The sequence below is a fragment of the Strongylocentrotus purpuratus genome, unplaced genomic scaffold, assembly GCF_000002235.5.
Source record: "Strongylocentrotus purpuratus isolate Spur 01 unplaced genomic scaffold, Spur_5.0 spur5_scaffold_3, whole genome shotgun sequence".
Lineage (NCBI taxonomy): Eukaryota > Metazoa > Echinodermata > Echinoidea > Camarodonta > Strongylocentrotidae > Strongylocentrotus > Strongylocentrotus purpuratus.
Genome location: NW_022145609.1, coordinates 15,016,723 through 15,081,106, shown reverse-complemented (window position 1 = coordinate 15,081,106; position 64,384 = coordinate 15,016,723). Strand labels below are relative to the sequence as shown.

Genomic DNA, 64,384 nt, shown 5'->3' with positions numbered 1-64,384 from the left:
TGTAGCTAAACAAGAATCTATAGCAAGTCGGACAATTATAGCGATCAAACAATAGCCTTGCTCGGCCGCGTGAAATCCTGCCACGGCATTTTATGTTTTTACCTTTAGAGCGAACTTTTCTTTTGTATTCGCTCCATAGAACTCTACTTTATCTTACAGCGAGGTGAAATGAAAAGAGCGTCATCATGAGTAGATCTTTTGTTTAATGTTATCCTTCTTCTTCCTAGTTAAGTCAAACCTTCAATTTAGGCCTATCCATAATGTAGCTTCCTGTACCGTTCGCTTTTTTTTCCTGACTGCTATATGAAGCATGTGTATGCTCTGAATTAGGCAAACAGGGGACCGGCGCGGTTTAAGACCTCTCCGAACGAAATGTAATGTTGAGTTATGCCTTACCATAGCATATCGACTTGGTTTCTAACAAGGGAGCTCCCGGTTACGAGCTGCTCTGCTCTACCACTGGGCTATAGCGCCTCCCTCCTTTTAAAAAGATCTTTTAAAATTTGCCTTTTATTTTTTAGAATAAGAATCAAAACATGTTTGGTATGTTTTTGTATCTGTGCATTATGATTTCAAAATTTCACTTTCGCCACTTAATTATACAAATCTACGAATAAATGATTCGAATGTTAGAGCAGAAATCAATGTTTGTATTTGTGTCCCTGCCCGTTTTGCGATCATTTAGTACATAATTATAGCGCAAAGTAGAAGTCGAATGATAAATTATCACCAAGAACTGATTAATGTTTTGTATTGCATTTCCAATTGCTGCTTAACTTTATCACCATCAGGCTACGTTTTTTGTTTACATCTTCATGATACACATGTTTTATAATCTCGATTTAGTTCCCGGACTCTTTTTTTCTATTTATTCCACTTTTAAAAAGAGCTATGGAATTATTATGATTAAAAACGCCTTTTGGACGGGCAATTTTCGAAGGCAAATCTCGGGCGTGAAATCCTGCCACGGCATTTTATGATTTTTCCCTGAGGGCACTTAACAAAATATACATTTTTAGCGTCCCCGCCCGCTTCCTTTTTGGGGGCCGCCTCCTATTTCTTATTTTTGTTTTTGTTTTAATTTTTGTTTTTTATTTAATTTTTTTTTAATAATTTAAAAAAAACCATGAAAAACACTGCTAAAATTGATCTATTACTGATTTTTTTTTTAAATTAAAAAATCGTCCTTGTTTTCACGAAGTGACGGTAGTGAGGAAAATCGTAACGCAAAGTGAATGCAATTTTTTCACTACCGTCACTTCGTGAAAACAGCGACGAAATGTGGGCGGCCATATTGAAAAATAGCCCGACTGTCAGGGAAAATGTACCGAGCGGCCATTTTGAGCGGCCATTTCGAAAGAAAAAAAAAGCAAAAAGAGGGCCTCCCCCTACCTATTTTTCGAAAAAAACAGGACGCTAATAAAATATTTTTTTATTTTTTATTTGGCCTTAGAGCGAACTTTTCTTTTGTATTCGCTCCGTAGAACTCTACTTTTATCAAACAGCGAAGTGAAATGAAAAGAGCGTCATCTTGAGTAAATCGTTTGTTTGATGTTATCCTTCTTATCCCTAATGAGCAAACCTTCAATGTATTAGAACCAAGTCATGGGAGGAGAAAAAAAGCAAGATTTTACTGACAAAATATAAATTCTTCCAAGCTCAGGCTGTGGCGATGTGCAACGCGTAGCGTGAATATGAATGACGGGAGAGAAAGATAATTCATTTGTCCATTGTTAACGACGCTAGAATCATATCGCGATGTGGGAATTATACAAATATGTTGATAATCATTCAAATTACAAACATACACAAGCGACCCAAACAGTAATCAATTTGCCGACTATAACGGCATACATGTAGTCATTCACACTATTCGTCTTTAATTTTGTTTTTGTTGGGGACAATTAAGCTCGCAATTAAACAGCCATTAATCGTACATAGTCATCTTTATTTCACATTTCATACAGTCGTCACAAAAATTAAAAGAAGGCGTATAAAACCCAACAAAAATAAATCATAATTTATTCTGATCAAGATGAACGTGTTGATGCCCCCCCCAAAAAAAAAAACAAAACAAAGACGATCCACCAGACAAGCTCATGCTGTGCTGTAGCAATGTACATCGCAAAGCTTCGCCACAATGATTGGAAAGATAATACCCGCCCGTTACGACGCAAAACGGCGCGAGAAGAATAGATCGCGACGCGAGAAGAATACATCTTTTTTTTTTTTTTTTTTACAAACAATGGAATGTTTATCAGAACGAAAACCGGAGGAGGGGAAGACAGGCTTTGACCGACAAATACTTCCTGTATATCAAGTTTAAGCTGTACCGCGCATCACGAGCGAGAACAATGACGGGAGAGATAATGTTCCATCGCCTGGTGGGGCGCAAAAGGGCGCAAGAAGAATAGAGCGGGTTTATACCAACAATAGACAGTTTCTTTTCATATGCAAGAAACAGGTGAGGGTGACTATTGCGCCCCTTCGCGCCCCTTTGCGCCTCAATGCGTCACTTGGGACAAGACTGTTCTATTCATCGCGCCCCGACGCGTCCGGGCACAGTCGCAACTTTGGAAGGCTCCCCTTATCCACATTACAAATGGAGCAGTGTGGTGTCTGTGATTTATTCTTTGACTCATGCATGACTTATGTAAATTTGATTTTTGATTTGTTTTGCATGAAGGTTTCATTTGCGCCATTTTTTGTTTTAATATATTCATATGTAGTTACATCATAGATAGAATTATGTAAAGGGATTGGTAACTCATATTTTACACATACTTGTATTTGCATTCATTTGCTGATCATGTAGGCAGAATTATGTGTATCACTCTTTACACTTAGTTTGCACAGTTTTTTAAAGATTTTTCAGAGGACTTGTGAGAGCCATGTCATGTTTGTTATCCTTCTAAGTTTGAAATTAGGTGACATATATCAGAGTTGGGCATGACATAAACAATTTGTTTGATAAATCTAATCAGTAATTTAGATTAAAAATTTATTTAGTTCAAAAGTGCAAAAATGCTTATATCTGAATGCTGCAAGCAGGTATATTTCCTCTTGATAACCATAGGTATAGAAATACTAAAAACTGGTGCTAACTTATTGAGATTTCTTTTTTATTTCAAGACTATTTGGAGTTACTGACAAAAGTATGTTTCTTGCAGTTTGTTAGTGTTGTTTTGCATGCATGACACAATGTATTTTGATTCCTCACAAGTATTTCTCTGCCTTTTCCCGGTTCAAAATGAAAATATTTGTGAAGTTTCAAAAGTAATAGCCAATGAAACGATATCAAGATCTTTTTTTTATCAAACAGATAAAATTGATAATAGAAGGGATTGTTACAAGAAAAAATTGTTAGAGGTGAGGGTCGGTGATATAGTTCAATGGTCAGTTTTCATCTACTTGAGCCCCCCCCCCCCCCAATTTGCTCAAATAAATGCTAATGTTAAGCAGATTTGCACACTATTGAAAGGTTATTTTTATTTTTATACTACCATATATTAGTTCTAGAAAAAATTTTAAACAATTATATATGTAGTCACATCTGACTAGTGCAAACATATCCGAGAATCTCAATCTATGGGGTAGATGTTAGAAGGAGCTAGGCCCAACTTCTAAAAAGTAAACAAATTGCACTTACTGGTAACAAAATACAAAGCTCGCAGATAATGCAAAACGTTGGGCATTTAACATTTTAGTTCGCATGATTTTTATTATTTTTTGTTGTATTTTCTTTTGTGGCTGTGAGTTTGTTTGTTTCGCCCTCAAGACATTGATGCATGTGTCCCTAAATCATGTGCCAATGAAGTGAACTGCACAAACCACTTAATGAATCCCGGTGATGCTACTTACACATGTTTCTGCATGCCTGGATGGACAGGGGAAACTTGCTCAGATGGTTTGTACCAATTCTACCCCACATAATAATTCCAAAATCATGATTTAGATGAACGATATGGTACACTGTTGCCCATAAAGTTGAAATATGTTGTCCATAACTCCTTTCATGAATTGACAGTGGCAATATGATTTTATCTTGATAGATAAAGTGTATATCTTATCTGAACTTTATTAATCAATCTCTATGACTCTTTAAATTAACCAGTAAAGTTCTGCGTAGATGTAAACTATCAAGAGTAGCCAGATTGTCTTAGTCATTTCATGAAAAGAGGTAAGACAAAAATTATTCCAACTCTACAGGCGACAGTGTTGTATTGGGAAACTGAATTTCTGTATTGTGCTGATCTGATGCATATTTGCACATAACTAGTCCTCTTCCCTATTTTGTATTGATACCATTACATATTCAGTAGAAACTTTTTGCACAATAATTTACTTAATCACATCTGGCCAGTGCAAAAATATCATTTTATTGAAGTATAAAGCATGTGTACCGAACACTAATCATGTATATATGGTAAATTTGAGCACAGTTTACTTTTAGATAAACACTATGTACATGTACTGTGTTTTTTACAAGCAAATGACAGCACATGATTTTAAAGACACCAAGGCTAAATCTATACTCAATTATTAGTACCTCTATTATTTCACACAGAATGAATTTAATCATGTGTCTTTTTTTGTACCACCCAATAATCTTTGGTAAATAATCCAATTATATTTGTTTTATGGGATTGTAAAACAGTTCAATTATGAGCTGTTTGTTTATATGTTAACAACAACATTATATATTTTTCTATTGATTCACAAAATTATCAATTTCAGATCCATGAGGGCTAATGTTAATTTAGAAGTTACCTCAACAATACTTCAGGGCTTTGAAGTTTCAATTTTCAAATGCAATTTTACAAAATATTATTTAGTATAGTCTTATCAAATTCCCCTCTAATGTAATCATCTTAACAAAGTTTGTTGAAAGTGAATAGGCACTAAGCTTTGCAAAATTCTAAAGCATTTGCATTATACAAAAACAAAAGTAGCAGAAAAATTACTGCCTAAACATGGTAATCAAGAGCTTTGAATTATTGCCAAATGCCTGGCATTGGAGAAAGAAAAAAATATTTTGCTGTTTTAGATTCATTTTTTAACATGCTGAAAAGGTTATTCAGATACAAATATGCATAATCCTTTTTGTCGAATGTGTAGATTTTCGTGAATGTGATTCGATGCCGTGCGAGAACAACGGAACCTGCATGGATGGCCAAAATTATTACAACTGCGCTTGTCCTCCAGGCTTCAATGGATCATATTGTGAACATAGTATGTGAACTTGCAAATATAGGGGATGATGAGTAGCATGAAAATGCTTGATCTTTATTTCTGAACATAAAAGGGTTGAATCATTACTAAGGCTGCTGAAAACACATTTTATTTACCATAATAAGTGCATTTACTCATTGATTGATGACTTGAAATTGCAGTGCAAATAAAATTTGTGACTATAAATTCTGTATTCAATCAAACAGAAGTTTAAGATTTGGAAGGGTTATTTCAAAGAGTATGCTAGGAGAGAGTATGTAGTTGTATTTTTTGCTATGGTTAATCCAAATCCCAATTGTTTCTTTTTAACCCTTTGTGTGCAATATTATAGGGGAGCATAACGATATTAGCATAGTTTAATGGTAAATCTGCATCCTTTCTCTAGGGAAATGAAATGCTAATATCTACAGAGTTTTTAAATAAAGTGTGAGTAGAATTTTCTTGAATTCCTGCTGGCCTTTTCAAAAGAAAAGCTTTATGAAACAAATGAAGCAAAGCTGGTAGTATGATATTGCTGCTGATTGCATACAGTTTTCTGATGGTATGAATAATTTGTTTATTAATAGAAATAGCAATTAATATGAAGGTTGTCTGGATCTTTCAGAAGTTGGCCATCGTAACTGAGATTGGTAATCTGATTGCAGAGTAAAATAATGATTGAAATGATCGCTTTTAGAGTGTGTCCGATGGAGGAAAAATATTTAGAAAGGGGCTGTTGTTTAAGTATTCATATCTACTGCAACTATTTCAGTCTGTCCTGATGGTACTTTTGGAGATTACTGTACGGTGAGCTGTACTTGTGTGGATGGGGCTAACTGCAGTAATGTCGATGGGAGCTGCACTTGTGAGCCAGCATTTGGGGGAGCAGTTTGTGACAGAAGTAGGTGAACTTGTTGGTATTGTGATGGCTAAAATCAAAGAGAATTTAGAGAAGAAGATAAGCATGATCATGATGAATGTCTCAGTAGATATCTACTTATTGTGAATTCTTTGAATTAAATTTACATCCAAACGTAATCTTTATATGCCACACAAATAATCTCCCTGTGCCACATTGTATTTATAATGGTTTGTATTTATAATGGCATAGATATTCCAAAGGCTTCAAGATTTTTTAACTGTTTTCAAGATTAAATGCCAGATTAATCTATACCGGTGTTAAGAAGGATGCAATGGAGGTAATCAAGACCAAAAAAGGGTAATTTTGCAAAGCCGTTATGTTTAAAGCAATCCTTCCATCAAGTGTTGCCTGTTGTTTATGCAAAATTGCACATGTGGCAAATGAGTATTAATGGTACATCACGCTTACCGGTATATCCATGTATTAAAGAGGAAGCCCACCCTGGTATTAAGTTGGTTTTGATAGAAGCCGAAACACAAGATAGTTCATTGAAAGTTTGAGCTAAAATCGATTAAGAAAAAGACAATTATCTATATTTGAAGGTGCGATCAATCAAATAGGCAACTCAGTGACATACAAGCTCCTCTCCCATCTGCCCTATACTAAAAAACTGCAATAATTTATATTTTCCCGTAAGATAATTGTCAATCATGCATTCACCCTAAATATGATTATTGCAAAAATGTTTTTATGCAATCCCTGTATGAAACAAATGTATTCCAACATCAATAAACTAAGAAAACGAAAGTTAATTTTAAAAATTCTGTAGGGAGCAAATTGGAGAGGAGCTCGCATGATACGTCACAGTGTTGCCAATTTGTGTTTCACTAATGACAACGTCTAATATTTGTTACTTTCCTATTATTTAATCAGAATTTGCTCAAACTTAATTGATTTGTTTCTCTCACATTTGTGCTTTTATTGAAACCCACTTTATACCAGGATGGACTTCCCCTTTAAGTTATACATGTGCATGTACTGTGCATGTACTTTGCATGTAACTACATATGACCACTGAGTGTTCTTAATTACACCCGTTTACGGTTGCAATAGTGCGCATGCGCAGACATGGGCGCCATTTTAATTTACGAGTAAACAAACCATTGACCTCTAGAGGTCAGTGGTTTACGCGTAATTAAGATAGCGCCCATGCAAATATGATGTGAGCGCACAGTGCAGGCAGTGACGCAACAATACATGCGCATCTGAAAACATTCATGACATCACTGCCTGCGCTGTGCGCTAACATCATATTTGCACGGGCGCTACCTTATTACGCTTAAACCACTGACCTTTTAGAGGTCAATGGTTTGTTTACTCGTAAATTAAAATGGTGCCCATAACCATAAACTCGTGTATTAAAATTGCTCACAGAATGCTCACTAGGAATCTGTTGAACATAAAGACCTTTTTTGCATACTTTTCTGGCCTTAACAGATTTTTTGGAGTACATAAAAAAGCTGCAACTTATGTTTCATCTTTCCCAATTTGATGGTATTCCAAATATAGAATGATAAAGTGAGATGAATTTATTCCTTGCAGTAATATGTTGTATGACAAACTTCATGCTGAACAAGAAGAACATAATTCGTAATAAGTACCCTAACCATGGCTTAATGGTACTTTCACTCTTTGCAGGCGAGGTTACAGTCACAGCAAGTCGCACATCTAACGATACAATATCAAAGGGCGACGACTTTACACTAGCTTGTGAGGTCAATCTCGCAGGGGAATACCTCAAAGAAGTTGCTTGGTACAGAAATGGTGACAAACTCCCGGTACAATGGATGAGGATTACAGGGTAGACAGCAACCCTGCCATGGGAATGTACAACATCACCATCCTGGGAGCCGATGTGGTAGATACAGGGTCCTACCGCTGTGCTGCTGTGACAATAGGAAATAGATTTAATGCATCAAGCGAAGCCATTTCAGTTGATGTTGTTGGTGAGAAGCTAGAAAGGTTGATGATAAACAAACTATACATGCATACAGAATTGTCATACGAATCGAAAATGTCAATATCCGGTCGATTTATACATGTACATTCAATAAGTAAGTTTTTTTTTTTTTTTTAATGAAGTACATGTAGATATCTGATATTCTCTCTTTAAAGTTCTATGTATATGTGTAAACACCATACATAAATTAAAGGGTAATTTGTTACAAGTCCAAAATACAGGCATTTTAACACCTATAGACAGTTTGCAAAGAAGAGTAGTGTGTGCTGATCCGTTTAGAAATTGTTGTAGGTATATTTTACAACATTCAGATTGTTCTGAGAATTCAGCATCGCATTGCAAATGATATTGACCAGATTGTACTTCTGCCTGTTACCTGTTGTTCGTTGGATACCCAGCTCAATTTCATGGAATTTTTTATTTGTACTGCTCCTTTTAGTTCCTGGTCAAATTAACCGTGACCTCAGCAAACTTGAGGATCGTATCCAACTAAACCAAACGGCAAGTCTCATCTGTACCGTGTTCTCGAGCAGTGAAGCAATCATAGCATGGGAGCGGAATGGAGTGAGACTACAGGATAATGTGACCAGGATTAGCATTGAACCAAGCCAAGAAATGGGAAATGGAGGGACGTATTTTTTCAGTGTGCTCAAGATATCTGACACTGTCCGAGAAGATAATGGAGTTTTTATGTGCTTGGCTCTTGACGGAGCTGGGAATGTGACCGACAGCGCTGATTTTACTATCTTTGTCCAAGGTAAAGAGTGAAAGTAATTTTTCTTCAATATCAACTTTTTAACTCCTTTTCTTTTCTTTGATTGATGTTCTTTGACTGTTGATACAGATACCCAATGAAATCATTGGATTCAATTTATCATACAATATATGCCCTAACAAATCTTTCTCTATCTCCACTCCCTTCATTTGGGAGCTTTCCAGTCGATTGCTATTTTCCATGTATGCTTGTTTGTGTCCAAACCACAAAGGTATCCTCATTCTATCATGTATCTAATAATACATCGGGAAAGGAAGAAGTGATAAGTGCAAGTGTTAATTCTAAGGCTTGAACCCTTGACCTTTTCATCTAAAGTCAAGTACCACTAGACAACAACACCTCTAAAAGCACCAACTATGACTAAAACAAACTTTGACCATTCTTTTTCCTGTATCTTTCACAGAGGTGGCAGAACTTGCTAATCCAGAATATGACAATGTCCTCACCATGCAACTTCAACTTGTGTGGGACTTCACAGTTCAAGGCAATGACGATGACATCAACTGCACAGCCAAATACGGGATTGAAGGCACCAATGAGAAAGGGCCAGATGTTGTGGGGGGTACATCACCTATTGTCGTGACGGGCTTGAAGCCCTACACCATCTACGAGTTTCAGCTGATCTGTGTGAATCTTGCTGGAAGCAGCAAGGCCCTGGACTTTGGACCCCAACGAACCCTAGCTGGAAGTATGATCACTATCTTGCATGAATATTCATTCTTATGTCACCCTAAATGAAAAAGTAATGTATGTATTTTAGTGTGTGAGTGGTTTTGCATATATTTTCTGAATATATTCCTCCATTTCTCCTTCTTGTTAAAGTTTGATGTAAACTTGCTTAATTTCTTCCACCATAAATATAAAGACCCTTGCATAAAAAATGATTACCGGTAGATGTTAATTTTTTGAACGATGAATTATACTTAATCATAGAAAGGTAGAGGTAGAGTTTTAAGATAATGATAAGAGATAATTTATTACTTTATAATTATTTATTTTTGCGAATAACTCATTGATTGCAAATTTAACAACACCTTAACAATATTTCCAGTAAGTAATGTCGCATTTCAAAATCACTAAAGAAAGCCATGTGGCATGCCGTACATACATGTTTAAAGCGTCTTTACACTATAGCACGAGCCATCATCGGGTCATGAAGCGCAGTTCGATACCACATTGATCCTAATGGGGCACTTCAGTAGATTATTTTCATTTAATTCTCGCGAAATAATTATAATATTATGATACTCAAGAATGAGTTCATGATCCATGTAAATAGAATATTAATGATTGAAAAGTATATAATGGGTAGTGGTTGTGGCTTTACGCAAATTTAACCACTCACAAATTCTTCCTGGACCCCTTGATGTGCAAAAATATCTTTACACAAAAAATATTGGCTGATACTGTATTGGAAATAAGAGAGGTGTCTTAGGAACGTTCATGTACGTCATATGTGTAAAAGTTATCAGTATAAACCATGACTTTTCTACAGATATATTGATTCCTCATTTCAAACATACATGAAGCAGATCAGTGAAAAAATCTGTTGGTGAAAAATCATGATACTAAATATATTGATTGTAGGCGGGGGCATTTGGAGATCAATTCGTCTTTTAGTCTGCCATGGTGATAGAAATGGGGCTTTAAAAAGAATCAAATTTCTCCTCTTCCTGGGAAGCATTCAAGCCCTTCGTAAATGTTACAATGTTTGTAGATTCAAGTCACAATGATGTAAAAACGAATCTTATAACACAGAGCTCAATTAATATGTGCATTTCCCATTCATTTAAACATGTTTTGAAGAAAAAAATGGCGGCTTTTCTGCATCATATCTGAACGAGCCTTATATCTCAAGCATTAAAACCACTTTACAACAAAACTTCTATAATATGTATTCATGCATGTACATAAATTTAGCAACTAATGATAGTACAAGCTGATGTATGTACATGTACCGGTATGTTAATAAGCACATTGGCTGTAAATTCTCAATTATTATATATTTTCTAATTTTTTTAGCACCTGGAGAACCTGGAGGACTTACTGTTGATGATACTCCAACTGAATGCATAATTTCTTGGGGGCAACCAAGAGAGCCAAATGGAGTGATCACAAAATATACAGTAAGGGTTATTTTTATTAACTTAACAACCTAGGATGTATTCAATGAACATTGATTGTGAAGCCTAGAATCATATGAATGCCCGATGAATGCAAGCCTCTTTCAATAGGCTACGATTAACAGGATCATTTTTAAGCAGGCAGATTTAAAAGGGCATGTTTAAAAGAAAGAATTTTTTTTTTAAAGTATCATTGAGTAGAGAAATATGTGACTTTAACCATTTCATTTTCATGGTTGTTTAAAGTAGAAAAGTATAATAGGAAAATTGAGTACTGTTTGCACTAAACATTTTGTGATATTTCACCCATATATCCCATATATATGTTGGTCTTGAACAGCTAACTTTGTTTCAAAGTTACAACAATATATTTGTTTGCAGCATTTTTGTTGTTGGGGGGGGGGTTCTTGTGAAACAAAAGAATTGATAAAGTTTACCTAAGGGAACCCTAAAAGATTAAGATATACTCTTGTCGCAAAAGAGTTAAGAAGTCCACCAGTTAATGCCATGGTCACAACTCACCGTGTCCTTTTACAAGTGTATGACTGCAGCTGTGGCCTGGTCGTAGGCCAACTCATGCGATTCGTACGTCCTTCTTACAACTCCTCGTGGGTACCCTCTTGCACCCTCATCACAGAAATTCTCCTCCCTTGCCAGTAGAAATCCCATAAAATGTTTGCAATGAAATGCAGCAGCTGTTTGTGCCAATGTGTTTTTCAAAAATGTAGCCTCATGCAGAGACTGTTGGACACACGTCCAACAGTCACCTTGGAAACCTGGAAAAAACCTGTAGACCTGTGCATCTGATGCAGGGATTTTCTGTGTAATCCATTGTAGATCACATGCAGAGAAGTGCTTGGACAGTTGTGACCGTGGTTTAAACAGATATATGAAAACGCCCACTTCATTCAACAATAAAACGATACTTATTTAGCATTGATACATCAACATCCTATACTAGGATATTAATTGTGTGTAATTATGAATATTGCTCCATTTTTCTTGCAGCTCTATACAGAGGTCTTGAAAATGGGCACAGATGTTGTGGATAAAACTGATTGGACGGAAGTACCTGGTTGTCAATTGCAGATAACATTTATGAAGGCAGAGTTAGCTTCCTTTTCCATATTTCGTTACTCTGTCACTGCTTCGACTGCACCTGGCGAAGGGGTTACTGCTACCACTACAGACACCTGCGAAACACCACAAGGAGGTTTGGTTCTTGATAATTTAAAGTGTACCAATCACCTGAAAGTATAATTTGTGACTGTACAGGTAGAATGTTTAAAATTAATCTATACATACTTTACCTGGCATTCTATATTAATTAAATGGTTAATGATCATGAAGAAATAAAGGATAACACAAAATCCTGTGTATAGAGCGTGCATAGAATCAAATTCCATGTTCTCTGTGCGCACCCTATTCTATGCAAGTGTTAAGTAAGCTACTTGAAGTGATAGTTGAATGTTGTTGCACAGGGCGCTACACAAAATAATTTTATGAGATAATTAAAAACTGAGTTGAAATTTGAAGGAACATTCAATTTAAATGACAAAATCATCTTTGTTTAAACAAAATCGGTTCAGAGACGGTTGAAATTTCAATAAATATAACCATTCTAATATTTGTGGTGCCCCACAAATATTCGATAATTTTGAACCAGCCGTTGAAAAAATGAGATGCCAATGTTGGCTTTTTGTTATATTTATGTGTTGGTTATGATATGCAAAACCAGCTGGCCCGTGTATTTTTATTATTAATAATTAACAGTCGCTATATGTTTGGGGAAAGTGGAGCTGATTTGTTATGATCACAATTTAACTTTAACACATTTTGGGGTCTAAAATTACCTTAATAGCAATTTCAGGTCTTAAAAGGGCACTAAACATATCATAAGAATAAGAGCAATAACCATGCACTTTGGAGTTCTAAAACAAGAACTCAACTATCCCTTTAACTAGACAATTGACTGTTCACTGGGAGTTTTTTTTTTTAAATCTCTTTGTATAGAAGAAATATTTGAAGCTCCTACTTTGACTACATTATAGCAAAATTGAACCCCTCACATCAAGAGCAAAATATATTTTGGTGATTGGTAAATTAAAAACTTTAAAAGTACCACCGCACTCTTTGATACATACTGGCTAAAATTTGCAAAACTTGAGGATACATGTATGTCCCACCTGAGTAATATTTTACCCAATTATATGGACATCCTTTTCCTACAAACTGAGCCAAACTCACCAGAGTCGGACATATAATTGACCACATTAACATTGGTCTGATATGAAATACATAATCTTAAAAGGGTTTGATTTGGCATAAAATTAATTGTCCTCTTTCATTTTGTTTTATTCTTATTTCTTACCTTGTTATTCTTTGGTGTATAATGCAGATGGTTTGGTGTGATTTCATCTTGTCCACAAGTTCACCTTGAGTATTTGTTTTCTAGTGGATTTGGCACCTAACAATTTGTATATGATATTATCAGTGGTATAAGCTGAGTAATAGGGAATGGAGGAGTGGCAAATTTTAGTTACATGGTGACAAAAAACAAGGTTTGGGTGCCTGAACCCCTCATTATTTTGCAAAATATGTATTTGTGCCATTTATGTCACTCAACAAATAAACTAACACAAAGTTTTGATTTGTCAGTCAACTTACTGTTTTATTGTAAACCAGAGAGGTTGATGACTAGATGGATTTTTATCATTGTTATTATTATCATTAATATTACATCGATTAAACACATATTATATATTTATTTATTTATTTATTCATTCATTTATTTGTTGATTCGTTTATTTATTTGACAAAGAAAATGCAAGTCATACATACAAAGTTATAGATAAAAGATGCAGACTACATAAAGAATGGTATGTGCATGGGCCAGGATTCACTCACATGCCATTTCGAAAAAAAATGTGATAGATTGCACGGTACACAGAAATAATTATGAAACTTTACATTCACTTGTGTTGTGTTTCGAAACTGAATGTAGGCCTAAGTATCCTCTGTTTTTATTCAGTGCCTGTTGAGCCAGATACCATACCTTCCCCTAGTGATAATGCAATCTCTCAGACAAGCTTCATGACAACGTTGCCGCCCCATGATGCACGCAATGGGCCCATTAGGTAAGAGAACACTTCAGCCATCCAATCAACTCCACACCACTGAATATTGGTATATCGTCCAGCTTATTAGCCTTGCATGTAAAAGCGCTTCACTATTTGCTCCACAATGTAGAATAAGGACCACTTAATAAACAAGGATAAAAACAATGTACCAACACCAGTTGAACCGATATGAACGTATAACAACTTCTGATCTCTAACAAAATAGGCGGGCATTCAGTTTATTGTACTGGTCCACACGTAAAGATGTAGTAGTCTTCAGGAGTTCAGGGTGGTGGTGTGAAGCTTGTTCCACAACCTTGTAGCAACTGATGGGAAACAATACTAATGCATTAGCAACAACAACAATTTGTTATTGGGTCGTGCACAGTGCAAGTCTTCTCAGTGCCCTTCTGGCAGAGTTCTGTTGTACCACAATTGTTGCTGTTATGCATCTATTTTACATTAAACAAAAGAAGAAATAATACATGTGATGATCTTATTCAGTCACATTGTCTTGGGTTTGATTAGCCTTTTTGACAACACCGTGTCATTTCATCACTGAATCCAGGATAAGGGAATTTTGTATTAATTTGGTCTTAATATATGTAAATTTGCCATAAAATATGAATGTTTCCTGAAGTGTAGCAAAAAAGACAACACTTTTTGTATCATACTTTTTACGTAAGGTGTTTAGTTGAATTAGTGTTTATCAGTAGACTGATTTTTAGGCAGGTCAACTTTCAGGATACCGTATCATTTTGTAGAATTCTTGACCATACATGTAATTAACATCCGAACAAGACTTGCAAAGTCTATTTTAGGTCTTCCTTATGAAGTGTTTTAATTCTATTTTGTATAATACTTGTAGTTAGGATAAATTGTTTTTGTTTAATGCCATAATGAGGTATTCAGAGCAACGTTTTACTTGACAGGATTATAAAAAAATGGTGGATGTTTCATCGAACTAATTCTTAATTATTCAGATAATTTTAGAAACTTTGTTCTTTTAGAAATTGGAATCTTTGACCTGGGGTCAAAATAATGGGCATTTTTCTACATACATGTAAATTTAATCTTATTTTATCAAGTGCTTACATTTATTTTCTTCTTTGTTTTTTATCCGTTCAAGTTGTTGCGAGGTGATTGTTGTAGAACTGCAAAGTGGTGATGCAGACCTAGATTCTTCAGACCCTAGTTACAGTCCTGCACAGATCATGAGCTACAAGGAAGCACAGAACACCATAGGAACACCATATAGTGCTGTAGTATTTAGCAAGTGAGAAAACATTGCTTTATTGATTGATCAACGAATGAATTATTTCATTTGCTGGATTAGAAAGCAAGTGCTTGTATATGAAGGAAAGCATACTGTGGACCTACAGCTTTGAGTCCTATCCAAAGGACTTTCCTTTTGCTGAATTAATCTCTCATTAAGAGACACCAAGGGCAACAACTGTTTCAAAACTGGAACCTCCAGATTATGGGACCACTACTCTACCACCATTCCATCCAGATTTATATCGTCCTATTTTCTTTGTTCTTTGTCTTCCTCTCTTTTTTCTTGTCTTATTTGATTTGATTTGATTTGTTTTGTTGTTAAAAACATACAAAATAGCAGCCATAAGGCTAAAACCAATTGACTTGACAATTTAAGAGTAAAACACACTTTTCTAATTAGACCTAATCAATTACCGCGCTCAATTTACGAATGCTGTCATCAAGAATCATTGAAAAGCTTACGTTCATTGATTTTTCGAGGTTATGTAAAGGGAATGTCCTTTCACCTTGAAAGCCTTAATGTGATGAACATAATCTTGACAGAATACAAACAAAATTCTGTCAAGGTCTGTGACGCTCAAAACGCTCAGACATTTTTACCCCAGTCATGCAGTGCCAAGCCGCAAAGGGAACTCAAGGAACGCTCAAGCAATATCAGGTACCCATTTACCCCTAAGTCAAGAGTGTCAAAGATAAAATGTCTTGCCAAAGCATATTAGTGCCGGGCTGGGAGTTGAACCCTCTACCTTGTGAGATTCAGTCCAGTGTCTCATTCACTAGACCACAGCACCAAAATACAAACGATTGCTTACATCCCATTTTACATATTTTTTTCCTTTCTCGTTACCTACAATTTTAGCTGTCCAACTGATGAAGTTAAAGTTGTTATAGGTGCAACAACTGACAATTCATCGACCTGTTACACTGGAGGTTCGGCTGGAAGTGCTAGTAGAAGAAGGAGACAAACAACAAGTGCCAGTACTCTCACCGCCGTCAATGGCCCTCTCAATACCGGTGGGATCTACTCTACCTTTGTCAGAGTCTATACTCCCTCTCCAGAAGATCCTCAGGTATTTATGCAGTGACTGTGGCTCATACAGATATGAGACGGTTAAGGGGAGTGTATCATGGGAAATACTGGTTAACGCCATCTACGTCTTCTTTTGGACAATTGCACGTAAACTAATGGATTTGATTAACTGGGTCAGCGCGCGCTAGCGTTCGCAAAACAGACCGAAGTTCTCCTCACGCTTCGGTTTCGCGTATGGTGCACGCACGTGAATAGGGCGCTTTAGTAACGAGACGGTACGCAAGGAGACGGAGTGTTTAACCAACTGTGACGGGTCTCGCACTCTTGTTACCGTCGTGATATTTAAGCGCTTTCGCTGTGGTGCTAAAGGCGACGGGGACGCAAAGTCCGTATCCAATTCCCGCGCGCGCGCTATCGTTTAAATTTAGTCTTGATCTCAACAATCATGGCGAATCTTCACGAAGTCAGAGAGACAGTTGTCTGTGCATATGTTCTTGACATTTTTGGATGATGAAGAATTCATGCTTTTGTATGATTTGAATGCTCCGAGCAATCCTGATTTTCAGTATTGGAGAGATGACTATCGGTTCGATTTGGACAACTTAAACGATGACGAATGCAAGAGCTGTTTCAGGTATGAGAGAGTTTAATACAATTAGTACGTAGGCCCACTCGTACATTTACAACGGAGTTAATCCAATCAGATAAGTGCACAGTTCCGAAAGAGCAATTTATCGTCTAGTTAGATGTATGTATTTATTTTTTATAAATAACTAGATACTAGGGTCTTATAGACCTAGAATCTAATAAAGAAATACAATTATTTAAGGTAAATAATATGATTGACTTATCCAGTGGCGGATCCAGGGGGGGGGGAATCATGTAAAATCACGTGATTTTTACCTTTTTGGGGGGTTGGCCCCCCCCCCCCCTGGCGCTCAAGGGGGGGGGGTGGTGCAAATTGAAAAATGTTCAAATTTTCGGGAGCAAAAAAAAAAAAAAGTTGGGCCCCCTCCCCTAAGAAATCCTGGATCCGCGCCTGCTCTTATCTGAATATGCGACATGATGAAGTGGATGAAAGATATTCAAATTTCAATCAACAAAAATTATGTGAGCCAGTCAGATCAGGCCTAGATCTAGATCTACAAAGGCCTCGATATAGGTCTAGGCCTAAAGTTAGTGCCTGCAATTGACATATCAATCAATGTTCTTTAATTAGAATACACGCATGTACAACATAGGGCTAACTTATTATACAATACTGTCAATAGGTCAGTAGTGACAAGAAGAGAAAATAAAATGGTACAAATGCTTAAATTTGCACATTTTCGATTGAATTAAGGATGTTTTTTTATTTTATAGTAAGTAGGGTCTATAAGGTGAATCTATGATTGACCTGCACTGCTTTCTTATAGAAGTTAGACCTGCTTTGATAATGATTCATAACTTCATAAGCTTCTACATAGATTCTAATATGGATGGGTCTAGACTGAAAGATTCATCATTTTAGGCACCATCATTTTATTTTATTTTACATAGTCTAGACTAGACTATATGCCAAAAGAATGTTTGTAGTCTATATCTTGTTTCAAAAAGAGAAGTTATTTAATATGTGCATGAACACTTTTTTATATCTTCACCAGATTCCAGAAAGATGATATCTACCGACTGAAGCATGCTTTGGGGGTGCCACAAACAATCACCTTGGAGAACAAGGTCAAAGTGGATGGCCTTGAAGCGCTCTGCCTCACACTACAGCGCTACGCATACCCTTGCAGGTATGGAGACCTGGTCAAGGACTATGGGAAGGCAGTACGTCAGCTCTGTCTGATGTTTAAGTGGATGACCAACTTTCTGTACGCAAGACACAATTCCCTGTTTACATCACTGGAACAGAACTGGTTGTCTCCACATCACCTGCAGATCTATGCAGAGGCAATCCACGGGAAGGGTGCTGCTCTCAGCAACTGTTGGGGCTTTATCGATGGTACGGTCCGTCCCATTTGTAAACCTGGTGAACACCAGAGGGTGATGTACAATGGACACAAGCGCATCCATGCCCTCAAGTACCAATCCGTGACAACTCCTAACGGTTTGATTGCCTCTTTGTATGGACCTGTGGAAGGTCGCAGGCATGACGCCTTTCTTTTGCGGGACTCAGGGCTCCTGGCAGAACTGGAGGCCACAGGCGCGGATCCAGGGGGGGCCGAGCGGGCCTTGCCCCCCCCCCCCCCAAAAAAAAAAAAAAAAGAGAGAAGAAAGGAAAAGAAGGGAAAGGGAAAGAGGAGAGAAAGAGAAAGAAAGAAGAAGAAGAAGAAAAGAAAAGGGGGAAGAAGGAAATCGGGGGGGGGGGGACCGAAAGGGCCTTGCCTCCCAGGCTGTTGACCCCCCCCCCCCCTCCCCCCCCCCCAATTAAAAAAATAGGAGAGAAGGAAGGAAAGGGAAAGAATAAAGGAAAAGAGGAGATACTGGCGTACTAATAGGGGGGGGGGGGCTTTGGAGAAATCAAATTCAAACGTGGTTTATTTCTAATTCCACAACGGCGGATTACAAATAATGCTGAAATGACATAATTTCCCAGATTTTTTTTCCCTCATTTTTTAGTAAATTATACATTTGTATATGTGTTTGTTGGAAAATGACAAATTCCTAAATTTACAGCCAGGCACGAAATATGATTCTTGAGATTCCTACATGTCAGGGCCCGAGGTACGGCAGGGATCGGGAGCCTCGAGCTCCCTCCCCCCCCCCCCCCCCCCCCCCCCCACCATTTTATTTGAAAAAGTATATTAAAGAGAAAAAAATAGAATGAGAGCAAGAAAGAAGGAATAGTTAACTGCCAGTGTTAAAAAATGAGGCATCAAAATATGCTCATCTGACCGTGATTAAATGCCTAAAACCCCTAAGCTTCCGGGGGCTCTGCCCCCTGGATTCCACTTAGGGTGCTACGGCGGGCCCTTAGATGCTCATCTGACGGTAATTTAATGCCTAAAACCCCTCTTTGGGGGGGATCCGCCCCCAAATAGTGACCTGCCAGTGTCACAAAATAATAGGTATTAAACAAAAATGATCATCTGACCTTAATTAAACGCCTAAACCCCTGAGCTTCCGGGGCCGGACAGGTTATCAAAATGTGTTTATCTGACCGCAGGCGCGTAGCCAGGGGGGGGGGGCGGTCCCCCCAAATCGGAAGAGGACGTAGGAAGTAAAAGGAGCAGAAAAAGAACATCTTTGAAATTCAGACAAGGATTAAGAGTATAGAGAACGGTACAACGCATCGTCTTCTTTCTCTAATAATTTAATGAAACGTCAAAGCTTCGCGCAAAAGGGGGGGGGGAACTGAATTTAGACGAGGATTAAGAGTCGAGAACTCTACAACGAATCGTCTTCTTTCTCTCATAATCTTATGAAACTTAAAAGCTCCCGCGCTTTGCGCGGGAGGGGGGGGGGGGACCTAAATTCAGACGAGGATTAAGAGTCGAGAACGGTACAACGAATCGTCTTCTTTCTTTAATAGTTTAATGAAACGTCAAAGCTTCCGCGCTTCGCGCAGGAGGGGGAGGGGGGGGACTGAATTTAGACGAGGATTAAGAGTCGAGAACGGTACAACGAATCGTCTTCTTTCTCTCAAATTCTTATGAAACTTAAAAGCTTCCGCGCTTTGCGCGGGAGGGGGGGGGGGACCTGAATTCAGACGAGGATTAAGAGTCGAGAACTCTACAACGAATCGTCTTCTTTCTCTCATAATCTTATGAAACTTAAAAGCTCCCGCGCTTCGCGCGGGAGGGGGGGGGGGACCTAAATTCAGACGAGGATTAAGAGTCGAGAACTCTACAACGAATCGTATTCTTTCTTTAATAGTTTTATTAAATGTCAAAGCTTCCGCGCTTCGCGCAGGAGGGGGAGGGGGGGGGACTGAATTTAGACGAGGATTAAGAGTCAAGAACGGTACAACGAGTCGTCTTCTTTCTCTAATGATTTAATGAAACGTAAAAGCTTCCCCGCTTCGCTCGGGAAGGGGGAACCTGAATTCAGACGAGGATTAAGAGTCGAGAACTCTACAACGAATCGTCTTCTTTCTCTCATAATCTTATGAAACTTAAAAGCTTCCGCGCTTCGCGCAGGGGGGGGGGGGGGGGGGGGGGGCTGAATTTAGACAAGGATTAAGAGTCGAGAACTCTCCAATGAATTGTATTCTTTCTCTAATAATTTAATAAAACGTAAAATTCGCGCGGAAGGGGAAAAACTAAATTCAGACGAGGATTAAGAGTAGGGAACTCTACAACGAATCGTTTTCTTTCTCTCATAATCTTATGAAACTTAAAAGCTTCCGCGCTTCGCGCAGGAGGGGGGGGGGACCTGAATTCAGACGAGGACTAAGAGTCGAGAACTCTACAACGAATCGTCTTCTTTCTCTCATAATCTTATGAAACTTAAAAGCTTCCGCGCTTCGCGCGGGAGGGGGGGGGACCTGAATTCAGACGAGGATTAAGAGTCGAGAACTCTACAACGAATCGTATTCTTTCTTTAATAGTTTAATGAAACGTCAAAGCTTCCGCGCTTCGCGCAGGAGGGGGAGGGGGGACTGAATTTAGACAAGGATTAAGAGTCGAGATCTCTACAACGAATCGTCTTCTTTCTCTAATAATTTAATAAATCGTAAAATTTTTCGCGCTTCGCGCGGGAGGGGCAAAACTAAATTCAGACGAAGATTTTGAGTCGAGAACGGTACAACGAATCGTCTTCTTTCTCTAATAATTTAATGAAACGTCAAAGCTTCCGCGTTTCGTAGAGTAGGGTGGGGACAACTCGCCCCCCCCCCCTCACCGACCCCCCCCCCCCCCCGCATTACGTCACTGTTGGTCACCATTATGTACCAATATTTGGCTCGCATAATTTCAAATTTGGGCCCCACCCCCCTAAGAAATCCTGGATACGCGCCTGGGAGGCCAGGTCTCGCGATGAACAAGGCAATATCCTTTGTATTTATGGGGATCCAGCCTACCCACTACGCCCACAACTACAAGCACCTTTCCCAACAGCTCATATCACCCGGGAGCAGGAAGCCTTCAATGCGGCAATGTCTAAGGTCCGCATCAGTGTAGAATGGTCATTTGGGGACATTATTAATAATTTTAAGTTTACCGACTTCAAAAAGACACAGAACATGCTAACGAGTGCATGTGGTAAGATGTACATTGTTTCTGGACTTCTCACAAATGCTCACACATGTTTATATAAGAACAATACATCCCGCTATTTTGCCCTCGATCCCCCTTCATTGGAAGAATATTTTCAGTAGTTTAAATTTGTGTAGTGACGCTTTTGTCTCATTCCAGCTTTAAATGGCTTTAAACCTCAAATTCTTTTACATGTGGTGACCTTTGTAACTGGTCTTCATTAACCTTCTAAACTGTTCAGTTTAATTTAACTTTCTTACTTAGGCTACTGAATAATAATTGTTGATACGAAAACAAGAAATTTATAAATGTATAACACAGTTTGCATTTAATTTAGCGCAAGCAAATGACCTACATGTAATGTGATTGGGGTTATTTATGTATTACTGTATACTGATATGAAGATTTAATTGATGTTCATCTCCCAAACTTATTGTTTCATGGAATGATCATAAAATTTACTTTTTTTGTGTATGTTCAACAGTTCAAGTATCATGATTAATGTTCACTTCATTGAAATGTAAGATACCATTCTTATTGTTTTTTTAAATCTTCAAAGACACCATTACGTTCGAGTACGGTTGTCCGTTATATAGGAAACCCTTGTGTATTTCTATTTCGATAGTGGGCGTGTGTAACACGTTGGATTAATTTTATAAAACGTCATAGAAAAGCAATGTTGTGGTCATTTAGATAACACATATATGCTGTGTGTAATTATTAATAAATGCCAAAATGTCAGTAGACAAGATATATAGCATTTCAAGCAAGTTATATATATGATTGTTCTCTTGATAGGCAATTATGTGTACTTTTCTGAGGTCAAGTTGAATGTATGTATGTATAGTTCTTTTTATGAATGGGAAAATAATCAGTTCTAGTTTTACTTGTTTAAATATTACAAGCATAGATTGAGTTTGGTATTGAATATGTGATACAATATTACAAACATGAGTTAAGTTTAATTAGCAAAGGTGAATTTGATACCCTGCTTGTATAGACTATAGAAGGTCTAGTGACTTAGTTTTGTCCCTTTGGTTTTCAAGTATTGAACAAGTATGGTTAACTGATGCTTAGGAAAAAGAAAGCAGTTATTTTATTGTGGTTAGAATTGCTGAGAACAAATATATATAGCATGTGTGTTACAAATAAATCCTTGTTTATTTAATACGAAAGAGTATCTTAACGAGGATAAAGTACGTAGCTATAGAGTTTGATTTCATATGACAGGTACATTAGTATGTGAAAGGACACATCATGCAGGCACTAAAGTAATTATTCAGTGGTAATATATTATGCAGATAAGTGAGCATAAATTATTATAGAAATAATTTGCAGATTTAATTTATTCGTACTGGGCAGGGCTTAAATTAATCCAAGGCCATGGCCGTGGATGCCCTTTTGATGTGCCCTGGAGATTTTTGTGTGCCCTTTCCAATTCTTCCTATTTGTGCTGTAATATAGGAATGTGCCCTACAGAAAAGTGGCCTTGCCCTAAAAATATTGAAATTTAAGGCCTGTACTAGGTATAAATGAAAACACGAGCACAGAAATTTAAGTGCAATACACAAGTATATATTTACATGTGTTAAAATGTCTGTATGTATTCTTGTAATATATTTAATACAGATTTAATTGTTAGAGTTATGTGGGGCATTAGCTGGGTGTGTGACCCAACTACTTATCAAATTAACATTCAATATCAAGTGGTACAAGTCCCTAAAGTTGTCAAACTTTCTAGTGTTGTGCAAATAATCAGGATTTTTCTGCTCTAGTTGATGACGAACCGAAGTCCTTTTGAAACAAATGTCAGACAGCCTTTACAATTTCAGTGTTACATAAAGCATGGCTCCAAGTTTCCTGTTTTTTTTTACAGAGAGGATTTGGATTTCCAATATGGGATGTACATTTAATATTTTTTCTAAAATGTATTAGTATCAATATATACATGTAAATGGGAAACAGTAGCTGCAGAGTTGCTTTTATTTTGCTCATCAATAATACATACTTTCTTATGTTGAAGAAAATATTGAAACATATACATGTAGTTGAATGGAAATTACATTTAAATTAAAAAAATATGAAGTAATACAGAAAAGTGTAAAAATTGTTTATTTGTACTAATCTAAAAGAAAACAATTAACTGAGTTTTACAGCATGCGAGTGAGAGAAAAAGTAAGAGGCAATGAAGAAGAGATATGGCATGGTTTTATTATATGTATCTTTATTTTTAAAAGAAAAACACAAGTACAAGTCATATATGGAAACTTATAAAAAGCTAACATCCAAAACAACATTTTCTTAACGATAACCAAACATAAAAATAAAGCTTAGCGATTACATGTGTACGTTTAGAAATAACATACTAATTTAAGTTGAATAGCACATCTGTGCGTTAAAAAAGAAAATGCACATTCATAGTTTTTTAATAAGATTCACAAGATTACACAAGAAGAATGTCTGGTACAATTACCCTAATGACCTACATGTACTTGGTCCCAGAATAATAAGTAGAATCAAACAACATTAGGCAATCGTATAAATCTGAGTTGAAGACAATGGCAAAATCCCATACTGGGGGAAAACATGCATATATATATGACATATGTAGTATATATTGAAGGGGAATGAAACCCTAGAAGCAGTTGAAGTGTATGAATAGAGATTAATCAAAGAAAGATCAGTGAAAACTTGAGAAAAATGGAATAATAAAAAGTTATGAGCATTTGAAACTTGAAAGTTACAATCACTGATGAAATGGAAAAAAAATGCCATCTGCAACGTGGTCACTTTGTGTGATGTCTCACATGAACAACTCTTCAATATTATTTATAATATGATTCTTCCCCATTGTCCTCCCTTAAATACAATCTTGTGTTCTACGAATCGGGAAAAAAGGTGTACATGTATGACATCACTATATATCTTGGTTGCATTGCCAAAAGGATAATTTCCATATCACAGTGATCCAAACATTAAAAAAATTGTATCTTTTTCAATCATTGTCTCTTTTCGCTGAAATTGTCACTAATATTTTGTATTTTCTGCATTCTTACAATCTGAAGAGTTCATTATCCACTACTCGAAAGTAAAACCATATATAGTATATTACATTACCGGTACTAGTTGATATTCAAGTCAAAGACAAAATCCCAGTAGGGGCCAAAAGGTAATGAATATCATTGCAAACAAAAAATTAACAATGTAATATTGATATGTATGTACATATTTGAAGCATGGTTTGAAATGTACCACAGTAAACATCAAACATAATGACAATAATCATGTTTAAATCGATGTAGAGCAAGAAATTCTATCAACCGTATGAATACATTAATCTTTTATAAACATTTGTATACCAAAACAAATAAAAAAATCCATGTCACCCAAGAACTTGGAACTACATGAATAAATATCCACATGTGACTCGGCAAAAAATATAGCCTTAAAATTAAACACCAATCAGCCTGGTTTAAAAGGCAACAAGAAACTGCATGTTGCATAAATGTTATGTATTTGGCACATGGAAAAAGCTGCAAAGATAGCACAAGTCATATGTGAAAGACACCAGTAAGAGGCCAAAAGCACGCTTGGAATGGCGAAAAACAGCCTTATACCCTTGGGCAAGAGAATGTTAGCTGAAGAAGTTGATCCTCCACATCTTAAAAGTAATACATTGTTGATTGCATAATAGTAATCTCACACACCATTTGTAGTACATACTCTATAATGCATGTTTTTGATAAGTATTTGACAAGTACAAAAGTACAAGGAAAACATACTGAAAATAGTCACTCTTTTTGTTCATATTATGTTAAGTAATGCCTCTCAGAGTTTTTCTCCTCTAGAATAAAATAGTAACTATGTTTTGGTTAAAATAAAAAATAATCCTTTATAAACATTTGTACACATAAAAAAAACACCAGCAAGAGGCCAAAAGCACGCTTGGAATGGCGAAAAGCAGCCTTATACCCTTGGGCAAGAGAATGTTAGCTGAAGAAGTTGATCCTCCAGATCTTAAAGGTAATACATTGTTGATTGCATAATAAATCTCACACACCATTTGTAGTACATACTCTATAATGCATGTTTTTGATAAGTATTTGACAAGTACAAAAGTACTAGGAAAACGTACTGAAAATAGTCACTCTTTTTGTTCATATTATGTTAAGTAATGCCTCTCAGAGTTTTTCTCCTCTCGAATAAAATAGTAACTTTGTTTTGGTTAAAATAAACAATAATCCTTTATAAACATTTGTACACATAAAAAACACACCAGCAAGAGGCCAAAAGCACGCTTGGAATGGCGAAAAGCAGCCTTATACCCATGCAAGAGAATGTTAGCTGAAGAAGTTGATCCTCCAGATCTTAAAGGTAATACATTGTTGATTGCATAATAGTAATCTCACACACCATTTGTAGTACATACTCTATAATGCATGTTTTTGATAAGTATTTGACAAGTACAAAAGTACCAGGAAAACATACTGAAAATAGTCACTCTTTTTGTTCATATTATGTTAAGTAAAGCCTCTCAGAGTTTTTCTCCTCTCGTATAAAATAGTAACTTTGTTTTGGTTAAAATAAACAATAATCCTTTATAAACATTACATACAAAAAACAATTCATTATCAGCCCTGTGTCGTATGAAAGACACCAGCAAGAGGCAAAAGCACGCTTGAGATGGCAAAAAGCAGCATTATTACACATAAACAGGCAAACATAAAATGATCAGCACAACACATGTTATGTATACATTGACTCATATATATTGTAAAAAAACTGGAAGTTCCCATGAACAAAAAACATATATATTATGGCATAAAATATTTCTACTAAAAAGTTGATAGAAAAAAGGTGTTCTCGTGGTATGATCTAAGACCTATGACCTTTGTTTCAACAAAAACGGCAACATCCATTTCCTGAAACTTGGGATGAGGCATGATACCACATTCATAGTGGTTGTCATCACTAACATGAACCGCACATAAAACTAGATACCCCCTCCCCCCCCCCCCCACTTGTATCTGTTCTAAAATCAATCGTTATTGCCTAGTGCTTTTAACACAGCCAGCATGACAGTTTGAGTTTGTTGATAATAATAATAATAATAATAATAATAATAATAATAGCCAAATAGTCCACTCCAAATTTTATTAAACCGAAACGGAAATTCTTTTTGCCCAATTGATCGTGAGCCCGGCAGCCACTGAGCAGCGCCAGATCGACGTTGATCTATCCCTTATTGTTGAACGCCAAACAAGGTAGCAACAACTCCCATCTTTTATCGTCTTTTGATTTTGCTGTTGCATGAGCGCTTGTTGCTGCACCAACTGCTGTTGTATCTGTTGCTGTTGTTGTTGATACTGCTGATTTTGTATCTGGAGCTGTTGCTGGAACTGCTGTTGTTGCTGCATCTGAAGCGCTTCACGCGCCTCATTTCTCTGTTGCCTTTCTAAATCTTCCCTCTTCTCCTTTCCTCATCAGCTCTTCTCCTTTCCTCATCAGCTCTATCATCAACTCCTCCACAGTCTCTATCAGCTTCTTCTCATCATCTGTTTCTTCCACTGCTATGCCGCTGGCTGCCTTCTCTTGTCGATTTTTGTCTCTGACTTTGTCCATGAGACTTGACATGCGGTCTCTTACCGCTCTTTTATCCACTTTCAGGTTACGGTTCTGCATGGCTGCACCAACCTCCTGCCATGCTCGTCCCCTCTCCCTTGTCCCTTGACGATGCTGGAAGGGTCTGGCGAGTATCACCTCACCGACCAAGATTAGGTCTTTATGTAGGTCCCAAGTCATGCTGAAAGACACAGACAAAATGATGATTTTAAATATGACTTAAGAAGAAAATTACAACCTGGTCATCAGTTGTTATTATTTCTAACAAAATAATAATGATATATTCTGGTTAAAGTTACTAGTAGACCTCTAGAAGAAGATGATCACAAAGTACAATGTTCGACTTTACAGGGCTCTACACACTCACTTGCGCTTTTGCCAAGGGGAGTGAAAATCAGTTATGGGCAAGTTCAGTTTGACGTCACTTGCCCGGCAAGGGCGAGTAATTAAGATCCAAATGGTTATGAGAAAATGTTTGAATTTAAGTGAATAGAAAATAAATCGACAGCAACTTATTTGTCACAGTGTTCTAAAGTGTTATTTACAATTTTTTCTTGAATGTTATTCATGGCAATGACAAATTGTCATTTGAGGTTTTAAACCAACTTATTTTTAATCTTTTCATAGGTATTTATACCCCCTATCCATGCATTGGAATGTATGTAATATAATTCACAAAACGCGTTATTGAACTATGGAATAAACTGCCAGAAACTCTAGTCACTGCACGTGACATAAAAAAAAACACAGAGTTGCTAAACAATTTTATGTAACCTGACATCCACGCATTCTGCACTACGTTTAAAGTCGCAAACTGATAATTGAACTTATATCTTGGAAGACGACCGGGAGATCTACGTCTACACAACTACCTCACTCCTTCCTGCTCCGTTACCCCTTCATCAATACCTGCCTTCCAAAAATCATAATAGCCTACTTCTACTATCGCTTATTTTTCTACACAAAATTGATGCTTCTCGTTCTAATACTATCCAAAGCTCCTAACCGGTCGGATTTCAACATTTACTTTATTTGGACTCCAGGAATCTCCAAAATAGTTGAGGGCTCAACTAAGAGAAGAAGATGACCTACTCAATATCCTCTGAACTATTTCACGCCCATATGAAAAAATATTTAAACAATGTCATTTACCCCTTTTCATAAATATTTGCATATTGATACCTTGGCAATGTGAAAAAGCGCTTACTAGCTGTACCACATCTAACTAGCTGCACAAGTTGTCATTCTACATTCTCCCAGATGTGGTTCGTATTTTCCACAAGCATTCTGACTGTCTAAAATGCAATTCTCGTAAGTAGATCAATAATCAACATTTAATTATGCACTTACCGCACTGTTCCCTTCTGCTTCTTCCCACGAATCCCAGCTGATGTGGCTTCACCGGCTCTGCCTCTGCCATCAGTTTGTTCCAGCTTGTTAAAAATAAAAATAAAAATGAATTATAACAACTAGAGGGTCTATTTTTAATTTTATAAATGATTTCAAAAGGGATAATGGAAGCCAGACTGCTGAGAACACAGCATTCTTCCAGAATCTTGGGTAAAGAATGATAGTGAACAGGTGAATGAAGACCAATGCCAAAATTATTTACAAACTTTACAAAACACTCAATCTATATTTAAAAAAGCAGACTTTAACAATTTACGTCTAGATTTCTAAAGTCTAGACCTAGATCTAACGTTAGATCATACTCAGACATTAGATCTAGCATGATTAGATGCACTCTTTTTAGTAAAATTAAAAAAGCAAGATTAGAATTTGTTCGTTGTTAATTGAGAGCGATTAATTACTACTTCTAGTAGCTGGCAATTATTTGATTTTAATGGTACAGAAATTCCATAAGATTTCAATTCGTGAATCGTGGTATAGTTCTAAGCCTCGCGGTGAACTGCTGCCTTTTGGTGCTAGTGCTCTAGGGCCTTGAGGCTTGGCCGGAGCGCCGGGGCAATGGACCCGGCGGTGGGCTGTAGTGCACAGCGTGCAGGCACGTCATGCATTACGATGAAAAAAGGCCCCCAAAGTAGGCCTAAACGGCCAAACCATCAATTTATTGTATATAGATTGAGATATAGAATAAGCTACTTACCGAACAGACATCGCCAACACTAATTGATTCCCTGTTGTTATCTTCATTCATTGTAGTACCCTCCATAGTCAGCGTAGATATTTCTAGATACAAATTATTTTTTTCAGCTCTCTCTCTCTTACGTCGTGTTTAGGGAACGAACGCTATGTTGGCCGAGTACCGTTCCGAAAATCGACGGGACGGAGAGATTTCAGGTTCGCGCATGCGCAGTTTGTTTTTTTCGCTCGCGTTACCGTCTCCTTGTGCGTACCGTCTCGTTACTAAAGCGCCCTTGCTGCGGTCGCGTCGTCCGTAGTCGCATTATACCCGATTGGCCCCGAGTAGGGCCACGGGAAAGACACATAGTCTCGTCATGATACACTCCCTTTAACACCCACGTAGTCTTGGTGCACCGGCTTACAAGATAGGAAATGTGACGCGTATTACTCTTAACCTTATTTTAAAAATTGATGCTGTGGTTTTGCCATGGCATGTTTTAATGAGGCTCAATATAACTTATAGTGCTTTGGTTTACTGCAGACTACACATCGGTTCTTGTTTAAAGTCAATAAAAACGCAGTATACTGCACTACAATCAAAAGGAATGATTGTACAACCTGTGCTAAAGTGAGAATTGCTCCGTAGACAAATTTGGACATATAACAATTTTATCTTTCCAAGTATGGATCTAACACACCGTAGTGTACCTTTTCATAAGCCTAAACATAGTCTAATCCAGTCACAACCCTATATTTTGATGAAATAACGACTAGAATAATCGTGAGATCTTAAGACGGCCTAATGATTTTCCCTTCTCTTACATCCCCTCTCTACATTTTCCCTCTCTTTCCATTTCCTTCTGTATATCCTCTCTCTTTCTTCCCTCTCCACCTTATCCTCTAATCTCTCTCTCCCTCTTTCCCACTCTTCCCACCCTCTAAGTTTCCCCTCTTTCTCTCTCTCTCTCTCTCTCTCTCTCTCTCTCTCGTTTCCCTCCCTCTCTCACCTCTCCTCTCTCTATTAAAACAAAGGTGTTTGTAGAATCACAAGTTATATTATTTTCATTCACTCTTAAATCGGGCTTCATGCCTATACTGTGCTCCTCCAATATCTTCTAATTTATATTTATTCTATTTTCTTTACATGATAAAAATAACTTGTTAATTGTATGTCTTTTAAAATTTTCTACTTACGTGTATGTACTGTACTATAATTTTTTCATCAGATTTACATTCATGAATATGGTAATGTGTGTTTTGAAAAAGAGATTATATAGAAACCAACAAATTGATGTTAAAAATTAAATGTTGTTACTCCATAACAGATGGCCTTCTATGAGAGTGGACCCTTCATGGTCCCAGTCACTTTAAGTGAGTTTAGTTAAGTGACTTTTTCCCCTACTTTTGCCACTATTTATTTGATATTATTGTATTAGCCTAAATTCACCTTATCTCAAAACGTTTGCTTGCTTGCTAGGTGCCTTGTCTGTTCCAGATATTGGCGATCAAGGCTTTCCATCTACTTCTATCTCTGGTCCTTTGAAATGTGATGCTGCCTCTGTTACACGTCAGCCCAAAGAACTTGCCCATGTATTTGATGCACTGTCTCATCTCTGCTTCTCTTTCCCTCAATTTGTCCTGTCAGTATCTTGTTTTCTGTGCCTTCTCTTCTCATAAAATGCTCAACAAACTGAAGTTGTATTTTCCTTATGATGTTAAGGAGGAACTGTAAACACATGCCTTATCTATCACTTCTTCATTTGATATCATGTCGGTCAAAGCTTACCTAAGCGTCCTTCTTTAGAAACACATTTCTGCTGCTTGAATCCTAATGTCCATTATTTAACGTCCAGTCTTACAGTAGTACAGAAATTTCCATACATAGCACTTTAGTACCTGGATTTTAGTAATACATTTTAGGTTTTGATTTCTTAGCACATTTTCCAGTTTGGTTAATGACTCCTTTACAAGTGCAATTCGTATCTTTGCTTCTGCATCACTCCTCCCATCTGAGTTAATCAACCTCCAAGGTAGTTTTGTTTAACTTTTGTAAACCTCTTCTCCATGCATGTACAGATTACATCTAGGTGCATCTTTTTTGGGGGGCACTGGTGTCATAAAATATAAGGATGCCTTGCTAAACCAAGGAGATTTATTGTTTGAAATTATAAATCTGCCAAATTATCAGCGTGTGGGTGTAACGAGCTTGAATTGATTGCACTAAAGTTGTCCATACTTTAAAATAGGAGATTGCGCGGTTTAAAAACGAAAACTAATGTTCTTTGTGTGAAAAGTGTGCATTTCGTCTGTCTTCGCCCTCGTCATATATACGTTTTCTTTGTCTGTGGAACCGCACGATTCCTTTTGATAATTTGATAATCTTAACGCATGCATGATCAACAAGATGAATGCACGCTTTCTATTCCCAGTCCCCTTCAACCCCCATTTTCACAATATTTGTTTACCATTCATATTCCACGTTCAACTTCATGCTATGAGCCTAGTTAAGAAGAGGAATTTTCTATTCCTCATGTTGCGTGCATTGGTCTCAGTGGCGGATCCAGCCGGATGGAAGAGGGGGGGGGGGGCCCAATCCGTGAGAAAATATTAGTTGCGACTCAGCCACCGGTGAATAAGCGGGGGGGGGGGGGGAGTAGGAGGCACTTTTGGGGGAAATTTTTCAGGAAATAATATGCGCCGACTCAGTCAGCCGGTGAATAAGCGGGGGGGGGGGGGGTGGGGGGTGAGACCACTATTTTTTTTCCCACCTAATTCGTGAGAATTTTTTTTTTTTTTTTTTTTTGTTGACCCGTCAGCCCCCCCCCCCCCGTGGATCCGCGCCTGCAGAGGATCCAGACGGCGTCAAGGGGGGGGGGGTAGCCAAATCTTGTTACAAAATTTAGTGCCGACTCAGCCGGCCGGCGAATAAGCGGGGGGGGGGGGGCTTTTGTTTTTTGTTTTATAAAGGTTAACTTTACATTATTATCCTATTTTTTTTTATCGTTTTGGGGGTGCTAGGGGGGGGGGGGGGACCGGGCCGGAATAATCGTTACGTGGATCCGCCCCTGATTGGTTTTGTCCTCCCCTTGTACATGTGCTTCTTTTCCCCAAACCTCTATTCTAGTAACATATTTGTTTGTTCTTGTGTTTTTTTCCGTTCCTAGACTCATAATTCTGTCTGTCAGGTTCATGTAGGCATATCATTCTTGTATGGCCAAAAGATGAGGAAAGAAACAACTAAAGGTTGAAAAGCCTAAGGTGCAGTGGCGGATCCAGGGGGTGGGGCTTGGGGCAAACGTGTAAAAACGTGATTTTTTACCTTTTGGGGGGGGGGGTGCAAATTTTCAAATTTTCAAGAGCCCCCCAAAAAATTGTGCTCACTACCCCCCCCCCCCCCCCCCCCCCTGTTATGTGAAGATGTGATTAATTTAAATGATCACAAGGACTTTCCGAAAGATCAATCTAAAAAAAAATTAATAGGATATTCCGTCATTGGTTGAAATGAATATGCAGATAATCTGATGACGTATCATGTAATCCGAACATGACTTATATAGGATGCACAATAGAGTATTTAAAATACCCTTGGGTTGATTTCTCAAAAGTCTCGTGTTAATAATTTGTTATCTTTAAATTTAGAAAGCAGTGACACGCCTGTGACTTTGACGATCGTATCTGTAATCGTGATTCTTGTTCTCATCTGTGTCATCATGATATTCATTTGTATTCGAAAACGCAAAAGGTAAATTGGTATTATTTCGTTTAATGTATGGCTTACTTCGAATCATCGGGTCATCGCGTCCGGTCGGGTGGTCGGGTAGCACGACCTTTCGTAGATTTGTCGTATCTTTTTCACAAAGTGCCGTGTAAATTGGAACACACCATTTGTAGATGAGAGGGGTTTATTTTACAAACATCCCCCGACATTTCGTGAATAAAGGGCACGTTTTCACAAAAAGTCGGGTAACGCGACCACGCGACGCGAAGACCCGATGATTCGACGAAAGCCGTTTTAATCAAGTAAACACATATCAATGCAAATACTACCGAAACAAAGAATAGAAATTGAGGGAGAGAAAGGGAGAGAGAGATAGCCAGAGGAAATGAGAGAGAGAGAGAGGGGGGAATAATGCCCAAGAGGACCTCTCATTAAGACTCCTCGGTAGAACAGCCGTGCTGTCAAATTAAATCAAGGGGGCGAAGGAAAGATGGCAAGAGAGGGGTGGCGAGAAAGAAAGAGAAGAATACAGGAATTAGTGTAACCAATTTTGATTAGCATACATGTACATATGGATCTTTAAAGGCATCGTTTAACAATGTTAAATCTGAGATGCATGTCCCTACGCGTTATCAATGCATGTGATATGGCGTAATATTGAAGCCCTAAACAAATTTGAGTGCCGGTTTTACCATACTCATTTTCCCCCATTAGACTGTAGTGCTATAAAAACCCTTAGGAAAACGCAAAATTTGATTTCGATTTCCAATCATAAATATCTAGATAATCAGACAGGCAATCGACTTAACTAAAGGTATATCATTATGATTGCAGCATGAGCTAAATCCAGGATTTTGTTTCAGAATCTGAGGTAATGTTTTTTTTTTTCTGTTTAAAGGTACTATGTCCCTTTTGCAGCCAACCTCAAATTCTGTAGAACTTTGCAGGAATTATGAATATGTCATGTATGTCCTATCTGTGAAATTTAAACATTAGCAGTGTCCTTATATTCAAATTATGCAAGGAAACCCGTTTACTTGCTAGACTTCACTGTTAGACACTATTGAGTGACTGACTGACTGGCTTTTTTCTTCTTTGGTAATAACATACATGAAAAGAGTTGTAAAGGGTACATAAGCATTTGTCTACATCAATAACCCACTTCTTGTGATGGCCAAGATTAAACTGATTGAATCTTTGCTCAGCATAAAACGTATGACCATTCGGTACAATTGTCTGAAAATCAAAACTATTACTTTTGGGCTCTATAGCCCTAAAGTCGATTTGACAACTAATAGTCGTTATTTTCCCACTTGAAGACATTTTCAAGCCCCAACTTTTTTAGGGAAGTTCTAAATTAGTATTATCTTTCAAATGCAGTTGGAATTCAACTTTTTCATTTTTTTGGCCTGCAAATGGGACATAGTACCTTTAATAAAATCATGTTTATTCAATATTGCTTTCGACTTTGCAAAACATAACAAAACATATATGGATATGCATACATAATATAACTAATAGAATCAACAACAAGAATATAGCTGATTATACAAGACATGGTGGTACATTTTTTGAATATTCTTTTTAAAGCAACACAATGTTTGTCCACCTATTATCAAATGATACAATTTTTTTTATTTTTAACATAAATGTATTGTTCAAGGGAACGATAATACCTTAACATGCATTTAAAAGAATTTATTGAGAGTACGCTATTTTTGCATTTGTTGGAAGATATAACGTATTTGGCTTATAAAATAATAAAATTAAATTTAACTCCAACGTTTCCAAAAAACCCAAATAAGAAATTAATTTTATTCAAAGTAACGTTATCCTCTAAAATTAAATGTTAGACATCCGCAATAAACCTTCTAATGATTGGGTAATTCCAAAAAAAAATGTTCTATAGATTCCACGGAGCTATAACAAAATGAACATAAGTCTGACTGCGATATTCATTAACACCAACTATACGATGTATTATCTTAATCTGAAAATAACGGATCGTGTAGATAAACATGACCTAACAGGAACTAAGAAAATTTTAGCCCAGTCTATGTTTGGGATATTAAACAGAGAATTCCATTTATCTATTGATTAAGGGGGACTAAAAACCTGTTGAACACTTAAATTATGAATATAGCGACATATCTTCGTTACCTCTATTATATTTTTAATCAATTCCTCTTGAGCTCTTAGGTCTGCTTCTGAACATTTAGGGATATTATTTTTCCAATCATGGGAATAGCCGTTTTCACAGAATAAAATTCTACAAAATCTTAATCGAAAGAAGGTAAAAAATATTACCATTTTCGTCAAGAAGATCCGATAATTTAATTATACCTTTGTCATACCATAACTTTATAAATAATTTTTTTTTCCACGAATCATAGTGTTGTTCCATATATCTTGTCGTCTGATATGGGAAGGACTGATTTCCGTATCGAGTGTAAAAGAGCCCATGACTGGGCAACTTCCCGAATAAAAATGTTTTTTATCGACAATATACGAGAATCGTTTTTATTAATATTACTATACCAGAAAAGATTTCCTCCAAATGGAGCCAAACAAACTTCATAAAAACATTTCCATTCCCCAACATTACTATCGTCAAGCAGACGTTTAACCCAGGCAATCTTTAAGCCTGAAATAATTGAGGGTAAATGTAACATTCTCAGACGTCCGTCTACATAGTCTCCAATTATTGTTGTACGGTTTATTTTGTCTGGTGTTCCATTCCAAATAAATTAAAAAAGTAAAGACTCGACCTCTTTTTAGAGGGCTTCAGGCGGTTTTGGAAGGATAGAAAGTAAATAAATTGGTTGGGACAATCCCAATGATTTTACGATAGCAATCTTTCAAATGGGAGTTAGGTTTCTCATTGACCAAATACGGAAAAAACAACTATTTTTTGGTAGTTGGGGTGGAAAGTTTAAATCAAAAAAGTCTTTCAAATGCACCAAAAATTGTACACCCACCTGTGTTGAACGTCAAACCAGACGAAGCAATGTCCGGAGGGTAAGCTTTATAATAACCCAAAATTAACAGCTTTGATTTATTTCTGTTTGATACTAGGCCAGTAAGACGTTTAAATCTTTCTAGAATATCTAAAACTCTTAACAGATCGTTACGGCCTTCCAGATTATAATACCGTATCATCAGCATAAGCATTCATTTTAATTTCTGTGCCGTTATTTTAATTCCTTTAATCAAGATGTCTTTTCTAATCTTGAGACTTACTATTTCAGATGAAAAGGAGTGGACTTAACGGACAGCCTTGTCTTAGCTATGGTCACATTACCCAAAAGTAGCCTGCTCAACGGCCGAGCGGCGAGTTTTTAACCAATTCTGCCCGGCCAGCGAGCGGCGGCCGCCCAGGCACCGCTTGTTTTTAAGGCATCGCTCGGTCGCTGCTGAAGTTTAATGGAGCTCTCACACTCTGCCGTGTAGGCCTACCGTCCACCTGCCGGGCTATTAAAAAAACAACAGAGTCCAGAACGTTGGGTTTCGAGCGAACTTGTCCCCGGCCGCAAAAAAAAATTCATAAAATTAATCTTTTCACCGTTTCGTTGACATCTTCTGACCGTTCTCACCGGGCGCATACCGGGTGTTGAACGTGCTTCTACCGTCTTCACCGCCCAGATTGACTTTTGTTGAAAATTTTGGCCGTTTCCATACCGGGCCCATACCGGGTCTCGAACGTGTGCACCGGGTTTGTAGCAGCCACCTACCAGTCACTTAGCGTCCCCTCACCGCTCGGAGCGTCCTGTGAGCGAGTCCCCGGACTGCTGACGTCATGACACGACTGCCACAAATACCCCGATTTGAACGGCAACGGTCAGTCCGCTCTCCATTTTTCATCACCGTTCTGTAACGGGTTATGAGCGTGTTGTGAACGTGTTCATACAGTGTGACCGTTTTCATAACGTATTCATACCGTCCTCATACCGTTCAACACCGTCCTCTTGCCGCTTACTTGCGGCCGGTGCCAGCCGGCCAAAGTTTTGAACATGCCCAAAACTTTCGCCGGGTCCCACCGGGTGTAAATAAGCGCCAACGCCCCATTAACGTGTTGCCCGCTTTGATAACGAACCACCGTGTGCCCTCGCCGTTCTCCACCGTCCGCAGACATTTTCGCGCACGGTGGCCTGTAGGAGACTGCTCGGGAATCGGTGGGTCACCGGTCGGTCACTGCTGGGACACCGCGCGGAAAAGCTCCGCGATTTCGCCCAGTTTTGACCTAAAATCGACCGGCGACCGACGGATAGTCGGCAGGACACCGCCCAGGCATCGGTGGGCCTATACAGCCAGCTCAAATTCTCCAAAACATCGCTGGGCGATGCCTAAATTCCAGCAGCGACCGAGCAGGCTACTAGTCGGTCGGTCGCTGCTCTGATTTGTGACCATAGCTTTACCCCGCATGTTACTTTGAAATATTCAGAGGCAAACCATTGTTAATATAAACACATGAGCTCACATCATAATATAAAACTGTACTCCAATTGACCAAGTCGATGCCAAAATTGAAAAACCGTAATGTTTTCAGTGTGAATGACCACTCTATCTTATCTAGTGTTAACAAGTCACTTTAAAGAAGAAATATAATAGATTTCATTCATATGATATCATTACTCTCGTAGCATGCATAGACCGATTATAATGTCAATGTGAATGACAGTCACAACAAACAGGTTATAATTCTCTATTCCCTGAATAAATTACAGGTGAGAAGTTTACCCTCAATGTCTCTGTAAGTCTAATTAATTATCTATCCTTGGTAATATCTTCTTTTTTGGTCCATAGATCTCGACAGCAAGGGAACAGGAGTTCTCCCATCGCTTCGGCAAGCTTCACCACGACTCCCCGTATGTGCACAGACTTGTTACCAGCAAATTCACCAACAAGCTCTGGAAACCAACAAGTAGAAGATGTATACCATGAATATGAAAGGGTGTGCGTTAGCGGGCAGGACTCGTCGAAATCGAGCACCCGTGCGAACCAAGGAACGAGTCAGGGAATCTCCTTGACCAAGACGAAGTCGACGTCGGAAAACGACCAGTCGCATGATTATGAGAATCCGTCCTTCGATGATAAGGAATATACTGACCTTGATTTCTCTCAAGTCAAGAAGGGTGGTGATCCAACGAAGCCGACGTCCTCCGGTAAGGAATATACTGACCTCGATTTCTCTAAGATCGAGAAGGGCGGTGTTCCAACGAAGTCCTTTGACGGTAAGGAAGATGTGGATCCGGCCTATGAAGTTTGTATCATATAGAATGTCAATCAAATAGATTTCAAGTCTTTTACAAAAATCGAATTACATCAAGATATACACTTGAAATATCTATTGAAGACAGTCATGAAGATTATCATAACAAAGAGAATTACCTTATAGATTTATCAAAAGTATGTACAGTCAAACCTGTTTATAGCAACTGCCAAAGGGAAACACAAAAAGTTGTCTTTGTAGACAGGTTCATTTAGTACATGTTTCAATGAGAAAATATTTTCAAGGGAAACATAAAATGTGGTCTTTGTAGACAGGTGATCTTTGTAGACAGGTGGTCACTAAAGCAGGTTTGACTGTATAATGCGGGAGTCCCTTTAAACCCGTTGATTGGAAACATAATTCTCAAAAACAAAATCACGTTAGCCTTTTGTTGTACTACATCAAAGACGTGTTTAATGGAAGATTCCAACTACAGGGTATTTCATTTAATAACCAATATGAAAGAGACGAGTCATTACAGTCCCTTTCTTTTGTATCCTTAAATTAAACGAAATACTTATATGATAAAGTAAGCTACTTGGTTATAACTGATACTGGATTCTGAAATCATTATCTACATGACTGGACCATGAGTGACTAATGGATATCCTGTTTATTTGTGGTTATGAACTTAAACGAATAATAAGCGCATGACTTGCTTTAGTTTTCTCTAATGACGAAGTGACTCTTTTATGAATAATCCGGGGAATAATCCTTCTTTTTAGTGCTAAGTCGCTTTTTTTGGTACTAATACCTAGTGTTGTTGATCCTTTATTGTCATCAAGATATTATTTAATGAAATGGTCGTGAGGAATGGTGGTCCAGAGATTGAGCATATATACGTAGACATAATGTTTTTCTTCCTTTTGTAGTAACTGCAGTTTTGGTCTATGATTGAATTTCAAACTGAAAGGTTTAAGAATAAGAGGGCAATTTATATTCAAGTGATAGGTGCATGTATGTCATTGATATAATCTCTTTTAATGATTTTATATTTTAATTTGTTTGCCTTCGACATGATTTCGTTATTTTTTTCTGCTTCAAATTGCTTTCAAATGTGGTAATGGATGAGCAAATAAAATGACGGTATTTATAATTTTAGGTGGATGATATCAAATAACTGGTGTTTGTTGCAATTTAAAATTTACAAATTGCAAATTTTAACTTCGTTTTGATATGTTTTGATATGATGTATGCCGACGACACACAAATGTATCTGATACTGAAGCAAAGTGAAATCGCCAGTGGGGTGGTGAGACTGGAGCAGTGCATCGCAGATGTGAAAGTCTGGGCTCGTGATAACAACCTCATGCTTAATGGTGCCAAGACAGAACTCATGCATATGACGTCAGCATTTCGAAAAGCCAGTGAGCTGCCAGATTTCGAAGTCGACTGCAATACAATCAATCCATCAAAATCGTCTATTAATCTCGGAGTCGGAGTGGATGACAAACTTACCATGAAGCAACATGTTCAGAAATCATGCAGAGCCGCTTCGTTTGGAATTTACCGGATCGGAAAACTCCGAAAGTACCTAGACCAAAGTTCTACTGGGCGCCTAATAAATGCATTTGTGACATCACACATTGATTACTGTAATAGCCTGTTGATAAATCTACCCAGCTCACATCTGACCAAACTCCAACACATCCAGAACACTGCAGCCCGTCTCCTCACACGCACAAGAAAGTACGAACACATAACACCTATTCTTCGTTCTCTTCACTGGCTCCCCATTCCACAGCGCATCCAATTCAAGGTACTGCTTCTCACCTACAAGGCCCGTAATGGACTTGCTCCAGTATACATCAATGGACTCATTTCACCAAAGGTGCAAACCTCCTCCATCAGGCTCCGCTCATCATCATCTGTTCATCTTCAACTATCATCTGGTCCTCGAACTCACACCCGCTATGGAGATCGTGCCTTCTCTGTATGTGCTCCTAAACTCTGGAATAATCTCCCCGTCTCTGTCCGTGAATCCCCAACTCTTGACACTTTTAAACGTAGACTTAAGACCTATCTATTCAACACGAAGTAATTGTCCATCATCATACCGTATTTATAACCACATGTCCTATCTTCTTGTAATCTATTTATTGTCTAATGTACATAATTATTGCAGTTTCATTAATGATACTTAATTATTGTATTTACATTTTCATTTTTCATTATCATGTTATTGTTATACATTGTTAGTTAAGTAATTCGTCCAAATTAAGCGCATTGTTTATTTCATGTTTCTTGTTGTTCCTTATCACATATTTAGTTTAACCGTACTTTTCATTTCACTTGTTTTGTAAAGCGCTTAGAAACTGTACTTGTATACCAGCGCTATATAAATCTTAAATATTATTATTATTATTATTATGTATATATAAATATATATTTGATTGTACAAACACAAATGGAAACACACAATAAGTACAGGTTACATGTTTTAATATAAATAACAATGTACAGGACAACATAAACTATACAATGAAGACATATTACTTAACATACAACACTATAAAACATAAAATTACTTTAGTGAAAATGATTATGATAATAACGATGTTAATAATAATAACAGTAATAATGATAACAACTATAATGGTGATAATGATAATGATAATAATTTAATATTTTACATTCAGCTTTATAAATTGTTATTGTAGCTGTCGGTCAGGGGACTAAGGGATAGACATACTATTTCATTTAATTTTGAGATTATTGTTATGGTGTTTGGGCGAGAAATATACTCAGAATTAAAAAGAAGATACTACATGCTCTGAAGAATATGTTTATGACAACCTTCTTTTGTTCTTCTTTTGTATTTATCTAGTGACATGTGATCAAAGTCGACACGTAATTAATGAAACTCGAATTGCTGCTACAAAAAAAAAAAATCGTCTTTTAAAGCCCCACTGTCCTACTTGTAGCTACTTGTTCCCTCTATATAGAAAACTTCCCCAATCGGTGCCTGTTGGTCCCCCATGATCCTCTTTTTCTTATGTTAGTTGAGAGCTGAGTTAATGAGATAGCCACCTGTCAGTGACCTCGCTGTGTGGTCTAATCCCTTCTGGCCCAGTAGTATTGACGGTCTTTAAGACTTAAAAGTCAGAAAAAAGGATCATGGGGGACCAACAGGCACCGATTGGGGAAGTTTTATATATAGAGGGAGCAAGTAGCTACAAGTAGGACAGTGGGGCTTTAAGGTGACGAATACATGATATTTTTTTGATCTAGAGATTACTAGGGGCCTGGAGATTTTGTTCACGTCGATTAATAGAAAAGGGGAAGGGAGGGTGAGATGATTTAGAAATCCTTGAATTAATGATTTCACTTGACCTCTGTATGTCAAAGAGAAAATATTAGGTGTTATTAAGAGAGAGAGAGAGAAAAAAAAAAGAGGGAGAGAGAGAGTGAATAACAGGGCAATATATAATCCTAGAAAGAGTGTAAAGATCGGAAGGAGCTAAGGAGGGAGTGAGAAAGAATTAGAAAGGAAAAGAGAGGGTGGAGAGAGAACGAAGTACATATAAATATATAATCTTAGAAAGAGTGTAAAGAAAATTAGAGAGAGAGAGAGAGAGAGAAGAACAGGGAAAAACATAATATAATAAAGAGTGGAGAGAAAAAAGGAGGTATAGAGAGTAGGGGTGAAATAGAGAGAGAGAGAGAGAGAAGAACAGGGAAAAACATAATATAATAAAGAGTGGAGAAAAAAAGGAGGTATAGAGAGTAGGGGTGAAATAGAGAGAGAGAGAGAGAGAGAGAGAGATAGTGCAAGGGTTAAGAGAAGGAGAGAGAGAGAAAGAGAGAGAGAGGGAGAAAAAGAGAGAGAAGAACAGGAAAATATATAATCTAAGAAAGAGTTTAAAGAGATGGATGGTGAGAGAGAGAAAGAGAGGGGGCAAGGGTTGAGAGAAGGAGAGAGAGAGAGAGAGAGAGTTTAAAGAGATGGAGGGTGAGAGAGAGACAGAGAGAGAGAAGGAGAAAAGGTCTACGATAAGGAATAAAAGAAACGGAAAGGGGGATACGGGGGGAATAAGAATGAAAATAAAAGGTGGGGAAAATAGGGGGGAGGCAGATAAAATCATAACAGCTAGAGACAGCTTGCAGAGAGTCGAGTACACCGAGGGAAAGAGACAACCAGACTTTTTGTCCATGTATCTGATACCTGAATAGGGCTTACCCTTTACAAACTATGTCGAATCTGTGGAATGAACCATCCATTCGGTATCCAATTATTGAAGTTTCATATGAATTGTATGTAAAATCACAAAATGTATTTTTGTTTTGCATTATGGTTAAAATTATGACGAGTGAGGGCACTATGACACAAAGCCAACTCTGGTGTATTGATTCATTTAATTTTGACGCCGAATATTCCCACACTTTGTTCCGTTTTCTGACTCATTTTAATTCGACCTCTAACAACCAATTCAGACAATACATATGATGTCGCTTTTTACAGTCAATCAAGCATAACCTAAGAAAATATTCTCTTTCGATATATTGTCGCCAAACTTAAATTTGGTAATGATGTCAACATAATAAATACTATGACATCGCATACAATTTGAAAAATAGGAGGGAAACTTACTTTTTCTTTTCTTCCTTTGTTAGGGCTTCCCTAAAAGGAACTTCAGCGATTAATCAAAATCGGTCAACTGCGACACGGGCATTGATGTTTATTCGTCAGTGATTTGCTCCAGTCATTCCAACAACCGGTTGGTTTGAAATTGATATTGAGTCGAGTCGGCGGTGTGACTGACGTATTCATCTTGCATAAGGCTCAAAAAATAAATTGTGAGAATTTGATTTATTCTTGATGGGTTAATTTATATCTTTTCATAACATTATAGATCAATCTCTATGACCTTGATCTTTTGATGAATACGATTTGCAGAAGATATCATAGTTATCTATCACTAACAAACAATATTGTCACAACTATTTCATGGAAAGGGGTAAGACAAAGGCATTTCCTCTTTATAGCATAGCATAGTAGGCAAAGTTTGTATAATATGTCCCAATAAGGTAGACCTAAAATGAGATGTGAGGCCTGCGGTATCAAATAACAAAATTACATCGATCTAAAAAGCTGCTATATTAATACTGACACAAATATTTGAAAATGAAAATATGACATTTGTCACATCAAACACAGTAATCACATATTTCTAGAATAAGTGTATTCGAACTATGGGTATTCCTACTGAACGCCCATGAAGGTATAGTTTATGTCATAGATAGCGGTGTCATGTGGTGATTCATACACAAATATTGACAGCAAAATTCATATTGTTCTAGATATAGAGGCATGTTTGCGCTGAGCTATTTAAACCAGCAGTAAAATCGTCAGTTAATATTAACTTTAAGCCATCAGACATTATGAAACAGATTTTGGCCCTCGATAGATCGGAACTAAAACCGTCTTTTTAAAAGATATAAACTTTAACTTTAATTTCTATACTTACGAGTGATTCTTTCACACAATCAGCAGATGTCAATTTCATTTGGTCAAGTTGTTATGCGCTATGTATTGAGCTGTCAATCCATTATACCACCTGTGCGGCGCCACGAATACCTTTCATATTGACCACGCCCTTCTTCATTAACTTTTTCCCACGCCCAACCCCCCCCCCCCCCCTCTCAGCAAAAGTCCGATGTGTAAAGTCAATACGGGTCGACCTTTTTCTTTTGTTATACTAGCCTTCTTCAGCACACCCCCCCCCCCCACCCTTTCAGCAAAAATCCGGTGTGTTAAGTCAATACGGGTAGACCTGTTTCTTTTGTAACGAGCCGGAGAGTTTGGGAACACGCATGGTATCCCTCCGTTCACGGAGTGGGGGGGGGGACAAACACACAGTAGCGTCTTTATCTACACCCACAACAAAAAGTGAGTCACCCTTACTCAAATTGATGAGTCACTGGTTTGTCCGTACAGCGAAACACTTGAAGGATCATGTGAGTCACTATGACTCGATACAAATGAGTCTTATTTATCTAAGAGACTCATTTGTATCGAGTCATAGTGACTCACATGATCCTTCAAGTGTTTCGCTGTACGGACAAACCAGTGACTCATCAATTTGAGTAAGGGTGACTCACTTTTTGTTGTGGGTGTATTGTTTTAATACCACCTATCCATCGAATATATTTATATATTTTGTTACTTTGAGTACGCGTTACTTGGTAAATACTTTTCATATGCAGTTAATGTTGAAATAAAACCTTTAAAAAATGTGTGCACTAGCCGCACATCGATCTCTCGTTCCGTTTCATTATTAGTGATAATGTACAATATGATATAAGATATTGATACCAATTCGCCTAAACCTGCACCAATACCCCTGCGTGGAAAGGCATGTAAACGAAACCTAAAATGCGTCCGAAATCACCCCCTTCCGCACCCGTTGCCATATTCTCAAGAAATACAAATCAGGAACAAAACCTGGTAAGAGTATTACTAATTTAGTTGTTAACTGTGTGTATATAATATATGGATGATGTATGTACTGTTTACTGTGCAGTTATAGCACTGGTCAGAATGATAAGGACATGCAAATTGATCCTCTTCATCTTATGCTTATGCAAGTACACGTTCATATAGATGAGTTCCCACATATTTAAGTCTCGAGTGTAACAGCTTTAATTACAACAATCTCCATCAACACGAACTCCTTGTACTTGTGCAAGCCGTAGATGGCGAATTTGTTATACCCCCGGCAAAAATTCAGACTGGGCCTAGCGATGTGTGGATCACGCCATTCTCGGCTTGTAGCAGGTAGGGGAAGGGAGAGATCGTAACTGCAAGATAAAATCAAGCCGGCCATATTTGTCATTGGTGTTACTCCAATTAGAAGTAGAAAACTTTGCAGCAGTTTATAAGATTGTGAGTACACATACACGTTTTTAATTAGATGTAGAATCAATGCAATCTGACAAAAAGGTTTTCAGAGCATGAGCTTAGTCTTAGAGAAACTATAAGTGTAATTTATGAATGTAATCAGTAATTGCTATGCCTACATATATTTGTTTCCATTGTTATTTTTCTTTCTTATCATTTCCAGGTAAAGATTATCCTGTACCAGAGCACGACGCTTGATAGTAGGCATATAGAAGAGGCTGATTGTCATCAGATCTGGGTAAGGTATTATATTTCAAAAATAACTTGATTTTCTTCTCTTTTGACCTCATATTACCTGTACTTCAACACATACTTAATGCCTTTTTGTCTCTGAACGGTCAGTTTACATGTACATTTGTTATCAAAATAATAATAATGAGCATTTGTATTGTGCCATGTCTGTCAAATTTGACACCCCTAACGCAAATGTCACAAAACTTCATATATTATTGTGGGCATACATTTACCAAATGTTCAAAGTAATTCAAGAAAAAAAGGCAAATCAACATAATTTTATACAGTTTATTTTATACAATTTATACAGTTTTTTCCGAGGTATCAAAGCAGAAGTGTTTTTTTTAAACATTACCAAGATCTGCAAATTACATAGTAAGTTTCTCATCCACATTTTTCGGAAGAATTTTGTTTTTGTGAGTGAGCGTAGAATAAAGTAGGCCTACATGTATGTCTTTGTTGCTATATCATTGTGTATCTAATGCTAAGTACACACCGACGCCGAATTGATGGCGAATTAAATCGGCGAGCAAAGCGGCGGCAAAGCGTAACAAAGTTTAATTAAAGCGTGAAGACCGTAATAGAGCGTGAGAAAGCTTTGAGCAATTCTGGACATTCGGCAAGAGCGCCAATTTTTTTTAAACTGTTTGAAAATTTGAGGCGATCTGTCACGAATTGCGTAAAGCGGGGAGAGCGTATTAAAGCTTATCAAAGCGTCACAAAGCTTATCAAAGCTTTGTTACGCTTTGCCGCCGCTTTGCTCGCCGATTTAATTCGCCATCAATTCGGCGTCGGTGTGAACTAGGCATTAAGCATTTCGTGGTACCAAATGTTCACACTTTGTAGGGGAGAAGGGACATTGACTGTATATTCAACAATGATGTGTAATCGTCCATGACCTAGCATCGTTTATCCATTGATGAAGAAACCTGCATTCAATCCTTCTCTCCCCTTTCCTTTTCTTCTCTGAAATTTACTCATTTTTATTTGTATTTTTATTGTTGTATCTAAGTTGAGGGCCGCGGGCGCGTCAAACTACTTTGCTTATTTCTGTAGCCCTCCTGTATCTAATGTATGTTGATTATGCATTCAATATATTTGTTTAATTTTGTTTATTATATGTATAAAATTATATACACTTAACATATTGTATCAAACCATATTAAGTTCATGAAAATGTATGATGAAAAAAAAAAAAAAAGATGCAGAAACCAATAAATCAAATAAAACAAAAACTTTAAGAAACGAAGAGTTTAATTAGATTTGAATATTCCCACATCATAATCCTCTCTTTGAAATATTGCTACATGTAGACTACATGTGCTTTAGACATTATACTGTACAGTCCTGCATTGGCTGCAGATTATGATGGGCCATTAAGCCTGGTATTCTGAAAACAACTGTACCGGTGAAATGAGGAAATGATCTGTGGAGTATTAGAGTAAACACATTTAATTGTACATTTTAGGCATACATTCTGTTAAGGTGTGTTGTGGTACAAAATTCACCCCCATTAAAAAAACTTGAGTTGCTTCTAAATTGATGCTCTGTTTCTGTATATTGTAAATATTCTTATATGTATCCCAGACCAACATTTCATATAGCGGGTACTTTGTTATTTAATAGAAAACTGGAAATATAAATGTTATGGTTTCTAGAGTAGCATTTTATTCAAGGAACATAACACTTCCACAGCAGGAAAGAGCTCGTCACACTTTTGCGAAGAGTAAGATGAAAACCCCAGTCTTATGGAACATGGCACAGGCATGAGAATTATTGTGATGCACTTTGTATTTTCACCCCCACAAATAAGTCACACTGAAAAGTTGAATGATTAATAAAACAAAAAACAAAAAAATCCAATATTTGGGGCCCTTTGAGATCAGATCCCTGTAACTATCAAGTCCTGTATTAAGACCACAATTCTGATTGGATGTACCTAATTAATGAAAACATATTGTTTGGTTCATATATCTGCTACCAGAACACAATCCAGTGATCACAATTACTGGGATTTTATTTGTTGATTACAAGAAAGACATAAACTAGATGTATATTTATACATGTACATGTATTTTGTAGATAGATTTCACAGCATTACTACAGTATGTCTTTTTGGCAAGCATATTGGCCCAGCTTGGGTGACTTATTGCTCAATTTGTAATAAATGGTGAACATGATAACGAAATATCCACAAAATTGTCCCACCATTAATACATGTACTAAGACACAAACATTTAATTTTCCCAATATTTACAAAGTTAACGGTGTACATTTTACTCTTTCAATAAGATATGCCAATTTCTTAGCCAACTTGATCATGCATTTCGATGCATTTCACCTCCATGTTAGATATCCTTGCGACATCACTTACATTTTAAAGCATCTACTTCCTCAAACTGGTTGTTTTTCAATAATAATATGGTTCATTTTTTTGTTTACACACATTTTTGGCTTACACCCAGTACATCAAGTTTGCTTGCTCGATATGGTCCATCTGCATTCATCATCGGTCTTTGCAATTAAATCTATTGAAATGATAATTTTCATAGTATGGACTGATTTTAAAGGGAAACCTGTCACTTTAAATTCTAACATTTTGTGATTGCTTTAAAAAGTGTATGTAAGCTTCTATATAATTTGTCAAGTCATTGCTTACTCTTTATTTGTCATTGAAGGAAAGCCTGTACTACCACATTGTTTGGAGTATATTTGTGTACACTATACATGTATGTATACATTATAATTATGGCAAAGGTCCACTGTGGCAGCACCTTTTTGTTTTCAGTTGTTATTAAACCGGTAGAGAGAATAGACTTGTAAATCTTCTTCATAAACATAGGAAATACATTGTGACCTTGCTCATTTTGTATAGACTAGCATAAAACAAAAACGTTTTAAAAGAAATGCATATCCTACTCTGACACCGTAGGCCTACTTGTAATTAGCTATATAAAGAAGTGCACACATGTAAAACAAAAAGCCACTAACATCATCTTCTAAAGGATTTTACATGAGTTTATAAAACGTACATAAACCTCTTTACCTCTACATATATAAATATACATATATGTATTTCAACTTTACCTCATGAGAAAGTAAACCGTAGCATAAATCTTTTAAAATTGTGTGGACCACTAGGGATTTTCAAAGTACATCTACATAGACATGTACCGCAATATTAACTTGCAGTTGAAATATAAAATCCGTAAAGTTGTAAACACCTTGTTGAGCAGACTAGTAGTTGTCGCTTGCATATAGGCGTATCAATAAAACGTGTACCCACCTGTTTCAACTCGTAATTGAAAATTCACTTTCATTAAAAAGAGGATAACATCCCTGATAAACTTTATCCATCCTGCGTCACTCAATGAGAAGGTAACTATAAACAAGTGATGAGAATAAGGGCAAGATTGTAATCGTCATAAAGAAGAGAAAATCATAAATTTTGCTTGTAATAAGCATTTCATTGAGTTGAGTTGATGTTAACACCTTTTTTTCTTCAACTGCCTAAAAGTCCATGTATATAAAGGAAAACTTGTTTTGGAATGAGATAACACACACATAATGGCTTTTACCCCCATTCATTGCTTCAGCCCAAGCTTGGTATAAAGGGATCCGGTAACTTTGTCTCAGATTCTGAAACAAAATCCTGGATTTAGCTCATGCTGCAATCATAATTATAAACTTTAGGTCAGTCAGTAACCCCATGTATTTTACAAGCCGATCGCCTGTCTGATTATCAAGATATTTATGATTGGAATTACACATTTTGAAAACCGTTTGCCAAACGGTTTTCATAACACTACATTCTATTGGAGAAAATGAGTAGGGTAAACTACATGTATATACAATGCATATAAGCAGTCAGTGTTTAAACATCATTACAAGTACTTTGAATACAAGATTACCAAAAAAAAAATACATAAATAATTTGATATCCTGATTACAAGTGTCCTCTTTGATGCAAGTAATGTAAAACTATCGAGGATATATCACAGACCATCTTTCTCTGTTGTTAAGACAATCTACCACATATATTGCTTTAGTATTTATTATTCTAATTTATATTAATCGTACGTCAGCTTAATAATGTTATGCTGAAATGCATCCGATACTTTTTTAGCGGAGTGTGGGAGATGAAAAACTTGAACTTGAATATTTATGCCTAGCTGTTTTGTCTTCTTTTTCTGTACGATACAGAAGTGCAAGAGAGAAGATAATAAAGATGGTTTCGAGAGGAAGATGGTGTCTTTGCTCGGTGCTAATATTGACAGGTTTGTTATTCCTAATCTATTATTCACTGTTAAGTGTGTCCCAGAAAAAGGACACCTGATTATCGGTACATTACTCATTTATTCCAAGTCATTTCGTTTCCTCAAAGAAAATAACGATCGCGAATTGTACTGCCTACTTGGTCATGCCTGATCCGTCTACCTTGAACTTAATCATCCTGTCATTTGGAATAAGATAACATCAATATTGTATTGATATTTAGTATATAGTTGATAACTTAAATTTGTTTTTCTTCCCCAAACCATAATGAACAAAATACTACAGCCAACATCTTCTTTGGGACAAAAGGGCCAATGGCAATTCCACTTTAGACTGATGTATTGATCATTCTTTTGATAACATGCCCGCCCCCCCCCCCCCCCCCCCCCCCCACTTCGTGATTGGAGGGATACCATGCGTGTTACCATAATGTCCGGTAAAGGGGTACTTTTCACGCACCAAAGTCCGGCTCCTAGTACACAACAGCCCGTTTTACACACCGGACTTAGGGGGTGTTTTCAAAAGGAGGGAACATGCATATGCGTCCCCTAAATAACACTGAGTGGGGGGGGGGGGGTGGGGCGGAATAACATTCGAAGAAGAGTACATATTCAACTTTTAGTGACCATGATTAACACATTAACTAAAAAATAAATCTTGGATTATAAAGTAATTCACCAAGATCTTGGATTCATTTATAAGGGACATCATGTATAAGATACATCTACTCGTAACCCCCAAGTTGATATGCTATCAACATCGCTACCACTGCTGTAATGTAGTTTCAATTGCAATATGTCGGTAATAGAAGGATAGAGCGAATTCCGGTTCCTGCGCTCCAAAATCATCAAGCACGCTTATCAGTTGATGATGCATTGTGGGACATGGATGTCATCGCACCGAGACAGTGTGAGCAGCGGATGGTAGTATAGATAAATCTGAAGTAGTGTCAGTAGAATAGCCTGCCTTAAAATTGTTTGAAAAAATCATATTGCTCCGGTTGTCTCATTTTCGCTCGCTGGAACATTGTCAGCACTAACCACTGACCTCTACCTCCTGGACAAATCATCGCCCATTCCCGCCCGTGATAACGCTTGATGTGGGCTCGCACGCGCAGCGGCCATTTTACACTTCCAAGAGCAATACGGCTCACTATACGTTACGTACTAAAAGGCTGTGTTGTCTGACCGTTCATGAATATTCATGTTTTTGCTTACCTCGGCAAAAGGCTAGCCTCTACTAAATGGCAAAATTACGGGGGGGGGGGGGGGTTGGATGAAATGGACATAATGAACAAATCAGAAATGATCTATGAAAATTCATGCTTCTTATCCTTCGTGTGCTTGACTTATAACCTTACAATCGCGTGGTAAATTGAGTCCAAAGTTCGACTTGTTGTACATGTGTTATATAGGCAATGGTGAGCTTGTGACCTATTTTGATGAAATTACGGTGGGTGAACTTTCAAAAGTCAATGAGACATGAGGGTTCCAATGAAAGAGCTAGTGATAACGTACGTCGGGGTGTAGATCTGTAATAAATTTGCTAAAGGTAAAAAATGCTAGAGCAGAAACGAAATCTTTGCAAGCCTATGCCTATGCACGCACACCATGCATGCTGATATAGGCAAGGCGCTGTGTACGTGTGTGAAGCCAGGAGCTTCGCACCGTTTTGAATTTCGCATCCTTAGCACGGCTGTAAGCTTGTTATTGACAACATGAGCTCTGATTGGATTTATGCAAATGAATTCATACTGGGGGTCCGGAGCTCAAGTGAAAAACAAAATTACGCGAGCGGGGGGGGGGGGAGGAGGGCCTGCCCTCCCCCCCCCCAAAAAAAAAGAGGTAAATTTAACCTTTTTTTAAATAAAAAAGAGTAGGGCAGGCCCGCCACCCGTCCCTCCCCCCCCCCCCCCCAAAAAAAGGGTAAATTTAACCTTTTTTTAAAATAAAAAAGAAGACGGACTCCCTCCCCTGGCGCAAGGAAGGGGCCGGGTGTTGATTCGTCGCTAAATATTTTCTCACGTAGGTTATTTGGAAGAAAAAGAAATTAGTGCTCCTTGCCACCCCGCCCCTTCTCACCCCCCCCCCCCCTGCTTATTCGCCGGCTTGTTAACTCGTCGCTAAACATTTTCTCACGAATTAGGCCCTCTACTTGGCCTCCTACCTTGCCGCTGGCTAGATCCGCCCCGGGACCCCGGCCCCGGGTTTATTGGGTAAATTTATAAACATTGGCACATTGGCATTAATGAATTTGTCTGTAATCAGTGGCCTCTACATCCACCCCCCCCCCCCCCCCCACTGAAAAAGGTTCTAGCGACGCCATGCTCCTTATTGTATGTTCTTGTCCACCCCCTCCCCCATTTCACTGTCTGACTGCATGAGGAATGATGCTGTATTATATTCTTCTTCCTTCATCTGCTACATCCCCTATCAATCTCAGCAAATGTCACTACAACTTTGATTATAAAATTTTGATCTTTCAATTACTCCACGTTAAACACACTATACTACAAGCACTACCGCAATATTCCCTCTCTGGTCAGCTGTATCAGTATGGTCCTGTAACTCGCTGCTTCCCTAGCTGCGCTATTTGTTCTTGTATCGAGTCCTATGTCTACAAAGTGGCAATTAGGTTTTGGGTTACGAATGGTTGGCAAGTTGACCATGAGATGGCGCTGTGCTATAAATAGTACTAGTGTTCCTTTATAAAGGGACACTAAACAGTACGCTAGGGCAGAACGTTCATCAGTTCAGGAGTGTTTCAGAATGCCAATAATTGTTGAAATTGTTTAACTTTACAATGTGCACAGTTCAGCTTTGTCATAGTTTATTCTTTTGAGTTATTGAAAACGAAATTTAAAGAACACAACTTAAGTCTCAGATATGGCACAGTAAACCGCCAGAAAACTGCCGCCACTTTTTTTGATAAACATGTTAATGAATGGCAATTGAACACAGGCGCGGATTTCTTAGGGTTGAAATCAATTTAAAATTTAGTGTGCTGATATTTGAAAAACGTGCCGGTCAATATTTCTCTCAGTGGGGGGGGGGGGGGGGGGTGGTAGTGTGCACTAATTTGTTTTTTGGGCCCTCGAAAATTTGAAAAATTGCACCCCCCTCCCACACTTGAGCGCCAGGGGGGGGGGGGGGCAGCTCCAAAAAGGGTACATTTTTTACACGTTTTGTTCCCAGAGAGGGGGGGGGGGCGGCCCCCGGGCCCCCCTGGATCCGCCACTGATTGAACACAACAAAGAACTTGGGCGGATTCACTGACCTCTGTGTTTTCAGATACAAAATTGTGAAGCGTATTCCACATTCCTAATCATTGGAAACTACGCTACGGTTTTGCTCTGTATATTTGAACAAGCCTTTAGTCTCTCTTACGACAATAAAAAATATTGATTTCTTCATGTTAGTATTCCATGACATGTAGAAATAATTGTAGAATGATGCAATACATAAAGAAGTAGAAATAAGTATGAATTGATAGGCTGGGCTCCACCCTGTGATTTACATGGCTTCAGCCCAGGAGACTGACATCGATCCCACTATACCCACAGCCAACTGGACCATTTTCCCTGTCTGTTGGTCTTGTGGGCCTTCTGACAACTTGATATACCGATAGCCCACTAGACCAACATTGATAAATAGTTATCTGGTCCGACAGCCCATGAGACCGACAGTCCCTTAACCCAACAGCCCAGGCGTCCAACGGTCTTGCGGATTGCTAGCCCTAATTAGAAGCTCTAACCACATCTACATTATTAGAGTTGCTTGAAGGGATGCACAGACTCTTGAACGTTCATAATCCAATGAATGGAGTCACAGACTCTTAAATGTTCACAAGCCATTGAATGGAGTTACAAACTATCGTAGGTTCACAGTCCAGTGACTTGAATAAGACTCTTCTACGTTTACAATTCAAGTTTGTATCCCTTCCGGCTGGGTCTTGCCCCGGCATATATTGCCGAAGGATACTTTGATTTCAGAATATAATATAAAATTCTTTGCACCACTGAAGGGAGTTATATTTTCCCAAGTGGTTATATTTTGGTCATGAGGGAAAACATAACTCCCTTCAGGTCCGAAGAAAGTTATATACCCCCTGCCAGTCAATATCTGTTATATTAGATAGCCTTGTTTTGAAAATTTAGGGGGGTCCATTTTTGACCCTCGGTATTGGTGTAATTTGTTATTGGTGACAAACAGTCCCCAAGAGGGCAACATGCATTGATTACAAATATATTCATTTCACTAGCTGGTGAATATAGCCATCGAAAGTGACCGGTAATTGATATTACATGACGAGCTCTGGACCAATCAAATCTCGGTATCTGTCTAAGCTATTCAATATAAAGCACCTATAGTTTTTGGTAATGCTGCCACCGGTGTCAAAGGTGATATTTTGCAGGATGGCATGAGTGCACGCTGCAGACCACATTTATTGCTGGATTTCTTTCAAATTTTGTATTCTTAGAGATGTATCTTGGTACAATCTACACATTTTACTTGTTGGTGATGCTGCCCTCATTGTACTATCTTTTATAGGGTCAAAAGTCATTTGGCCCTTTCTTGCGCTCTTTCTGCGACATTTCATGACGGATTTCTTTCAAATTTTGTATTGAGGTGTATCTTAGTCAAATATACACACCTGTAGTGTTTGGTGATGCTGCCACCTGTGTTCATATGTCAAAGGTCATATTTTTGTGGGTGTCTAGTGTGCGCTCAGCATGTCATATTTCATGACGGATTTCTTTCAAACTTTGTATGGAGATGTCTCTTGGTACATTCTACACATCTACACTTTTGGTCGATGCTGCCCTCATTGTTTCGTCCTTTATAGGGTCAATGGTCACATGTCTTTTATGCACTCTAACTGCCACATTTCTTGAATCATTTCTTTCCAATTTTGTATGGAGGTGTGTCTCATTAAAATCCACACGTCTTTAGTGTTTCAGTGGTGATGCTGCTCCTAGTCTTGACAATAGTCCAAGCCACTAGTGGGGATCTCTACATGTACGTCATCCTTTTGTTTCAGGGAGGGGAGAGGGGAACTTTGTCCCTCCTTCGGGATGACACATAAATCGCTGCCTGTGCCGGGGGATAAATTTGCATTGCGCAGCAATGGAGATTTCGATATTTCTAGTTTTATTATATGAAATTGTCAAATGGGTCATAATTTTTGTATGTATTCTCTCTTTTCCAACGTGTAGGTTTTCTGTTGGGAGCAACAAATGGATGGACAAGTGAGTTGTTTTTTATAACCTGTTTTTATTCTAGAGAGATAAAATTGCGTAATTTAAATGTGAAATATACTAGTAGACAAATCTCAAAATGGTGTTAATTGTGTATAAATCATTGAGTGGGCAAGATCCTAGTTACATAACAGAATTACATCTCAAAGTCAAGTCACACAGTCGAAGCCTGCGCAGTTCCAGACATAAATTATCGTTCCAGATTCCCCGTGGCAAATCTAAAATAACTCTCGGTGACCGCGCGTCTGCCATTGCTGCCCCCCCCCCTCCAACTATGGCATAGCTTGCCAATAGAATACGAAGCTCTCCATATGTCAATGTCTTCAAATCCAAATTAAAAACATATTGTTTAATTGGGAGATTCTATTATGTAGAATTTAGTCAAAAAGGAGCTCTGAACCAGCCCAGCTGAATAACATTTTTTCATAAAAGCTGCGGTATATAAATGTATTATTATTATTATATGTCCATTTATGAGCAGGTGGGAGAGTTTATAGAGAATTATGAAAAAGGACATAGATATGAAGAAGAACAAAATCTGTGAAAATAGTCAAAGTCTTGAGATTTTCAAATGCCCTTGACATAAGAATACAGGTCTGCTGTTTAATAGTTTTGCCTAATATGCTTCATAACATGGTGAAATATGGAAAATTAAAGTACTAATTCAGTTGCATAATAATATACATTTTTATTAGAATTTAATTGAGATCAGTTTACCAATTAAAAAAAAGTGTACTTTCGAGAGTTTTTCAATGACCTAAATAAAAAAAAAAATTGCCATATTACTATTTCTCTATCTCTCTCTCTCTCTTTTTCTCTTTACATCACTTTACAAAATTAGCAACGGAGGAACCAACTACTACACAAGGTAAGTTCATCTCAAATTTTTCCAAAAATAGCTTACAATTGTTTCCAATTGTCTATCACACAGCGTATTCCACTTTCCTAATCATTGGAAACTACGCTACGGTTTTGCTCTGTATATCTGAACAAGCCTTTAGTCTCTCTTACGACAATAAACAATTATGATTTCTTCATGTTAGTATTCCATGACATGTAGAAATAATTGTAGAATGATGCAATACATAAAGAAGTAGAAATTAGTATGAACTGATAGGCTGGGCTCCACCCTGTGATTAATAATTCACAGGCTGAATGTTTGAATAATTACTTTCATTCTACCTTCACCAAGAGCAATGTGGATCAAGTTTGCATAAACCGGCCCTCCCTATACAATGACATAGGGCATCTCCACATCCACCGGTCTGGTGTAGTTAAGCAACTGCTTCAACTGAATCCATCCAAAGCCAGTGGCCCAGATGAGATACATCCAAGACTTCTGAAGATGCTAGCACACGAGATAGCCCCTGCATTGTCATTTCTGTTTCAACAGAGTTACAATACCGGAGAAGTGCCTTTGGACTGGAAACGTGCACTTGTAGCCCCTATTCATAAGGCAGGAGATAAATGTTGCCCAGGTAACTACAGACCTATATCATTGACATGTATCTGCAGTAAGGTGATGGAACATATTGTGCTTAGCCACATTTCTAAACATCTTGCAGCTAACAACATACTCATTGATGAACAGCATGGTTTCAGACAGAATCTTTCGACAACAACACAACTTGTCACAGCTACCGATGATTGGTCATCCTCTCTTCAATCTAGAGGCCAAACTGATATCGTCTTTCTCGACTTCCAAAAAGCGTTTGATCGCGTACCACATCCACACCTTAGATCCAAACTACATTACTACGGAATCAGGGGAGACTCTCTCCGCTGGACTATGTCACTCCTAGCGAATAGACATCAAGCTGTCGTCGTCAATGGTGCTCGCTCAGCATGGATGCCTGTAACTTCAGGAGTACCGCAGGGTTCTGTCATCGGCCCCGTACTTTTCCTGCTGTACATCAATGACATCAAACTCAACATCAAGTCCACAATGCGTCTATTTGCAGATGACAGTGTCATCTACCGGCGTATCGACTCTCCCTCAGACACTCATATACTGCAAGAAGATCTCCATGTTCTTGCAGACTGGTCTACTAAATGGCTGATGGGATTCAACATCAAGAAGTGTGCTTCATTGTCAATCACAAACAAGAAGCACCCCATCACAGTGGACTACACCCTACTAAATGAGTCAATTCCTCGAGTAAAACAATACAAGTATCTTGGTGTCACGATTACCCATGACCTTAAATGGAACACCCAATGTAAACTCACCACCCAGAAAGCCAATAGAACCCTTGGCCTCCTACGCAGAACTCTATCACCGTGCACCAAGAACATCAAATCCAAAGCCTACACAATGCTTGTTCGTCCCCTACTTGAGTATGGCAGTGAAGCTTGGAACCCTCGGACTCTGACATCAATACAAAGTCTTGAGAAAGTACAGCGAGCTGCCGCCCGTTTTGTATACCAAGACTACCGGAGAGTAACATCAGTCACAGCACTTGTCAACAAACTGGGATGGGATACCCTTCACAATCGCAGGCTTCTTGCACAGTCCACTTTGTTTTACAAGATGCACCATCATCAACTCAACATGCCTTTTCCCACTCACATTATCCCAGCTACATATCTGGGCAGAAATGATCACCCTCTGAAGTATGCAGTACCCCCAGCTTCCATTGATAGCTTCAAGTACTCCTTCTATCCTCGCACCATCTGGACGTGGAACCACCTATCAGCTGCTGCGGTAATATCTCCAACAGTGACCATCTTCCAGGAGGCTGCTCTACCCATCATCAGAGCGTTGCCTCCTCCTGTTGGGTCCAAGCTACTGTAGACTCCACGTCTTGGTTTTTACTTGCACGTCCACCGTTTTATTGTAAATAATAGACATCATTCACTGTTTTGAATTACTTCATGCACTGTCACTATGCCAGCACGTTGCACGGACATCCCAGTTTAGCTGTATGATAGCTGCCATCGGGATTATCTCTACAAGTAACAAGTAACATGGCTTCAGCACAGGAGACTGACATCGATCCCACTATACCCACAGCCAACTGGACCATTTTCCCTGTCTGTTGGTCTTGTGGGCCTTCTGACAACTTGATTTACTGATAGCCCACTAGACCAACATTGATAAATAGGTATCTGGTCCGACAGCCCATGAGACCGACAGTCCCTTAGCCCAACATCCCAGGCGTCCAACGGTCTTGCGGATTTCTAGCCCTAATTAGAAGCTCTAACCACATCTACATTATTAGAGTGGCTTGAAGGGATGCACAGACTTTTGAACGTTCATAATCCAATGAATGGAGTCACAGACTCTTGAATGTTCACAGGCCATTGAATGGAGTTACAAACTCTTGTAGGTTCACAGTCCAGTGACTTGAATAAGACTCTTCTACGTTTACAATTCAAGTTTGTATCCCTTCCGGCCGGGTCTTGCCCCGGCATAGATTGCCGAAGGATACCTTGATTTCAGAATATAATATAAAATTCTTTGCACCGCTGTAGGGAGTTATATTTTCCCAAGTGGTTATATTTTGGTCATGAGGGAAAATATAACTTCCTTCAGGTCCGAAGAAAGTTATATACCCCCTGCCAGTCAATATCTGTTATATTAGATGGCCTTGGTTTGAAAATTAAGGGGGTCCATTTTTTACCCTCGGTATTGGTGTAATTTGTTTAATTGGTGACAAACAGTCCCCAAGAGGGCAACATGCATTGATTACAAATATATTCATTTCACTAGCTGGTGAATATAGCCATCGAAAGTGACCGGTAATTGATATTACATGACGAGCTCTGGACCAATCAAATCTCGGTATCTGTCTAAGCTATTCAATATAAAGCACCCTATAGTTTTTGGTGATGCTGCCACCGGTGTCAAAGGTGATATTTTGCAGGATGGCATGAGTGCACGCTGCAGACCACATTTATTGCTGGATTTCTTTCAAATTTTGTATTCTTAGAGATGTATCTTAGTACAATCTACACATTTTACATGTTGGTGATGCTGCCCTCATTGTACCATCCTTTATAGGGTCAAAAGTCATTTGGCCCTTTCTTGCGCTCTTACTGCGACATTTCATGACGGATTTCTTTCAAATTTTGTATTGAGGTGTATCTTAGTCAAATATACACACCTGTAGTGTTTGGCGATGCTGCCACCTGTGTTAATCTGTCAAAGGTCATATTTTGGTGGGTGTCTAGTGTGCGCTCAGCATGTCATATTTCATGACGGATTTCTTTCAAATTTTGTATGGAGATGTCTCTTGGTACATTCTACACATCTACACTTTTGTTCGATGCTGCCCTCATTGTTTCGTCCTTTATAGGGTCAATGGTCACATGTCTTTTATGCACTCTAACTGCCACATTTCTTGAATCATTTCTTTCCAATTTTGTATAGAGGTGTGTCTCATTAAAATCCACACGTCTTTAGTGTTTCAGTGGTGATGCTGCTCCTAATCTTGACAATAGTTCAAGCCACTAGTGGGGATCTCTACATGTACGTCATCCTTTTGTTTCAGGGAGGGGAGAGGGGAACTTTGTCCCTCCTTCGGGATGACACATAAATGGCTGCCTGTGCCGGGGGATAAATTTTCATTGCGCAGCAATGGAGATTTCGATATTTCTAGTTTTATTATATGAAATTGTCAAATGGGTCATAATTTTTGTATGTATTCTCTCTTTTCCAACGTGTAGGTTTTCTGTTGGGAGCAACAAATGGATGGACAAGTGAGTTGTTTTTTATAACCAGTTTTTATTCTAGAGAGATAAAATTGCGTAATTTAAATGTGAAATATACTAGTAGACAAATCTCAAAATGTTGTTAATTGTGTATAAATCATTGAGTGGTCAAGATCCTAGTTACATAACAGAATTACAACTCAAAGTCAAGTCACACAGTCGAAGCCTGCACAGTTCCAGACATAAATTATCGTTCCAGATTCCCCGTGGCAAAACTAAAGTAACTCTCGGGACCGCGCGTCTGCCATTGCTGCCCCCCCCCCCCCAACTATGGCATAGCTTGCCAATAGAACACGAAGCTCTCCACATGTCAATGTCTTCAAATCCAAATTAAAAACATATCGTTCAATTGGGAGATTCTATTATGTAGAATTTAGTCAAAAAGGAGCTCTGAACCAGCCCAGCTGAACAACATTTTTTCATAAAAGCTGCGGTATATGAATGTATTATTATTATTATATGTCCATTTATGAGCAGGTGGGAGAGTTTATAGAGAATTATGAAAAAGGACATAAATATGAAGAAGAACAAAATCTGAGAAAATAGTCAAAGTCTTGAGATTTTCAAAAGCCCTTGTCATAAGAATACAGGTCTGCTGTTTGATATTTTTGCCTAATATGCATTTTTATTAGAATTTAATTGAGATCAGTTTACCAATTAAAAAAAGTGTACTTTCGAGAGTTTTTCAATGACTTAAATGAAATTAAAAAATTGCCATAGTGCCATTTCTCTCTCTCTTTTTTCTCTCTTTACATCACTTTACAAAATTAGCAACGGAGGAACCAACCACTACACAAGGTAAGTTCATCTCAAATTTTTCCAAAAAGAGCTTACAATTGTTTCCAATTGTCTATCACCCTATTAAAATTTCATAGATATACCAACATTTCACTTCAACTTTGCCAAAAAGCCAATAGAAGGTAATGATTTTCTTATGTTTGATTGCTTTTTAAAGGTTACCTTCATTTTGTATTATCAGTATGCGTGCTTGAAACTGTGAACATATGTATCTAACTGGGTCTTGCAAGTTATTACAAACGTATGAAATTTGCACAAGATAATTCCTTTCTTTCGAGAAACATTCGTGTGCTTTTGCTCAGGAGTGTTTTTCCTCTTCCAGATGCTTCTCCAAAGTCCTCAATATCTATTTCATTTAGATGTTAATTTTGCCACAAAATGTAGAGAAGCTTTTAGTTTTAATAAAATTATCAACATGTTCTTTTATATAGCTTCAATTTATAAGGTTTAGTAAAAACTGATCTGACATCCCCATGCAATATGCAAATAGTATTATTCATTTGAAATTAAAACAAATTTTATAAAGAAATAGCTTGCTTGACTACCATTTTTACTCCAAAATGTTATTCTTATTTGAAATTAAAAAGCAACTTTAGCCAAAGTACAGATTTTCAGTCAGGTGGTGTCTGAATACCACATCATTATACACGTCTATCTGTTCAATTTAATCAGTCTTTATGCAATATACCCTATGTATATTTCTTTTTTATGTCTCTATAGTGAAATTTATAGAATACTAACTCTTCTTTTGCCGTATAGTTGTGCACATTGGAGGCTTGTTCAGATATGAAGCGGTGAATTGTGGCGGGTTTTTTTTAAATAACGTGCGTATGAATGGCAACTTGGCGCAACATAGTTTCTATGCATATTCCCGGAGTTCTGTGGTGGAAGAAACAGAAAAGCCTTCATCATTTTTTTCTTAATTTCTTTACAGCATCAACTACCTTTGGCCCAACAACACCAGGTATGTTCACTCTACATTAAATATACAGATACATTTTATTTGCATGACAAAATCTATTTAATCCAAGACCATGTTTAGTTTTGATGAGCCCTTAAAAACTTTTCCTCAGATTTCTTTGAATTTATATGATAAATAGCAAGAAACTATACTAATACTAAGCTGCTGTGAAGTTTTTTCTCTCCTCCAATGAACTAATTCACAAGTAAGAGATAAAGGTAAATTACGTGCCTGGCCCAGCCTACCCGGCATGTAAAATCCCCACAACGTCATTGTACATGTAACACATGTAAATGTTTGGGCGGGGAGCCATTGTGGTTGAGGATCTTAGCGGAAGGCATCCTATAGCCATGATCTGGCTTTTCTGTACTCTGAAATTCATCATATATCATTGATAAAATATAAGAATATCTTAAACAGGTATATATCGAATGTGAGGCCACATGTATAAGACACATTTCTTTCTTTTTAATGTTTTGCTACAAAAACCGTACATGGGCTTTTAGATTGTAAATTGAAAAACAAACTTATTGGGAATGCTTGACAGGAATCTCATATATGTTATATTTTGTATTACTTATTAAACACCCACCTTTAAAAGACCTAACAGATGGTATATAACTATTGTCTCTACGGGTACCAATCACCAGAAACTGTTTTTGTAAGAATTTCCATGTCGCTATGCTATATAATTTGAGCGTCAAATATGAATTATCGGTGAGGACATTGCAAGTTTATTTACTATCTAATCAAACATAGAAACAACTTGAGAGTAGACTACATGTAAACTGTTGGTCATAAAGGTGGAATAATTAGTTTTTACCCCAATTTATGGAATGATTTTGACAATGATGTATTCCTAATAGATCTATCAATAGTATACATTCTCAGATTATATTGAATAATAATTTACGAGTGTTTGTTTTGAGTGACTGCTAAAGCATGTATGTGGTACTATGCTTATCAACCAGGGGACCTACGTCCTTAAGGATTAGTGCCGCACAAAGGGTCATCGACGCGGTTTTTTATCCTGGGGCCTCACAGTTACGAAGCCATTGCTTTGCCACTGAATCATAATTGTAAGCAGCGGGGCTAGGGTAGAGGGCAGCCCCCACAAATAGAAAAAAACAAAGAAAATGCAATAAATTATCAATAATTCATGACATTTTCCCCCGGAAAGCTGTCAGACATGTTAATTAAATTGTGCTTTTGGCCAGTATGTACCTCTATTTGTATTATATACTTATTTACTCCAACTTTTACTTAATTTCGACCGATGTGAATTTTCATTTGACAATATATGAATGTTTGGTAAGGATCTAGATTTGTTTACACTACCTACACTAACTGTGTCATAATTATTTTGAAAAAATTGTACACAACCTATATCAGTCTCTAGAGTTACCTGTGTCAGGGTCTCCCTTTTTTTTGCATTTTCCATATTGACTTAATAATATCGAATCAATCAACCTATATTTTGCTTCATTGATGCTTAATATAATTTAATATCATTTAGTTTACTTCTAAGATATACAAGAAGGACAACTTAAATAGATCAAAATTGTACTTTAATTGTACTAATTATAATCTTGGACTACTATGTACTATGTGCCCAACTTGGGTTCCATGCATGCCAGTTTTATGTTTGGCACACTTTAAACATAAATTATGTCTCCTCCTGTCATATGTCTTAAGGAAAATGAGAGTGAGATATAATCATGGACTTTTCTTTTCTGTTTGCAGAGCCTCCCTGTAGGAATGGCGGAGTATGCTATTATGAGTGTTATATGTGTTACTGTGCCGCAGGATTCGAAGGAGGCATTTGTGAAATAAGTATGCTCCTGTCTGGTAGTTCAGACTTGATTTAGTATTAGCTATTGATTTAACAGAAACGGAGTGAAACCTTATTTTGATTAAAAATTAACTATTATTTTACTCTTCTATCATCCTGTCGTTGTCTTCCTTTTATTTGTACTCTTTCCATAATTATATATACAGTTAACAACTAAATTGTTCATACCCTTACCAAGTTTTGTAATTTGTACGTGAAAAATCGTCCCAATTTATTTATTTTGGAAAATGTGACCTAACAAAGATTCATCTATAAGTATTCAACAAAGGCCCTCATTTAACCAGTCCAGCTTTTATTCTTGAGTTACAAAAAACACAAAAACCATCAAATTCATATTGGGTATGAACAATTTAGTTGTTAAATGTACATGGACTCTTGTCAAGTGCCCGTAGTTATTTTAATATCTTGTCCACTTATACGAGGTCTTATCATACATTTCTTTTTCCTTAGATTTATTACTATTATATATTTAGTTTGTATAAGTGCATGATTTTTTTAACCCACAAATAAAAATGAAGTTATAGGAACATGACTGCTCAAAGAATATGACCGCTGTTCGTTTTTGTTAATACTATAATTGCAGATGTAGTTGTTATTGTTCAGCGTTACATGGCAATCAGTCAATTTTGACTATTATCAATAACTACAATTTACTTAATATAAGTATCATGCCATGTTACCCAATCCTCTCCTTTCTTTTCGGTACCATCCTGATAAACTCGCTCTTATAATACAATGGTTTCCCAGAAATGTTTCAAGGAAAAACTATATGTCACTCAGGTGTGTAACCGGGGGCTCCCTTGTGCACAAAGAATTTATAACATTTAATCAAATCATGAATGTATTAAGAACTCAAGAAAATTAAAAATTAAAATGATATTCTGTATAATTGTCTGCATAGAGCAAGTTGTATATGGGGCATATATACTGACTGGACGTTTTTTTTTTTTGTAATAAAGTGTTCATGATTTAATTGTCGTACAATTTGAGTTTTTGAAGCTGGGTGTAATCGCTAATACTAATTGCTCTAGAACTTTGGAGCGCAATCGTCTGTTCAAACCAAGAAAGGCGTTAAAGTACAGAATGCCCTACGGTTGAAAC

General features: G+C 37.7%; 4 protein-coding genes across 4 annotated transcripts; all 4 read left to right on the top strand.

The window, feature by feature from the left end:
• The first annotated feature begins 3,810 nt into the window (after positions 1-3,810).
• LOC588373 (delta-like protein D) lies at positions 3,811-8,073 on the top strand. The gene is made up of 4 exons (XM_030996562.1): positions 3,811-3,907; positions 5,119-5,232; positions 5,984-6,112; positions 7,772-8,073. The coding sequence occupies exons 1-4, from the start codon at positions 3,838-3,840 to the stop codon at positions 7,936-7,938; spliced, it is 480 nt and encodes a 159-aa protein (XP_030852422.1). The 5' UTR covers positions 3,811-3,837; the 3' UTR covers positions 7,939-8,073.
• On the top strand, positions 7,959-9,606 carry LOC105440019. Its single transcript, XM_030995771.1, has 3 exons — positions 7,959-8,079; positions 8,533-8,850; positions 9,272-9,606. Exons 1-3 carry the CDS (start codon positions 7,959-7,961, stop codon positions 9,604-9,606), a joined length of 774 nt encoding a protein of 257 aa, XP_030851631.1.
• A 1,289-nt stretch (positions 9,607-10,895) lies between these two features.
• LOC105440039 lies at positions 10,896-38,491 on the top strand. The gene is made up of 8 exons (XM_030995565.1): positions 10,896-10,994; positions 12,000-12,204; positions 14,023-14,128; positions 15,240-15,386; positions 16,248-16,458; positions 30,631-30,676; positions 32,945-33,047; positions 37,827-38,491. The coding sequence occupies exons 2-8, from the start codon at positions 12,021-12,023 to the stop codon at positions 38,296-38,298; spliced, it is 1,269 nt and encodes a 422-aa protein (XP_030851425.1). The 5' UTR covers positions 10,896-10,994; positions 12,000-12,020; the 3' UTR covers positions 38,299-38,491.
• Positions 38,492-39,481: 990 nt separating this feature from the next.
• On the top strand, positions 39,482-40,333 carry LOC100888279. Its single transcript, XM_030995770.1, has one exon. It carries the CDS (start codon positions 39,482-39,484, stop codon positions 40,331-40,333), a length of 852 nt encoding a protein of 283 aa, XP_030851630.1.
• Positions 40,334-64,384: the final 24,051 nt, after the last annotated feature.

Coding starts and splice junctions, on each gene's coding strand:
- LOC100888279 (XM_030995770.1), top strand. CDS start 39,482: ATGTATGCCGACGACACACAAATGTATCTGATACTGAAGCAAAGTGAA.
- LOC588373 (XM_030996562.1), top strand. CDS start 3,838: ATGAATCCCGGTGATGCTACTTACACATGTTTCTGCATGCCTGGATGG. Junction 5,233..5,983: donor TGGATCATATTGTGAACATA/GTATGTGAACTT, acceptor CAACTATTTCAG/TCTGTCCTGATGGTACTTTT. Junction 6,113..7,771: donor GGGAGCAGTTTGTGACAGAA/GTAGGTGAACTT, acceptor CACTCTTTGCAG/GCGAGGTTACAGTCACAGCA.
- LOC105440019 (XM_030995771.1), top strand. CDS start 7,959: ATGTACAACATCACCATCCTGGGAGCCGATGTGGTAGATACAGGGTCC. Junction 8,080..8,532: donor CATTTCAGTTGATGTTGTTG/GTGAGAAGCTAG, acceptor TGCTCCTTTTAG/TTCCTGGTCAAATTAACCGT. Junction 8,851..9,271: donor TTTTACTATCTTTGTCCAAG/GTAAAGAGTGAA, acceptor TATCTTTCACAG/AGGTGGCAGAACTTGCTAAT.
- LOC105440039 (XM_030995565.1), top strand. CDS start 12,021: ATGGGCACAGATGTTGTGGATAAAACTGATTGGACGGAAGTACCTGGT. Junction 12,205..14,022: donor CTGCGAAACACCACAAGGAG/GTTTGGTTCTTG, acceptor GTTTTTATTCAG/TGCCTGTTGAGCCAGATACC. Junction 16,459..30,630: donor CCTCTCCAGAAGATCCTCAG/GTATTTATGCAG, acceptor ACTCCATAACAG/ATGGCCTTCTATGAGAGTGG.